The following is a 60,948-nucleotide window of genomic DNA, read 5'->3' as shown; positions in this document are numbered from 1 at the left end:
GCCACAAACTTTAAATAGCCTACTTCACATAGTTTTGAAAATCCAGTGTTTAGTTGATCCTGATAAGCGCTCATTATCACAGTTGTAAACACTACGTCTTTCTTCTTCCATGAGGGGGTTTGGCGTCACAGCATTTTTGTTTCCAGGCGGACTGTTAAAAAACTTTTAAACTCCTGAAGTTTTTCCAATTTTGTGTGCTATATATGCATCAGACGTTTAGCCAACGATCCATGGGCGTGACATCGGAAAATGAGACTACACAGTGGTTAACATGCCTCTGTTCCAACTTTTTTTGGAGTGTGTTGCAGCCAGCAAAATCAAAATTTGTTCATATTTACAAAATACAATTTTGTTGGTCAGTGAAACCATTAGAAATCTTCTGTTTGTACTTTTGTCAGTTATCCTAAATAAAGGTTAAAGAGATAGACAAATCTCAGATTTGATTGCATTGTACAAAATGTCCCAACTTTTCTGGAAATGGGGTTGTACATTTTTAGAGTTACTTACCCAACACTGCCTCTGACTGAATCTCACAAATGTTGATATTCAGATGAAATAGAGCATAGCCTTTCATAAATGGGTTGAGACCATTTGTGGTTATAAAATAAGGTAGGCCTACCATCTCATAGCCTACGTCATACCCTCAAAATTCTAAATGAGGTCTCACGCACAATGTTATTTATTTCTAGTATCTTTTCGATTTTGCTATTTACCATAGAACATATCTCTGAACATACAAAGAGGAGTTATATCATTCTGTTTCAACGTACTTTCAAGTAGATGAAAGGGGCCTACAGACACCCCCTAATCATTAGCCCCCAGCCCCCCTACCCAGATTCCCGGGGACTTCCGGTAATACCGGAAGAACCTTTGTTTGTGTATGTCAAGATGGCGGCTGGAATGTATCTAGAGCACTATTTGGACAGTAAGACTATTGTCTTTGTTTCGATATTCATCCCCATAAATAAACATCGTCCGTGTTCACAGTGTCCAGCATGTCTGCACGTTTCACATACATACACAATTTACAAAAAAAAAACGATCGCGCAACGAGACAAAACAGCGCTAATAAAGACAGTACGGTTATTGGGCTCTGAAGCTAACGGGCTAACGGTCTTTAAACCGTGTTATGATGTGAATGATGGTTTTGTAGATTTGTTTGGTGGGTGCGGTGCCGATAAATGTGACAACGTTACTGCTGTTAAAACATGTAAATAATATAAATAAATACCTGGGAACATTAAAGCTCAGTGTCAAGCATTAAATGCAGTGTTTCAGCACAATCGAGTTCGCTTGTACTCGTACAGATGGAGATCGTTTACTGTAGTGCTGGTTTGCAAAGGCGCTGAGCCTTATGAACCTATTTATTGCTTGATATTTGTGTAGAAGATTCATATGTCACTTGATCTGTTTAGGCATAGAGAATTTGCCCTTTGAACTGCAGAGGAACTTCCAGCTGATGCGAGATCTGGACCAGAGGACAGAGGGTGAGTCTACACTGTAGACCTGCCTCTAAATCAATACAGTAATATAGAATAATATCTTTATATCAATATTACATGTTTATATTGCGTGACTTATTATGTGGAATAGTAAATCTCTTCTAAAGTGGTTATTTTAGGGTCCGTTCCTCATCTTACATAGCCTACTTATTACAGTACTTAAAGTAAATTACATAATTGCATAACAGTAAATTGCATTATTTCAAGCAACTAACCCTAAACCAAACCTAATTGTATAGTAAAGGCATGTTGTTAATTAATATTACTCAGTAGTACTTATTTTTTATAATTACACTGTAACAGGGGCATCATAAAATAAAGTTACATTTCTTCTTTCTGTAGATCTGAAAGGACAGATTGATTCTCTGGCTCGTGAATACACAGCTAACGCTCGGACATTGTCCTCCGAACAGAAGCTCTCGCTGTTAAGACAAATCCAGCAGTCTTATGGGAAGTGCAAGGAGTTTGGAGATGACAAGGTCCAGCTTGCGATGCAAACCTATGAGATGGTTAGTGTGAATTTTGCTCATTGCTAATGAACTGTTATAACTACTGCAATTTCTGTTTAAAATATGTTATAAAAGTTATTTTAAATTATGATAATATGTCACAATATTTTGATCAAATAAAAGCAGCCTTGGTGAACATAAGAGACTGCTATCAAAAACATTTTTAAAAAATGGTATCGATCCAAACTTTTCAATGATAGTGAGTTTTAAATGTAATGTAAAATGTATCTGTAATGTACATTTAGTTGCTTTATAACTCCATATGGTGCATCACACTTCATTTATTCTATGCTTTTAGGTGGATAAGCATATCCGAAGGTTGGATACAGACCTGGCTCGCTTTGAGGCTGACCTCAAGGAGAAACAGATAGAAAGCACCGATTATGACTCTACCTCTAGCAAGGGCAACAAGAGTGAGTGCAACATAGGTACTTAAGTCTATTAGTGCTGTTCTGACACATGCACATCTCAGATATGTGAATCTCATACATCAACAGTGTTTCTGATGGTTTATTGTTTGAAGGTGATCATCGAGGACCCAAGAAGAAGGAGGTGACTCGCACTAGGTCAAAGGTGAAGAACTCTGATGATGATTGCAGCTCCAAGAGCGGACAGAAGAAGGTCAAACTCACGCAAGGGTGAGAATCACACACATTTTCTATGATATTTCTGTTTTTATAGGTAAAGTGTGTTATTTTTGTGCCACTTGTGACGCCAAACCAGTTTTTTTTTAACTGGTTTGCCTTTGTAATTAAATACTTCTGCTTTGTGCACTTAGTACATAAATACTACCATTCAAAGGTTTTGTTTTGTTCTGTTTTTCAAAGAAATTAATACTTTTATTCAGCAAGGACAGTTAAATTGTTCAAAAGTGACAGTAAAGACTTCAACAGATTTATTTTTCAAATAAATGCACTTCTTTAGAACTTTTATTTGTCAGAGAATCCTGAAAACAAAATGTATCACTGTTTCCATCAAAGTATTAAGCTGCACAATTAATGTTTTCAACATTGATAATAAGAAATGTTTCTTGAGCACCATATCAGCATATTAGAATTATTTCTGTAGGATCATGCGTCACTAATGACTGGAGTAATGATACTGAAAGTTCAGCTTTGCATCACAGGAATAAATGACCAGTTACAGTTAAAACATGTTAAAACAGTACAAACAACAAAATATGACTTGGTGAGGATAAGAGACTTCTTTCAAAAACATTTTTTTTAAATCTTACAGACCCCAAACTTTGAATGGTAGTGTATGTGCCACAAACAGGATAAGTTTAGTTTTATTGTTCATCTTTTAATAGAGATTAGTTTAGACTTTAAGTCGTAGACTGTTTGAGATGTTGAATAGATTTCAAAGGAGAGAGGGGAGCTGGAGCCTCCCAACATGTACATAAATATCTGAGAAGTTGTTTTGAAATACATTTTTAATGTTTAGAAATACCAAAGCGTTAGCGGTTTGCCCTACAGCCTGGTAAGCAGCATTTACTTTTGCCTTTCTAACTGTTTCTGTCAATAAAAAGGGGGGGGGGGGATAATAAAATTGTATTAAGACTTAGAGGTGGAAAAAATGGAACTCCGATTTACTAGTTCCTTTTAAATTCCAGCTCAGAGTTTTCAACCCCGGCTGTGAACTTTGGGAACGTGCACCCCTCGGATGTGTTGGACATGCCAGTGGACCCCAACGAGCCCACCTATTGTCTCTGCCACCAGGTTTCATACGGAGAGATGATTGGCTGTGACAATACAGACGTGAGTCTCCTTCCTCATGCACTGTGACAGAGGCCAACACGCTCACAGCCTCTCTTACCTTATTGCTTACATATAGATATTTATTCTATATTTATTTTATTATATTTATTTCCGGGGTTACGGTGCCACCGGCTTGGGCCCGTAATCGCTGCTCGCAGCTATATTTATATTTATCTTTATATTATATTATCATGTATTATTGTTGCTGAGAACACCATTGGTGACAAGATAAATTTACACGTTATGATTTAAAAATTGGCTTGTAATGCCTTTTTTTACCTGCGTATTCTCTGATGAGTAGCCTATCACATCTTTTGTTGTACTGACATAATAAATTCGATGATGTGAATCAATGCACTGAGTTTGATCGCCAAAATACGCAAGGATCAGCTTTCCACATCAGAAAAGCATGTCAAAATGAAAGACTTTTTCTAACAATCGAACAACAACACTAACAAAAAAACTGCTCTAAAAGCAGGAGACGCAGAGGATCACCTTTCCATCAATGAATGATCACCCTAGTAAAAGTGCAGAAAGGCAGTGTCTATTCGTGCACACATCGTGGATAAACTATCGTTTACATAACGTTCACAAATCCCGTTTTTAATCGATACTGATATCAATTCTTATTCTCAAGATCTATGCTGTTTTCTGTAGTGCACATGCCATCCAATAATCGCACTAAGCTTCATGCTTTGTTACTTTTAATATGTTTGCTACTTTTAATAAACAATATCTCAGTTTTTAAATTCTGTCTCTTTAATGTGCCGTGACAGATCACTGTAGCGCCTCAAGCGGCACATGAACCCATGATCTCTTCTATACTACTAGTTATAAAATAAACATGTATAAACACAATAAACATAGCACGAAATAAACATGAATAAACATCAGAAGGTATGTTGAAAGATACAGTACAACTTTGTGTACAAAAACATTACAACAAATGTTTAATGTCTCAATTAGTGTTTCAATCATGAAAAGACGTCAATAAAACCTCTTGAGAACAATATGTCACATAATTTACCTCACAATAGCCATTAAATGTCCATAAACTTGTTAGTCATTAAATACATGCACTATATTACATATCTATTATATTTTTACTATTCTAAAATTCTATGTTCTATAGAAAGAATGGAAGGAGCTAAAAATAAAATGTAGCATCGCCTATTTGAATGTGAAGAGCTGCCTTTCACCAAATTTACATCTCGGATATTACTAATAAAGAAAAATACACTGTGTGTGTGCAAGACATACTGTATGACAACGTTTATGCATTGAGAAGGAGGCCAAACTACACTTAATGGCCAAGTGATGCTAATAATTGTCCCTGACACTGGATCAGATTCTGTGTAAAGAACAACTATTTATGACTGTATATAGTTCTCAAGTTGGAAAAGCCGTTCAGTTCCCACTTCAAGTGATCATTATTTCCAGCTGATGCTGTAAAAGGCGGGCAAACGTGACAAGATTACTGAAATTAAAGTTAAATTTTTTTTACTTTTAGGGGTCAATGGCTTCTTAATAGATTTTTTTTTTTTTTTTTGTCTGGAGCCCTGTAGTGTGTACTGGAAACTTCATTCCTTGATCGCAATGTTATATTACAGCCGATTGCAATACATTTGTATTCACAGTTAATATGCTTGCTCATGTTAAATGTGTTTCTCTTTCTCTAGTGTTCTATCGAGTGGTTCCACTTTGCCTGTGTGGGTCTGACCACCAAGCCCAGGGGGAAATGGTTAGTAGTCATGTGATTTTGCCCTTGAAACTGATGCAATTCAATGCTGCCGTACATCAGTGTAGAAATAGACGTTTTAGTCTAAAGTAACTCTAAAGTAATGATTAATCGAGTCTAAAATAACATTTTGTGTTCATATAGCCTAATATATGTGTGTATATATATTATTATATTTAGATATATACATATTTGATGTGTCTGTGTATATATAATTTATATACACATACAGTATATTAAACTTTTATTTTAGAATCGATTAATCGCGATTAATCGATTTGACAGCACAAGTGAATATATTTCAACATTTACCTAATTTTCGTTCTTCATTAGGTACTGCCCAAGATGTTCACAGGAACGGAAGAAAAAATGAAGATGCAAAACAAAAGAATTCGCAGAGAGGGAGGTAGAGGCAGACGCAAGGGTTGAAAGTGTTTTTAAGGCCCTCCATAGACACTAATATAGATCCACTCATTGCTTAATCTGGTGCTTGTCATCCTCTTTTCCATCTTCACATCCCTCTCTCAGCCAGACAGTAAGAAGGGATGACGGGTGAAGATGAAGGAGGTGTAGTTTTTAATTTATGTATTCAATAATGAAGATGACTTTTGTTATGGAGTATTTTTGATTTGTTTTGGTTCTGCGTTATTTTATATTCTTATATTTGCGGTTTGTTTATTTAGATTGTCTTTTATAAAGCTAATTTTAAACACATGAACTCAGCAGTCAAAACAGTCAGGGAGCGTATCAACACTTGATCTCACAGTTCTTTTTGACGGTTAATAGCCGTCAGTATCCTTCTCAGATGGTTTCTAATATGGGATCATTTCCTACTAGTCTCAGTTTTTGCCTTTTAAAAAGTGGAACAGGTCCCAGAACGGGCTTGAAACCGATCCCTTACCTAACTTATTTTCTAATTTCAATATTCATAAAAGGGCAAGAGTTATATCAACGTACCTCACCAGATCTGACATGTTTATATGACACACACACACAAAAGCTGCTCACTGGGATCATTTAACTTGATTTTCACTCACACTCAGTACAGAGCCTTTCCACTATTGTGACTTTGTCTTACATTCACAAATCCTGCACTTCTCTTCAGGTCCATTCCACAACTGTAGATTTCAATGCAGACATTTTCTGGTGCTTACGGTCACACACTACGTATTGACTCGGTCGTATTCCAGACTGTTGAAAAGCATTAACGCAGCATGTCATGTTCAATTGAACACCTGGTCATTAAATGCATTTTCTTTTGTAACCTATGAATTAACTCTAGTATTGCTGCGAGTTAAGCAGCTGGGTTTTTTGCGACTGGATTTTGGTGCTTATGAATATATTAAAGATGATGTGTTTGGTTTGGTTAAATGCGTGAAATACACAGTACAGCTTACAATGGTTCTCAGTCGTTGCGTCGACGTTGTTAAAGCAGTATGATACTTTTTGCGAGATGTCAGAATCAAATGTGTTGATATCAACTTGTATGTAAGATTTGGTCCTTTTAATAAAGCAATTACAGGTGTGTCAGACAATGCAAACAGTTTCAAACCTGGTGCTACACTGTGTGCTTTGCCGGTTCTAATTGATTATATTGTCTGGTGTACGATGAAGGGTTTGTGTCATGTGTTTATTGCCTTTGTGATGTTGCTTTGTGATTTGATTGTTCCCGATATTTTAGAGTACTGTACTAATGTCAGATAATGGGTCTGGTGTCTTCCATGCTGAATGAACAATGCCTGATTCTGAAAGCGTCACTGTGTCTTTTGGTCATTATTTCATTCTTTCTGGCTTTTTTGAATGTTAGGGTCAGAAAAGTGTCATGAACGTAGTGTAAAATATTTCAAGTAATCTCAGTATTTAATAATATAATTGAACAATATATTTAACAATATTTTTTATATACACTATCTTTCAAAAGTTTGGGGTCAGTAAGATTGTTTCATTTTTTAAATAAGTTTCAAGACAGTAAAAACAGTAATATTGTGAAATATTATTACAATTTAAAATAACATGTAATTTATTAATCTGATGGCAAAGAACAGCATTTATTTTAAATATAAATCTTTTGCAACATTATAAATGTTCAGTGTCATTTTTGTTCAAGTTAATGCATTCTCTCTGAATAAAAGTATTAATTTCTTTCAACGTAAAAACGGTGATACATTTAAACGGTAATATAGTATATGGTGGCATAGCCTCTGTAATATTTCTAGAGACATTGCACAGTAAAGGTAAGTCCACGATAGTGTAATACTGCATTGCAGTTCTCATACAAACCACTAGAAGCACCCTATCACTTGTAAGAGATCCACGTTGTGCAATGCTGCAGTGATGCTCCCCTAATGCTGCTTGTAGTCCTGATGCTGTTAAAGTGCCTCCATGGACTTAAGACCTTTATTGTAAATCGTTTTGGTAACACATACTGCTAAAAGTAAAACAAATATAATACAAAATTTGGAAATACACTGCATGAAGAGCTAATGCACCTTTAATAGGGTGCGGCTGCCTGCAGAGAGCGTCATTAGCTGTTGTTGCCGCCTAGTGACACTCAAGGGGAATTGCATTGTTATTATTAACTGCTACACATAAAAATTGGCCATTACTTTAACTAGAACTAGATGAATTAAATAATTTATGCATGTACACAGTTAAAATGGTGGATGTTTCAGAAAGTCTTTAAAAACGTTCACTGGCTCCATGCATATTAGACACGATGATCTTCCGTAAGGAAATGTGCTGGACATTAAAAAAAAAACAACTACAGTGCATTTCTTATTTATTGAGCTGTGTGGGATGAGCGAGATGCCAGACAGAACATCATTCAAACCCACACAGGGACTGCCAAGGCTTTGGGCAAAGTCATCCCAGAGCTCAGTGAGTATATGTGGACACTATAACAAATGATATGCAAATGGTATCAGTATAGGCTACAATTTATGGAAGAACTTTCTTCAGAAGAATATTTATGACTATATGCACTCCAGCTAACAGACAGATCGGTCAAAAGTATGGAATAATTATGTTTTTTTTTTTTTTTTAAATAAGTATTTTATGCTCACCAAGGCATTTATATCATCAAAAATACAATAAAAAGTTTGTATAAAGAAATCCTTAAAGTATTAAAATCTATCAAAAGTGACAGTAAATAAAAAGGTTTCCACAAAAATATAATGCATCAAAACGTAACTAATAATAAGAATCAGCATTAATAACTGAGCCCTAAAAAAGTAACTGGACATATTTGAGCATGGATCATGTGACACTAATGATATAACGATGCTGAAAATTCAGCTTTGCCATCACAGGAATAAATTACATTTTCAAGTATATTAAAATAGAAAACAGTTTGTTTTATTTCACAATATTACTGTTTTTACTGTATTTTCATCAAACTTCTTTCAAAAACATTACAAAAGCAAAAATTTTGACCAGTATACTATAGACATAAGCCTATCACATCCAGTCATCCAGTGAGTCATGCTGGAGTGACTGAAACACTGTAAAAAGTGATAAGTTGACTTAACTTTTAAAAAAAAAAAAAGGTGAGGAAACCCATTGAGTTAAAATTATTTAGTAATATGCATGCATAATTGAAAAAATTAAGATATGTGACCTTGACAATTTCACATAACTTATTTTTTTCAGTTACGCATGCATGGTTTACTAGCCTACTTAATAATTTTAAGACAACAGGTTTCCTCACTTTTTTAAGTTAAGTCAACTGATCACTGAACTCATTTTTTCTTTTCACATACTGTATATTTGATGATCAACCAACAGACATTATTGTCTCGCAATAATACCATTAGCAAGTGCTATTCACTCCCTATTATAGTGATTATACATGTTTAACTTCTAATTGGTTGCTTAACTATAATCTGACTCTTGATTTTCTTGATATTTGACATTGATGTGATAACACGATTGTCATGGAGCTGCCAGTGGAACTGCAAAAGCCTGTAATCATCCCTTCATCTCCAATCATGTCTTCCCAGATCACTTTACACAGCATGCCATTATGTGTAGGACTAGCTGTGATGTTGATGAGTCACTGTATCTGAACTAAATTTTCGATCATAGAACTCACTTAAGACAAGAACTTTTTTTATTATTTTGTCCTAAGAGCAAAAAGTCTGGCTTTTGGCAGCTTATTTGTGCTCTTTCATTTACTGACCTACTTCTCTCTACACGAAGATGAGTGTAATGAGGTTAAGAAGGATAACCAGCTGTCGCTTTATAAGGGCTGATCCACCTGTAAACTGCGCCCCCAATAGATATGTATGATATCTGTTTACATATTTAATGCCATTTGACTAAGTTGCCCAAATGATTACTGTGATTTTTTTTTGTGATAATTTTTTTCAGTGGTTATTTTTCACACAGGCCGTATATGGACACACACACCAAATATATTAACTGTTAAAAATAAAACTCAGTTTACTTATTATTGTGTGTCATGCTCAAGATGGATATGATAATGAGGGTGAGCTTGTAGCGCCACACAATGAAGTCCTCTATTTGTGCTTTTCTGAGTCCTGCTTGTTCTATTTAACTGTAAAACACTTTGTAAACAGTGTTGAATAGAGCTATGTCACTAATAATTAATGTGAAACACAGGGCCGGCGCTCCGCACACGCACATCACGCACTGCGCGTAGGGCACCAAGTGCTTGGGGGGGCACCAAAAAATCTGGATCGTGAAAAATCATCACAATAGGGTACTAGTATAAATAACAAATAAAATATGTCTAAAGCATGTTAATATTGGGTTTAAGTGGTCGTTCAATGAGGCCTATTATATGTTGATCCGACGAAAACTATGTGTGTATTTAAGTGGTCCAGTGGTAGAATTTTTGCCAAGCGTGTCAGAGGTTCTGAGTTCTAATCCGCACTCATATAGTTTTTTTTTTTTTTTTCTCATCAAAACCGATTATGTTTTTTAGTGGTTGTATATCAGGCAGGGACACTTTTTGTGCTTTTTGTTTTCTAATTGTACCGGAGCGAATAGAGAGTCTCTCCACAACGGATTGAAACGCGCGTCTGAGTGAAGGCTGTGCGCGAGCCAGAAACAAACATAGTATCCGCGCCACTGATCGCTCGGCAACGAGCACTTTGATCAGTTGATTTAAAAAAACAACACATTTCAGCGCTAGATCGACTCTTATTTAAAAAACGAATTAAATGAATGCTCTGCTGGTTAACTGGAGATGTTTTGTTTGTTTGTATTGGTACATTCGTGCCGCACCACTTCCTACCCGCAAATTACGCCTATGCATGTCCAGGGGCGTCGCTATAGTAGTGCAAAAGATCCGGGGCTTTAGCCCTGCATGGCTAATATATATATATATTTTTTTTTAAACTTTGAAACTGCAATTAGAAGAAAAAAAAAAAAAAAACACAATCTCAGTGTTTGTATATTTTCATATTCACAGAGTTGTCAAATTATGTACAGAATTATTATATTGTGCCTGACCTTTGCACTTTTAACTTTCTGTGTTTACATTGTTCAGTTCCAAATCTGTGTTTTTAGTAATTGTGGTGGTATTTGGTATTTATAATTTTAACCTTTATATTATTTATTTCTTTTCATGTTTGGTGCCATTGTTAATGTAAAATTATTTATTTGCAGCAGTTATTTTGGAAGTAAAGAGAACCTAACTAAGAAATTCTGAATGGTTGTTATTCCCTTGGTGGGTGGGTGGGGGGGGGGCACCACCAAGCATTTGTGCTTAGGGCACCCAAATGGCTAGCGCCGGCCCTGGTGAAACATATGCTTTGGATGTATTCTGTTTTAAAATTATATTTGGAGAACTTTTTTTTTTACTGCGTAGAAAGACTTTATACCCAAGACCATGCTGTAAATCATAGATTTATATATATTTAACATAGATTTCATTCCCTGATCCCAGACCCAGATTTTATAACCTAAAAGAGAGTTTCACTTTTATACTATGAAAATATTCTATAAAAGTACAGTTTTATCTCAAAAGTTAGTGTGCTTAGTTACCAAGGAGGCAAAAGTGTCAGTGAAGATACTTGAGATGAAATATGAAAAAAAAAAAAAAATTACTGTCATTTCAAATCAACTATAATTTGAACTATGGAAAGTGTGAGAAAATATTATGTAGGCTATTATGTACTTATAGCTAAGATAAGCTATTTTGTTCAACTTAATACTGCTAAACACATTGGCTAATTTGACATGTTGTGGAAATAATTCAGATAAAAAGACAGCTACATTTCTGAATTTTTTTACTTCTCTAAAGGTCCACATTGCCGAAAGTGTTTATAGATGAAGACAGCCCTTTTTATTGTCGAAATGTCATATTCATAAATGCAAAGAACGTTTTTTAAAAGTAGATGGAACAATGCTCTGACTCAAAAACTTGAAATTGCTTTATTCTTATTTAGAATCCCGTGATTTTATCTTTATATAATTTATATCACTTGTCGTGGTGTTGAATCTTGTACAAACCTAATTAAAAAGTCGCAAAAACTAATACTAGGCCTACTGTTTGGTTCGGATGCTGCACGCTCTCCGTCACAATTTGTAGCACACTGTTGTTGCCAATCACAGTCAGTGACGTGAAAGGTACACTTTCGCTACCGTAAATCCCAGAAACAATCAAACGCACATTCAAAATTGTGAGCTTAAATATTGGACAATGAAATATAACGTAACAATCCCTGGGGTTAAATGTCTTATTTTACAGCATCGATAAAACTCTACACGTTGAAGTCTGCAAAACTGGACAAACTGTCGCGATGCGCGCGAGTGAGGCGCTTATACTATCTAATCACGGTAAGAAGGAGCCGCAGTTGCTTCTCTCATGTTTATCTCTGCTCTGGAGCCTGGCTGTTCCGCTATGAAGACGCGTTTAATCCTCTCTAAGAAAACAAACCACGTCTGTTAAGGTGTTGGCATAACAAATAGCATGCAAATACGCGTAACGCGTCCTTATTTCTCATTAAAAGACTGTCATATCATTTAAAGGCTTCAGTTTGATCGGGTGTTAATCGGATTCATTCATTTGGTCCTCTTGAATCGGACAAGTGTTCCTTCAGTTTATTAACTTCAGAGGATCCGCTTTGAAGGCACAGAGTTAAATCAGTGTTCATGCCGGACTTTGAGCATTTTAGATTTTCTCATACCAGAATGAATCCTGTATTGGGGGAGAACGTGTATTCGTTCCAACAGAACCAGGTGACGGGCTTCGCGGACTCCGCGTCATCGGGCCACTGGACCGATCCAGCGGGCCTTTTCTTGAGCGAGCACACGGGTGGCTTCGGGCAAGATGGGTTTGACCTGGGCGCTTTACCACCTCCGGGAACACAGTATCTACACCTGGGTAACTATCTTCACCGGGTGTCTCCACCTCCTCCTGCCGCGACGGCCCTGCGTAACGACCTGGGATCCAACATCAGCGTCCTCAAAACTCTTAATTTGCGTTTCCGCTGCTTTTTAGCCAAAGTGCATGAACTGGAACGTCGGAATAATGTGTTAGAAAACCAATTGCAACAGGCTTTGGATGACAATGCAGAGTGTGTAGAAAATAGAAAGCCTTTAACGCGAGATGTTGGGGTTCAAACCGGCTTCGTTGGATTAGTTCCTGTTAGGCCAGACCTGATACCCATTCAGAACGCGAACGACACCGCATATCTGTCCGGAACATTGTTGTCACCTGCTTTCAATAACACCACCCTCCCTTTCGAGTCCAATAACAGGGCAACAGTTGAAAACTTGAACCCATCCAATCTGACAGACTCTAATTTCAATCTCACCCCAAATTTCCCCATCAGCCCGGTTGATCCTGCTCCAAAAATCACCAGCAATATTAACGGGAAGTATGTCAGTACCGGGATTGGTTGTACCAACAATTTTCCACCCAGATGTCACCCTGGCTCTGTCTGGTCTTATAATTCGAGGTTCAGCACCGGGCGTGAGTCGCGGTTCTCGGGTCCAGGTGTGTCGTCATGGGTGCCTCCAGACGGGGTGGGTGTCCAGATAGACACAATCACCCCAGAGATTCGGGCCCTGTATAATGTGCTCGCCAAGGTAAAGAGGGAGAGAGACGAATACAAAAGGAGGTTAGTATGTGTGCAATGTGATGTTCTTGTAAATGACTGTATAAAGCTTCAAAATGCAACTTTTACGCACAACTTTACGCGCTCTTTGCGCGCGCAGTGCAACTTCTGTAGCCTTTCCATGCCAGTTACATCTTGTCAGTATGATAATATAGCTATACAGTACCATTCAAAAGTTTGGAAACTTTACTATTTTTTTGTGTGTTTTTGAAATAAGTGTCTTATGCGCATAGAGATTGCATTTATTTGATCAAAAATACAGAAAAAAATGTAATATTGTGAAATATTATTACAATTATGGTTTTCTATTTGAATATACTTTAAAATATAATTTATTCATCTGATGGCAAGCTGAATTTTCAGCATCATTACTCCAGTCTTCAGTGTCACATGATTCTTCAGAAATCATTCTAATATGATGATTTATTATCAATGTTGGAAACAGTTGTGCTGCTTAATATTTTTTTATAACCTGTGATACTTTTTTCATGATTCTTTGATGAATAAAACGTTTTTAAAAAAAGAACAGCATTTATTCAAAGTAGAAGTCTTTTGTAACAATATGTTCAGAAGTTTGTGGTCAGTGATTTTTTTCTTTCTTTTTTTAAAGAAATTAATACTTTTATTCAGCAAGGATGTGTTAAATTAATAAAAAGTTATAGTAAAGATTTATATTGTTAGAAAAGATTACTATTTTAAATAAAGGCTGTTCTTTTTAACTTCTGAAAAAACCTTAAGCAGCATATTAGAATGATTTCTGAAGGAAAAATTAATTTACAATCAAACCATTCAATTGACTGCTAGCTAACATTGAATTAGGGCTTGTGTAGTTTTTTTCCCCTAAAAACTGAAAAACCCTCATTACCATCATGTGTCATTACCATAACAGAAAATATGAATATGCACCATACATTACACAGTGCATTCTGGTAATATAGACCAGTGAATTGCAATGTAACATGTTTCTAGCAGAATCTTCATTAACAAAACAACATCCACTAAAGCAGAGACCCTCAGGTTTTACCACCGTGAGTTGAGATTACAGGTTAATAATAGTGTATCACTCAATATTCATATAATATCTCCCTGTGGCCCTCATAAAAATCTGGTATAGTTGATGTGCTCAATGCAAATACATGAAGCATTTTGTGAAATTTGTTTGAATGTGTTTGCACTTTTCTTTAGCAAGATTAAACTATTAGGGCTGGTTTGACACTGACTCTAATTAATCTATCTCTAATTCATTTAATTTAATTTCATAAACAGAATTCACTTACTCTACTGTATAATCAGTGCATATCGCAGTCAAAATGAACTTTGTTGCTTTTTTCTGGGGTATATTATTTCTAAACATATAATGTCATCCTTGTGTCAGATATTTGTTAGAATATAATTTCTTGATTTTATTTTCAGTCATTTTTGCTCTAGACCCCCATTAGTTAATTAACAAATGATTTAAAATATAGTAAAAATGCTGTAGGATTATCCTTTGCATTCAGTAGTTAAAAGTTATTTCATTTTTTAGGCAGAATTCTTATTAATTTAATTGATTTTATTTTAAATATAGTAAAATAAATATATTAAATATAATACTATATTAAATATAGTATGTTTAAATTGGACCACTACCTGATTCTCTTTCACTGTTATGTAGTTGTTGTTGTTTGTGTTGTTGTTGTTTTTTACTTTTATTGTTACCTAAAGTTTGTTTAGGCAAACTATATCATATTATATACAGTAATATAATTTGAATATGTTTTTAATTTAATGCATTAATATTATAACATATGAATAATCCTAATAATGCTAATTAATTTTAGGAGGGTTTCAGAACAATACATGACTAATGAGTAAAATGACATGAAGGAGTTTGAGTCAATCCCCTCTATAACCCTCCCTCCCTCCCGATGAGTCTCTCTCTCCATCTCTCCATCTCTCTCATTCCGTCTTCAGCCTCCTCCCCTCTGCGCCTCAACATCTGCAATGCAGTACTGAACTGAGTGCTACTGCCAGCATGCCAATAGAGAATCATTCAACAATCTCTCCCTTACCTTCCCGTTCAGACTTCCACCAGCTGCCAAGGCTACTGAGTATCAGCCAAAATAGCACAGTCAGGTTTACTTCTCAAGAACCCTTTGGTTGTATGTTTTTCTGTTATATTTTCTTAGTGTTTTTAGTTGAATATGTGATTCAGTGGCACCTGGTTTCTGGAATTGCTGATTCAGCTGTCAGTGTATTCATTGGTGTGTTAAGAAGAAAGTTATTAGAAAGTTATTTCAGTGTTACACTAACATAAATCACCTGCTCTAACACCTGCAGTGATACTGCAGTAATGGACTAAAATGGAAGGGGTGTGTGTGTGTGTGTGTGTGTGTGTGTGTGTGTGTGTGTGTGTGTGTGTGTGTGTGTGTGTGTCATCGTCATCATCGTCCACCTTAAGTAAGGCAGATCAATAATAATGTTGAATATTAAATGTCCCCAACTAAGCAAGCCAAAAGCCAAGGCGACAGTGGCAAGGAACCCAAACTCCATCAGGTGACAGAATGGAGAGAACCTTGGGAGAAACCATGCAGGCTCAGTCGGGGGGCCAGTTCTCCTCTGGCCAACGAGCGAACAGTGTATGATTATGATCCAGGCAGCATTACAGGTCAGAAGTCAGATTGGATCAGAACATTCAGAATATTTATCCAGTTCCACCTGGTTGGAAGTTGGAGTCATCACGCCAGTATAGGGACGAGTTTGTTGAGGATCGTCGTCATTTTAAATGCATCTAATTTGATATTTATTTACATCTTTATATGCAACGTATAACTAAGCCGCCATTATAGGTTGCATTACAGATAGTTTTGTTTAATATTTTCTGGAATGATCAAAGCCAAGGTATACAACAGAACAACCCATTACAGTAAATCAAATTAAATCTGGCATTTAACCTGATTAAGTTCAGTTCTATTTGGTTATTCTAGTGACACAGAAATTACACACTTCACTTTTTAAAGTCCAACTGAAACCAAATTGACCCTATTTACTTTGTTAGCGCATATTACTAGTCTTGTGGTGAACAATTAATCCGTGCAAGTTAATACACAGAAAATATTTTTTTGCCGTCGTAATCTTTAATCAAAGTTTGAAAAGTTATTTCCGGTCTGGAATGGAGTTCCTTCTCTGATGACGTAGGTTTGACGGCTTGGTTTGGGAAACGCTTAACCACTCCCCTCAAACCGTTAGTCTGTTATGAGCAGAGATGGAGAGGAGGAGCGGTAGAGTAAAACCCTGCCCTCTGTTCAATATTCCTTTTCACTGGGAAATATTTCACAACACTGGAGAAAAGTCGTTTGCAACTTCCGGTTCACGCGGACTTTAAAGAAAGTAGTACCTCAGTTTTTCCTCCGCCTACATTAGCAACTTGCATCAAGGAACTCAAGCTTTGGCTTGAGGCGAATTACTTTAAATTTAACTCCGGTAAAACAGAGGTAATACTGATCGGCTCTAAATCTGTTGTATCTAAATTATCCGGTCAAGTGATAGATTTGGATGATGACTTGATAATGATAATAACAAAATCTTGGTGTTCTCATTGATTCCACTCTTAAATTTAATGATCGCATCGGTAAAGTGGTAACGACAACTTTTTCCACCTACGTAATATCTCTCGTATTCGTAATACATGCCTTTGTCACAGTTCACAGCAGGGCTGGACTGGGACAAAAATTCGGCCCTGGCATTTTGGCCCAGACTGGCCCACTACATATGATCATAGACACCACCCATCTTTGCACGCCCTTGAATATGTTTTTGTTCAACTCCTATTCCTTAAAATCACTAATGCCATGTAATGAGTGAGTAGGAATGAGTGAGAGTTAAAATTGTAATTTATTAACACAATTGAACTATTCTCCACAGTGATCAATCCAAAAAAAATGCCATAAGCTGCATTGACATAGCAATACCAGTGTTTCTCACAGGATTTTTGGTAAAGCTGTGGTGAGTGTGCCTCTAGGGGGGTTTGGGGGCATGCCCCCCCATAAGAAAATTTTGTGCATTTTAATGTTAAATTCATCAATCTGGTGCTCTTTGAGAGTTTAAAAAATTAAAAAAGCTTCAACCCATATTCAGTGTGCAAATTAAGCAAAGAAAAATTCAAACCTCTTTTAGTTATAGTTTCTGTCTAGATTACACTACTACACAATAAGTTCTAATATTAATTCAATGATATAATAGCCATATATTGTAAAACTAATGCACTGAAAAATAAAGGAAGCTTTCATGATTAGTTTTTGTACTAATTTCTATAGTTGTAAGAGATAAGCACATGATTTTTTATTTTGAGGGAAACTGCACAGTTATTTTGGCGGAAAACATGATTTACAAACGAGTCTCATTAAATTTAGTAAATTGCAGTAGCCTATTGGTAATCGTCAACTATGCAGATGTGGAAATAATGCGTAACTGGGTAATGGGTTCCTACACTCATGACATATCCAAGTGTTTTGAAAGTAGTTCTGCTTACCGCAGGCTCTACACTCTCTCTCTCTCTCCTGATCCTCCTCACTATCATCATCAGCCACTGGAGCTGATTAAGGTCCTGTTGCTGCAGAAAATATATTTTGACTAGGGGTGTAACGGTTCACAAAAATCACGGTTCGATACGATACAATACGATACACTTTTGTCACGGTTCGGTTCGATACGATACACTTTTGTCACTGTTCGGTTCGATACGATACACTTTTGTCACGGTTCGGTTCGATACGATACACTTGTGTCATGGTTCGGTTCGGTACGTTTTTGATACAGCAAAAAGATGTAATTTTTTTTATTCTTTTTTTTTATTAAAACTAACATCATAAAGTACAATTTTTTTTTTTTACTTTGAGCAATTCTGGAGCTATAATTGATTCTTCTTAGGAGCATATAAAACAAAACAGCTCCTTGGAAAAAATGAAATGTAATATTCTAGTAGTTATAAATAAAGGTTTATTTTAGTTCAGATTAACATTTTGAGGGCAGCAATTGTATTCATAATGTCAAAATAAAACCGACGCAATGTTACTTGAGGCATTATAGCCTAATATTCCTGCCAAACTTCCATGCAGGGTTGCAGTTAGTAAATCCATGGTGAATGTTGCTGATCTGTGGACTCTGGATAGTTCATTCATGGCACAATGTTTCTTCCTGGTTTCCAGGTCAGCGCTGTTTGATCCGTTAATAACGGAGAAATGTGAATGTTTCTCACACTAGATCTCGCAGTGATGTTATTACTTCAGTGGCGAATGCAAATGCTTTCTTTACTGGATCTCTTATTAGCGCTGTGTAGTAACAGTGTCGCTTGATCAAGATCGGCTCGCGCTGCACTGGTCTAAACTGATTAACGGTCCTTCAACCACACAATAACGAGCAGTTTCGTTTCGCTTGCATTACGTTTGCCATGATGTTGGGCAATGTTGTGGTCGCGCCGGCGTCTCTTACATTTTGAGCGCGCTTGCCACGCGCAACGCGCCAACATTTGAAATAACAAAATTTTGGTCGGCAGGAAAAATAGTCCAACGTTCGTTCGGTTTTAAAATGCGTAGTGCGTACCGAAAGCCTCGTACCGAACGGTTCAATACGAATACGTGTATCGTTACACCCCTAATTTTGACACATTTTACAGCGTTCTGTATCTATTTTTTACGCAATTTCTCTGCACATTCCTTGCGTTTTTTCTCCATCTCTCAGACTATTTTGACAGATAGATACACACTGACACAGACCCAAAGGAGGTGTTTAAAGATGTGATTGGCCCAGCTCAGTGTCAATCAAGAAAAGAACCAATGGGCCTACGTGTTCCATGGGCCGGTGTGTCCGAAAAAAAAAACTAACGCTGCCTTTTTTTGACCAATGCATTACACCGGCACTAACCCAGCGCCGCCAATTAAGCAAAACAAAACAAAACGAATGGGCCGCCGATGTACTAGTTTTATGGGCCATTAAGTAGCCTAAACAAACAAACAAACAAACAAACATTTTTTATATAGCCTACATACATATGAGATGCATCGGCCCAAAAAGCACGTCGGCCCACCGGGAATCTCCCGGTAGTCCCGATGGCCAGTACATGCCTGGTTCACAGAGTCAACTAGATTATTATAACTCACTTTTTTATGGCCTTTCAGCTAAAAATCTCAAACAATTACAATATGTTCAAAGCTCAGCAGCCCGCTTGATCACTCACACTATAAAGAATGAGCACATTACTCCAATCCTCTATCACCTTCATTGGCTTCCGGTTTCCTTGCGTATAAACTTCAAGGTACTAATCCTCACTTACAAAGCTCTCCATAACCTTGGTCCTACTTACTTATCTGACTTACTTCAGCCTTATGGTCCTGTTCGTTACTTGCGCTCCTCTAGTGCGGGATTGTTAACCACCACTAAGTTTAGTCTGGTTTAGTCAGGTCTTTCAGTGTTGTGGCTCCTAGGTTGTGGAATGCTCTTCCTCAAGACATCCGTCAAGCATCCAGCCTTCTCTCCTTCAAAAACATAGATAGATAGATAGATAGATAGATAGATAGATAGATAGATAGATAGATAGATAGATAGATAGATAGATAGATAGATAGATAGATAGATAGATAGATAGATAGATAGATAGATAGATAGATAGATAGATGATTATCATATTTGAGACCTGATATGATATAATTGGTTGTGATTGTGTGATTCGCCAATTCTCTCGTCTTATTAATTATTCTAGATGGGAAGAGGAATACGCAATGCGGATGGATCTTGAGGAAAAAGTTGCAGAGCTTGAAGAAGTAAGACCAAATCAATTTAATATTTAAATGAATGAAACTAATAATCAAATCTTATTTTCCACTGTCTACACTCTGATGACACTTGTTGTGTTGCAGGACCTGCAGGAGAGCGAGGTGTGCCAGGATGAGCTTGCTCTGAGGGTTAAGCAGCTTAAAGCGGAGCTGGTTCTGTTCAAAGGCCTCATGAGCAATGTGAGTTAAGCACAATATTCACGTGACCTGACTTCAAAAATACCTCACTAAGTCATTTAGTCAATGTTGTTTATTTCTATAGAAGCACAAATAATGCTGAGTCAAGTCAAACGGTGTCCCACAAATGTCTTAGCGGAGTAATTGATCCTCTTTACTTGTCCACTCCATTTTAATTAGACAAATTCAAAAATATCCTCACTTCCCTTCCCTTCTCTCCTTTAGAATCACTCAGATTTGGACAGTAAGATCCAGGAGAAGGCCATGAAAGTGGACATGGACATCTGTCGCAGGATTGACATCACGGCTCGTCTGTGTGATGTAGCGCAGCAGAGAAATTGTGAAGATATGATTCAGATCTTCCAGGTGTGTGTGTGTTTATAGTGTTGCGAAAGATATCTATTTCAAATAAATGCTGTTAAACTTTCTATTCATCAAAGAATCCTGAAGATAATCTATCACGGTTTCCACAAAAATATTAAGCAGCACAACTGTTTTCAAGATTGATAATAAAAAGAGATGTTTCTTGATCACCAAATCAGCATATTTGAACGATTTCTGAAGGATCATGTGACACTGAAGATTTTTATTCATATTCTGTTTTCTAGCAAGTAGCCACACCTCCGTCAACCTTGACTCGCCGTCCACGAAAACCAGCGCCGCAGACAATCCGAGGGAACGAGAGCGATGAACCAGTAAGCATCTCTGAAAGTGAGGATAGCGGGAATAAGGAGGTGGATCTGTGTTGCTCATCAGCCAATCAGATCAATGAGGAGATGCAGAGGATGCTCAATCAATTGTAAGTGGCGCCGTTGAACATCTGACATATTTTATACAGACTGTTTCAAATCATTTGAGAGAAGGAGTGTTTGGTTTTATGCCCCAGACGCGAATGTGAGTTTGAGGATGACTGCGACAGTCTTGCATGGGAAGAGACGGAGGAAACTCTGTTACTCTGGGAAGATTTTCCAGGATACACTTTCAGTGTTGACAACCAAGGAGAGGTACATCCATCTTTTATTCATTTTTCCAGTGATGGACTTACGAAATGACATCGGCATGATAGAATTATATACACTGTAGAAAAAAAAAGTTGCTGTCTTAAATTCCTATGTACAGTCACCTTGGCTGTATATTCAATTATATTAAACTGACTTAAAAAAAATGAGTTGAAACTTGAAAACTGCTTAACTTATTTTGATGAGTAATTTAATGTAAAAACATATGTTCTCATGACTGATTGTATGAAAGTATGAAATGAATCCAATTACACCTGGAAAAAAACAAAAATGCATTTGAACAGCTGAACATACAGACTCATTTAACATCCAGTTTTCATTTGCATAATATTTATTTAAACCAAGTCATCAAATCTCATGAAGTTTATACACTTTTAAACTACAGAATAGATAGATTACTACAGTATTGCAGTAAAAAGCAGTTATCTTCTGGTGTTGCTTTTTAAAAAGATTTATACATTATTCAGTCTAATATTTTATCTAGATTTATTTTTGACCTATTGATATGTTTTTCCATCCAAATGTTTCGAGCAGGCACACAAAAACACCCGTAATACAAGCATAATATGAAAATGCTCACACTAGGCCTAATACAGCTTAGTGGTTTCTGTTGGCTCATCAGTTTTGCTATAAACGGCAAGCGAATGAGAAAAAAAAACACTGAGTCACCATTTTAACTGAATTGATTTCCATCATATAGAGAAAGCTACAAGACATCTCAAAAAAAAAATATATATTCTTTGCTAATTCACCCTGTCTCACACAGCAAGACGAGTCCATAGAGAAGGTGATAAAGGACACAGAGTGCCTTTTCAAGTCCCGCGAGAAGGATTATCAAGATACCATTGACCAAATTGAGGTAAAGAGATTGAGCTTGTGTCTAAAAACCTAACTCTGCATGTCTTTCTATTACTTTAAGTTTGTTTTGTGTTTGTCTGTACCTGTAGTTGGAATTGGCAACTGCTAAGTCTGACATGAACAGGCATTTGCATGAGTATATGGAGATGTGCAGCATGAAAAGAGGGCTGGATGTTCAAATGGAGACCTGCAGACGATTAATCACTCAGACAGGAGACAGGTACACACATAAACATACACTCACACACAGACACATTCTTGAATATGTGGGACTCATGAATACTTGAATATTTACTCGGACTCTCCATAGGCATAATGGTTTTTGTATTGTACAAACTAAACTACCCATTGCAGAATAATTTTTTAAAGGAACACGCCAATGTTTTGGGACTTATTCACCGTGTCCCCCAGAGTTAGATAAGTCCATACATACCCTTCTCATCTCCGTGCGTGCTGTAACTCTATCTGACGCACCCACCGCTAACCTAGCTTAGCACAAAGACTGGAGGTAAATGGCTCCAGCTAGCATACTGCTCCCAATAAGTGACAAAATATGGCAACATTTTCCTATTTACATGTTGTGATTTGTATAGTCATATTCTCTGAAGGCGAAGGCTTTGTCTCATGTGACCTTGTTATTCGTACACGCTGTGACTATACAAATCACAACACGTAAATAGGAAAATGTTGGCGTTGTTTTGTCACTTATTGGGAGCAGTATGCTAGCTGGAGCCATTTACCTCCAGTGTTTGTGCTAAGCTAGGCTAGGCTAATAACTACTTCAAACTGCCTTTTTTAGACATCAAAGTTTTTGTAGGGTTTAATTAATGGACAGTTTTTTACCAAGAGTCTTTGCTCTGCATCAGAACTTCTCATTCCGGACCACTCATCATAAATTTGCACAAGCTTTTAATTATGAGAATTTAAAAAAAATTCTGGCTCTGTAAAGAAAATAGCTGCAAATTAAATAAATGTGTTTTTGTTAAAAAGACAAATTTAAACCCTTGTTTATGATTATTGATTATGCTGCACTGTAAATTAGATTTGTTTTTCTAATAAAGAAGTTAAAAAGTGGATTTAAGCACATTTTATATAGCATGTTAACTGTCAGTGTCCCTTTTATTGCCCTTTTACCCGATCACATTTTTTATTTTAGTAATTATCATAAATTAGATATCATCCAAAAGCTTAAACACTCAAAATTCATCCTGTGAAAATCAGTTGCTGATTTTCTACTTTAAAACCTCATCAACCACATCAAATTTGGAACACAACTCGGTTAGACATAATGGCTTTTTAGATTTAAAAAATATTCCCCCTGCATTTAATAATTGTATTCCATAAAACTCCTCTTTCTCTGTGAAAATGATTCCTTCATGCCTTAAAGGGATAGTTCACCCAAAAATGAAAATTAGCCCATAATTTACTCACCCTCAAGCCATAGGTGTACATGACTTTCTTCTTTCAGCCAAACACAATCAGAGTTATATTAAATAATATCCTGGCTCTTCCAAGCTTTACAATGGGAGTGAGTAACGACACATGACGTATGATGTAGGAGTAGCGTAAGCTTAGTTGTGAGTAGACGCCTCTCACGGTTCAAATAAATAGGGCTGGGCAGTCATTATAGTTTATAAAGTCATAAATATGGTTATTTTTCTTACAAAAACACATCGCTTCGCTTCAGAAGGCCTTCATTTAAAATAGCTTGAATGTAACTCTACACCCTTGTTTCATTTATTATACGCAGAACCATGAATATGCAAATTAGTCCCAGTTAGTTACCACAATGGCAAGTGGTAATATTGGTTTCATTCAGTATGTTTGAACTAGAAACTGATTCAGGAGTGAATAATAGAGGCTACAAGTTTTATGTATTGCTCTCTACAACGTCGGACAATATATGATTAGCCTTCGGCTTGAATACGTTATCAAACAGCTAATAACATGTTGCTAATGTTACACAAACCATGTTCCCGTTCACCATTTCAGAGTCAGAGAGCTGCCTTTTAAAAATCAACATTCTTAGAAACGCTTTCAACATCATAAAAGAAGTAAGTGGAGAAACGCCCCGCTCCACATGCTGACGGGATTGGTTATATAAGCCGGTAGGAAACACGGGCGGTTTCAAACTGTGTTTTTAAGATTGTCTCTGACACATGCAGTTTTAAGGTGAAAATACTAATTTACACATGGTTTGTATTAATTTGAGACATATAAACAACATTAAAAACTTGATTTTCAGCACTGGGGTCTTCAAAAAAATGATTTTCCTTTATATTCGAAAAGTGGTTTTGTTCCTAAAATGATGTGCAAAGAAGTTGGCTGCAAATGATAGTGTAAACCATTGTGTGAGCGTAACAGTGGCAGCTTTTAATGTGAAAGATGACATAAAAGTGTGTTCTCGATGTTGTTTTTGACCCCTTCACATTTTGTTGCTTACTATGGAGGGTGAAGCCAGACACTCACTGTTGTCCCTCATTTCCTTCACAGTAAATCCCCTCTTCTTGTTCCGGCTGCTGTGGAGGAGGGAGAGAATGCAGAGAAGGAGAGGGAAAAAGCAACTGCGGCAAATCCTGACAGCGCCGGACCCTGTTGTGACATGCAGTCAAACTCTTCTGTCCCGGACCACACATGGAAGAAGGCTTGATAGCCTTTATGCCCCTCCATCACCACAGTAATAGCTGCAATTATAAACATATCGTTTCATAATAGAGACCGTGATGCTGCAGCAAGACTCACAGTATACGGGTTATAGTTATCTTCTGAAAGGCAAGTAACCTTGTGTGGTTTCACTAGTGCCCTCTATTGGAATACACAATTAATGGCCCCCAAAAAAAGCATCCGATGTGCAATTTCAGTATGTAGAACCATATAAAAATTCTGGCCAAATACATATCACTCTTTCTTGATGACATCTTTTTAGTAACATTTTTTTTTTGTGTGCAGATTATTCCTGCTGTGTAGTACCATAATTAATTATCAGTAACTTGTCATTTAAGAAAGTTTTTCAATACGTTCTTTAAGAAATATGCTCTGGTTATACTTAGGCACAGTGGAACTTTTGATTTATTATGGCAATTCCAACATGATTGAATGTTTTAAAATGAGAAAACAATTTAATACCACACAAAAAATCTATTGGTTATATTTTTATAACCTTGTTAAAAATGGTCATGTCATGAAGAAGGATGTCATTAAGGAACTGGCTGTTAGGTAAACAAAAAAAAACACGTTTTGTTTGAAACATTTTGAATAGAGGGGAAAAAATTATAAAAGTGAATCATTGTAAAAGTGATATTTAAAATGTACTCAAAACTGTATATGAATTTTACTAAATTAACATTACTAAAAGATTGCATAGGAATTACTCACCCCAGCATTAAAGGAGAACTCCGGTCAATTTTAACATTGAGCTCATTTTTTTGTAAATTTGGAGTGCTGTCAATACTGAGAACAACTACAAAAATCGGTGTTGCCTACACCATGTTATCCTCTTTTTAAAATTTGCACCCTGTTGACTTCAATGGGGCAAGTTTTAAACCTGCTTTTAGTCTCTTAACATCCTTGATGTGTCATTACAAGTGCACAGCTAATGTGAGTGATTCCTTCAGAGTGATCATGGGTGAATCTGACTGCAGTAGATGTGAAAGATATGAATAAAAATGATGTTATTTCAGCCAGCGCTCATACCTGTATTTACATCCTGTTTTCGGTCAAAGTCCATAGTAATCGATTATCGAGTTCACGCGTGTGATCATAGGTAACTAAACCCATAGATATCATATAAAGGCTAGATGTCTCGTCCGCGCTGCTGGCCAATGGAGGTCGACGTCCGCACACGGCGGCCATCTTACCACAGGGTGCTCGCTCACTCGTAACATGGTGCATGTACATTTAAATAACCATAACTTGCTCAATTTTCTACCGATTTTCAAACGGTTTGGTTTGTTATAAACGTCAGAGATGTAGCTATGAAACTGCATACATATGAATAATTATACAAATGGACTTCCATATGAAAGAATTAAAGCCACGGTAATGACGTTTGTAAGAAACCAAACCGTTTGTAAATCCGTTAAGATTTCACCAAGATAAGAGGATTTGTGTGCGTGCTGCTCACTCACCTTAATTCACAGAGCCCTGTGGTAAGATGGCCGCCGGTGATGCCGGAAGTGACTCCGCCTTAAGACATCTAGCCTTTATATGATATCTATGACTAAACCTATGCGTGTGAACTCGACAATCGATTACTATGGACTTTGACCGAAAACAGGATGTAAATACAGGTATGTGCGCTGGCTGAAATAACATCATTTTTATTAATATCTTTCACATCTACTGCAGTCAGATTCACCGTGATCACTCTGAAGGAATCAGTCACATTAGCTGTGCACTTGAAATGACACATCAAGGATGTTAAGAGGGTAAAAGCGGGTTTAAAACTTGCCCCATTGAAGTCAACAGGGTGCAAATTTTAAAAATAGAATAACTCGGTGTAGGCAACACCGATTTTTGTCGTTGTGCTCTGTATTGACAGCACTCCAAATTTACAAAAAAATGAGCTCAATGTTAAAATTGACCGGAGTTCTCCTTTAATCACAAGGCACTTTTGACAACAACAACAAAAAAAAAAATCGAAAATATTTTTTTCAATCATCCACAACGGTAGGGTTTTTAACCTTGAATGCTCAAATAATAAGAGCAAGTTATTAATCTCTGCACAAGCACTTAACAGTTTCTGCATCAGCTACCAGTAATGCCAGCGATATGATAAGTGATATTTAAACAGGTCTGCCGTCAACTTCTTGCAGCTCTAAATGGAGACGATCGTGAGAGCAGAATTTCGCACTGAACATTGAAGTGTGTGGGTTTCTGTTTTCATTTACAGATTTTATCTGTGGTTTTTGTGCTGTGGGTGAAGGCCAGATGACTAATCACTGGCTTTGTTGTTTGATTGTTTTGCTAGGTTAAATCTTTAGCATTGTAACATGCCTTTGATCGCTTAGCCTCAGTGAATGCCTTTAGCCATTCAGTTACATTAGCATTAGTCAAATTGAATGAATCTCATTAGATTCACTCAATGAGAGCCAGGGTTACAAAAACAGATTACAAAGGTCATTCAAGTGCATCTGGCTAAAAAAAGAAAAAAGTAAATAATCGGTTGAAACAAATTGGTTAGTTAGGTCACAAAAGTCAATGAGTCATTATGCACTTATTCTTAAGTGATGACTGAACGTGTAAAGTGCTGCTGAGGGCGATGCATTTTGCATTATTCCTCTCTCCACGCTGAACTAATGCAAAGCTATTTATCTACTTATTTATTTATTTGTTTGCTTGGTTGTTTAATGACTTATTTGAATAAAGCCAAACAATTCCAGACTTCCATTACGTGATCCCCAACAAATCACTTCATAAATAGGCTAACTATGAGTCAGTATGCTTTTTCTTTCTATATTTCTCAAATGTTCAGTGCTTTACTGAGAATTTCTGGTGAAACCAACTGTAAAGGAAAGGCTTAACTAACATGTTTGTGTATAAAGGGGCATGAGAGAATTTTGAATGTAGAATAACGGCAGGTTTTGAAAGTCTTTTGCATTTACACTTGACTCTTGAGGAGGCGTTTACTGACACATATCTGCTTCACAACCTTCATAATGATAATAATGTCTGTCTGCTTAAAACTCTTAAATCTCAATAGCAGCAACATGTAATAGATATGTTCTTGTAGATGTAAACCATTGAATCAATAGAGCTTCTACTGTTATAACTCAGCCATGGCCTACAGTAACGCCATCTCATGCAGCAACGGACCGTTTGTTAACATGAATGTAAGTGAGTCCATACTGAACAAAGTGATATTATGCCTTTTATTGCAATCTAAGAACATGGGCTCACATGGTCCAAACTCTCAGTTTGTAATATGATGTTAAATTAAGTGGTTAATGTAAAAAATGATTATCAGTGTGCAATGAATGGTATGTGGAAGAGGGGGATTTTATTACCCGAAGAACAGGAGCAAATCAAAATGTGTGAGGCAACGTTAGGAAAGGGCTTCTAAACTGTCCGGATGGTTTAGGAATGTGTTTTTTTGTGCAATATAGACTACTATTTATTAAAAAAATGAAATTGTTCTCGGTCTAGATATCTGATATCTAGAACAATGAGACTTGTAAAGATGGTCTCAAAGAAGAAAATGAAAAACTGTGTACAGATTCTGAAGTGGACAAGCTGAAAATAAATTATTTTAATGCAAACGTTGCTCGTTCATTCTTGTTTGCATGAAGTATTATTATTAATTAAATCATTGTATAATGGGAAGAATATTTTTCAGTAAATTTGTCATTTTTAAGCCAAGACAGCAAGTGCTGATGTTACTGCTGTGTAATATAATTATTTTACATGCATTATTATTCAAACACACATTAAGAAACCAACATTTTGAACGATACATGTTGGTTTCTGGTCACCAGGAATTCTCTTATGTCCTCCAAGGCTGCTTTTATTTGATCAAAAATACAGTAATAACAGTATTATTGTGAAATTGCACTTTAAAATTGTAATTTAAAGGGATAGTTCACCCAAAAATGAAAATTCTGTCATCATTTACTCTCCCTCAAGTTGTTCCAAACCTGTATGATTTCCTTTCTTCTGCTACACACAAAAGAAAATATTTTAAAGAAGGTTGGACATTAAACAGTTGCTGGACCCCATTGACATCCATAGTATTTTTTTTTTCCTACTATGGAAGTCAATGGGGTCCATCAGTCATTTGGTTACCGACTTTCTTCAAAAGATCTTCTTTTGTGTTCAGCAGAAGAAAGAAAGTCATAGAGGTTTGGAACAACTTGAGGGAGAGTAAATGATGACAGAATTTTCATTTTTGGGTGAACTATCCCTTTAATCCTGTGATGATAAATCATAACTTCTGTCTTCAGTTTTACACGACGGTTTAGAATGCTGATTTGCTCCTCAAGAAACATTTCATGATGAGCATTATCAATGTTGCAAACATTTCTGAACAAATCCTGATGTTTATGGACATCAACTTCCCAAAAAAAAAAAAAAAAAAAAGATGCTTTCTTCAGTACATTAGTCACCATGCAGTATGTGTATCACATAATCCTGAATCCAAAAATTAGACCTTCACCAAAACTCTAATCATTTCTCATGATTCATCCACTTCTGGGTGAAAACAGCATTTCCTTTTTGTCCTACAGAATCTCATTATATTTGTTGATTGTCTGAGTCACGGTTTTGCCATTAGTGGTCGGCTCTTTGGCCATAGTTTGGGCACAGGGCTGAATATTTCTCTCATTGATTGGTACTGTGAGCTCAGCAGTCATTTCAGTGATGCTGTTTCCACAGCGACCGGACTGTCTCTAGCACTTTGCTGAGCTTTGTTATTGGCTGCACTGCTTCCGTTTGCCGCTTATGCTGCCAACACTAATGCTAACCTATAGTATATATCTACCTGAAGAGCTTTTAGCGTAATGATTTTTGAGGTATCTCACCTCAGAAGGATTTGGAAGCTTGCATTAATCACATCCATAAATGAATCAAGCATTGCACAAGTTGTCAGTGAACTGTGATCAGATGTGCGGATCATGGTTGATGCACTTGCAAGATGAAGGTGGTCTGTTCTAAAACATACACCCATTTTCCTGTGCCTCTCCTCCCTTTCTTACAGTTAAAATCCCAGGCCAGTGTGAGGGGGGTTGGAAGTGTAGCTACACTGTGCTCAACCACCGCAGTGCTGTCCCGTTAACGTTACAGAGAGAGAGAGAGAGAGAGAGAGAGAGAGAGAGAGAAGAGAGAAAGATCACGATCACTTTCTGTGCTCTCTCTCTCTCTCTCTCTCTCTCTCTCTCTCTCTCTCTCTCTCTCTCTCATCCCCTCCCCTTCTCTCTCACTCAGGCATACATACACACTTTCATGCGGACACGAGAGGACTATTGTTTTTATTCGTCCTGGTCGTTTTAATCTGTTCTAGAGAAGCGTTTATCATGCTTATGTCTCTTGGTTTAGGCCTACTGCTATTTCTAACAGCCTAACAAAAGTTAAATCCTGTCATATTAATCAAGTCGTCACTTCTGCGTATGTTTTTTCTATAGCCTACGTGCTCTCTGGAGGATATATAGTCGCATCCAGTGTGAAAAACTCAAGGAAGCTCTTCATACAGAAGATTGGATTTGTGTTTCGAGGCTTTGGTCGCCTGAGGCTCTTTCGGTAATGCAGCACTTTTTGTGATGACGCGGTCTAGACATCGCTTCATGATTCCATCCTCATGGGAATATTATATACAGCACTGATATAGAGTTTATTACGAGGGATACAAGGGTTTTTTTCTTCCTTATGTGTGTTTTTATCGTCAATATAGGAAGTTTGGCTTTTGACTACTAATCCTCTCTCTCTCTCTGTCTCTCTCTCTCTCCGCATCTCGGTGACGACGATCTGTTTTATTAAGCACCTGCCAACAAAATGTGAGTGTACTGTATTTCTACTGTATTTAAACAAATACACTTAAAAACAAAAACTCAGTATTTATTGAATTTTTGTTTTTAAGTGATGTTTTATACCTGAGATGTAATAGGCTATATATAGGAGGGGTATTAAAACGTCTTTTTATATTTTTTTATTTTATTGTGTTCTCTTTATTACATTTAGCAAAAGTAATTCAGCGTCTAAGGTTATTTTCTAGACAGTTCGTTAAAAACCGCAAAATCTCTCAGATTTTAGAGCTGATACATCATAATTTGCCTAGACTTTAGTGCTCTGCTCCATCTATCGGAATTTAGGGGAAACTGCATCGAGAAAATCAGGGTCGTACAGCAGACATACATAAAACTTATCTGCATTAAACTGTGCGATTTTGGCTGTTCGATGATGCTAGATGATCGTCTCGCGCAACCTATATCGACTTTTAACGCCCGTATAAGACAGTTAAGGCCTATCTCATTCACATAGGCCTACATAATCTTCAAATGCGTTTTAAACAAAACACTAAAGTTGATTATTGTGGTATGTATTTATCGATATACATCCAATGCTAATCCAACCAAAGTGCTCGAGCAACTTCTGTGTCTGTATTTACAGACGTGAACACGAATACTGTACGTGTGTTTATTTAGCATATTCTGACTAGCTTCGCTTCAATGAAACGTTCGACGTTTTTTTCAAATAAAACTCTTTTAATTTGCTCACTTGCACTTATAAAGCTTTTTTTAATGCTAAATGTGATACAGTATAATTCAATAAAACTCAAATAAACCTAAATAAAACTTGTAGGCCTATATCATTTATAAAAAAGCTTTTTTATTGTAAATTTCATTGACAATGTCTTTCCAATGTCACATCTATCAGGCTTTTATCGATGAGCTTTATCGCATCATGGCCTACTGAATTGAGGCCCAATTCAAATGAAATTCTTCAAATTAATGACATGACATAGTCTAAAACTGACAGGATGTAGGCTAGCCTAATATTTGTTTAAAATGACTGAACATTTTACAAGTCTCTGAATGAGCCCTTTGCAGAGCCAGTGGTGCAGAGAAAGGCTAAAACATATGCCGTCTCAACCCCTTTCTCCTCTTCCATCAGGTCTGCCCCGGATGCTGCTGCAAACCCTGGAGCCCCAGAGGGTGAGGGGGGCGCACCTGCCGGACCTCCCAATCTCTCCAGCAACCGTCGTCTCCAACAGACACAGGCCCAAGTGGATGAGGTAAACCCTGTCAATGTGACCTCAAATAAGATACTGAACGAATAGGATGAGGTGAATTTTCAAAAAAAGAGTAACATTTAGAAATAAAAAAAAAAACAGAAATTGTTATAAAAAATAAAACTGAGACAAAGATAGAGATATTCTTCACAGTGGGCATCAATTTTGGACATGGACGTGACATTATGTATTAGTAAAACTGTGGATTGTAGCAGTGAGGGAGTCAGAGAGTCAAAGCTATCAAAGCTAGATGGACTATTAGTAGGACTTTCTTGGAACCATAAACATTTCATGAAGTAAAATGTTGAGGTACTAGCCAGACTCTCATACAATATTCATCCTAGACTGCTTTCAGTGTTTAGTGTCTGAAGACATTAAGAAATTTCCATTCAGAGTGACTTTCAGTTTCACATTGAATCTCTGATGTCAAACTACTGATGTCTGTGTCTGTCTTCTGTAAATGTGTTCAGGTGGTTGACATCATGCGTGTGAATGTGGACAAGGTTCTGGAAAGAGATCAGAAGCTCTCAGAACTGGACGACCGGGCGGATGCGCTGCAGGCCGGAGCATCACAGTTTGAGAGCAGTGCCGCTAAACTGAAAAACAAGTACTGGTGGAAGAATATGAAGGTGCGCACTGGGAAATTTAGATGCTTGGGTCTGTTTATTTACATCTGGAGTCCTTGACCTCAAGTCCCATTTTATTTAAATCATTTTAAGATACCTATATACATTCACTGTTAGAATTAAATCACTAAATACAGATCTGACCTCATTCATGAAACATAAGCAAAATGTATTTGTAAACCGTTATGTAAGCTGTCACATTCACTTCAGTGCGGCAAACATAAGAGGTTTACGGAAGATCAGGGTTATTGTAGTTAACTTAAACTAAAACTAAAACCATAAAAAATGAATAAAAAATAAAATAAAAATTTTTTCAGCAAGTTGTCTAGTCAACAGTTCTTATTTCCATTTAGTTTAACTTGATGTACTAAAATAACTAAAACTAAAGCAAAAACTAATTCAAATTTTTTTTTATTATAAAAATGACATGAACACACTACAAAATTACTAAAACGTGAACTAAAATTAAAATGAGACTAACAAAATCGAAATATTAATAAAAACTATAATAGTACATCAATAATATTAAAATAGTATCTACACAGAAATTCATTGAAATTCATTTTTTTGTTCACTTGTAATACTAAATAAGATAAAAAAAAATCGAAATGATTATATTAAACTAACCTATGGATTAACTTATGGAGTTATAGTTTAGCATCCATAACTGGTATTGATATAAACTAAAAAAATAAACAGTGCCTCCTTTGCTTTGGTGTTTCTATATTGCCAGCAGTAAAGATGGCTCTGCTGACTCAACACTAAAGCAGGAGCGTTCTCATTTTCGATATAACCTGAATGCAGCCCGGCCCATAAGTCACAGCGCTGGCCAGCGTTCGAGATATATTAGGCGAGTTGCAGTTGTGACGCAAGCTTAGATACTGCAGTAGCACAATGAGTCCAGCCACTCCTGAGACGATCAGAAAATTACTGTCATCTTAAATAATTTAGCCGTATAATTCCATGAATCATCTATTAATAGAAAGAGCCTTTTTAGAGCATGACTTGGATCTAAATATTTAAATATTTTTTGATTATAAATAGAAAATTCATATTATAATTGAATTTCCTAAATTCCTTTGCCTTGTTTTAAATAGAGATGTCACACTTCTGATATGTGACATCTTGTACAAGCCTGCATTGGTCCGCTGACAGCCTCACTTTACATATTACTTTTTTATCTCTCCATCCAGCTATCTGTCAATCCATTCCCTCGGCATAGATTTATAAGCTCCCCCTCATTCTCCACCCCTCCAGATAGAATAAATTCATTGCTCCCTTCCACCAACCCCCCACCTCCCGCCCCAGATGGCCGAACAGCTGCCCGTCCAATCGCATCTCTGAGCGGGGTGGGGGAGGGGGCTTCTAGTCCCAATCTGGATTACAGCCTTTCTGGATTAAAACCCAGATGTGATTTGTGATGTAACCTGCTCTAATAATTCCCTTTCGCTCCTCCTCTCTCGTTCCCTTTTCCATATCCCTTTCTCATTCCGTATCCGCAGATCCGAAACGTCCCACTTTTAATCTCACTCATCCTGTCCCGCCTTTCCAAACCAGATTGCTTTATTATTCTCTTTCCTTTGTGCATTTCTTTACTCTCACTGAAGCCTTTCTTTTTGTAGCTTTTCTCTGTGTTTTTAGTGGAGCACATCCTTGTGAAGGAGAAATGTTGATTCTTAAAGCAAATCTGCATTCATATAGGTCTTCATGTTTTATTTATGTATTTATTAAATAGCATTTTAAATTGTCCTGCGGTGTGACAAATGAAAAGTGAAAAGTATAAATGTTCCATGTGAATATGAGGTCAGAAAAGCTGCATGCAAAATCATTTTAAAAAATAGCTAAATGCCGTTTAAAACAGAGTATAGCATGTCATACTCTTCCCAAAGGAAGAAATAGAAAAATGTAACTAGGAAAAGGGAAAATGGAAAGATTCTTTACAAATGTTTTAGTATCGTACAATTTTTTTTCAAAGACATTACATTACACATTTCAAAGACAAAACATTACTCTTCTCTGTCACTTGTAATGTAAACTGCTGGATAAATACAAATATTTATAATCTAATAACTTGTACAGCGCTGATATAGGGACATGTTTTTTTTTTATCTAAAGTACTCAAATTAATATTCTAATGAATGTCTTAAAAACAAAAGAAATATTTTAAAGAAACTAAATGTATATTACAATTAAATTTAATATTATTTCCTTGATTTGATATTAATATTATTAATATTATTTCTTTATTTTAGTGCTGTCAAATCGATTAATTGCAATTAATCGCATCTAATCGCATCGCAAAAGTTTGTAAATATATAATATACATACATTTTAAATAAATAAAAATGTATGTATATTATATATTTAGATACATTAGATACATTTTAAATAAATAAAAATAAATATACCAGTGCTGTCAAATCGATTAATCACATCGAACATGAAGGTTTGAAAACACACACACACACACACACACACACACACACACACACACACACACACACACACACACACACACACACACACACACACACGTGTATGTATCTAAAGGTATCTATGTTGTAGCCGAACAGTTAATTGTTTGATTTAAAACATTTTATCTTAAATAAATTATCATCTTCATTTTTGAATTCTAATGGGTAACAATTTATTTTAGTGTCCTTGTTGCACGTTACATGTACTTATTATAGGAATAACAGTAAATTATGCATAATTACATGCAACTAACCCTAAACCAATCCCTGATCCTGACCCTACCCCTACAGTAAGTACACATAGTTAATGAAACTTATATTAATGTATAATTACACTGTAACAAGCAGTGTAAACTTCTAATGTCTATATCCCTCTACAAAAAGAGATACAAAATTGTATTGTATTTATTAATGAAATGCAATCTTATTACTCAAACAGAATTGATTCGTTAGCTTTTCATATTTAGAGTTTAAATGTATTTCCCTATTTTTTTCTTTTTATTTCACAGATGATGATCATGATGGGAATTATTGGGGTCATCTTGGTGGGCATCCTTTTCAGTGAGTAGAAACTATAATGCAATTCCACAAACACCAGTGTTGGCTGATTTACAGTAAAAATTTGAATCTTTCTTTTCTTTTATTCCCAGCATAAGATGTTTTGCCATCTTGCATTTTGATCTGGGATTAAGAATTATTAATGGGCGCATTAAGTCATACATGTAATAGCATTAGTAAGAAGGACAAATCTTGTGTTGCAGCTGCTTCAAGCAAATACTGAAATACTGATCTTATTAAGATCACTTACTTTTAAAATGTAGCCTCGAAACCATCCTACGTTTGATCTAAGATCATCTCTCAAATGTGAATGTGTGAGTCAGAGAGAAAAAACTCTTCCAGATGTGAAATCTATAAATCGCATATGATCTTGAAATTGTGCACATCTGAATGGTTTCAGATTTCCGCCTTGTAAACGCCCCCTAATTAATGTCATTTGCATATAAATGAGCAGATGTCAACGTCCGAATGCTTTACTTCAGAAGCGGCAAGTTTGCTTAGATTTCCAAATACTTGCAGCACTTCGACCACGTCAAACCGTTTAAACAAATCTGCACGTTGGCGTGGACTTATCACGATCAATTCTGTTTTATAAATAAGCCCTAGATTTATGCATCAAATTTAAAAGCCTAATTTCTTCCTGAATCAGCCTGGACTAATCAATTTCAATGATTTATTTCTCTTTTCTTGTCTTTTTCCAGTGTACTTCTACTACTGAGCCTCTCGTGGGACACACAAGGACAGGAGACTCTGGCTTTGTGTGAACTCCACCCCCCCTTTTCTCCCCACCAATGCCTTTCATTGAATCCACCGTGTGTATGAGTGTGTGCGTGCGTGCGTGTGCAGTCATTGACGCAGTGCCTCTCCCTCCCTTTGTCTGTCACTGCATTTCTTTGTACCTCTCTTGAGTGCTTTGCAACAGTGCCCGAGCTTACTCAAAAACTCCTTCGGTTAGGACTATCTACGTACGGTTTTGGATTGGAGAATGCGTTGGTCCTTTTCAAGGCAAAAACAATGGGTGATGCAATAATATAGGTTTCTAGCGTTGTCCAAATGAACCCATGACTAACTAAAGAGGGAGAACGAAACACAAAGATCAATTTGAGTTTAGGATCAAGTCATGCATTTATGCACAAAAAAACAAAACAAAAGTGTACTAGTTTACCCAGAAACAACCGTTGTGGTCCTATCATTACGGTATTAACAAAATGCAACTGCAATGAGAAGTTACAGGAAGTAAAAAATGTATTAGCCTGGGTTTTTTATTGTTTTAGCCCTCCTCCATATAAATTCCCAACAGCAACTTGTTTTCATTTCCTAACATACCTGGTTTCCTGTAAAAACCTGAATGACTTTAAATAGAGCAGTTACCACGTGTATTAAATGTCTTAAAGATAGGCAAGATTTCCTTCCACATCATAATGTTAAACATTTCTTGGATGATGCAATTTTCTAATTAATTTTCACATTTAAAAAGTGAGGCAAGTTGTAGGAGTCGACTTGAGGGGAATATCTGATCATAAATCGACACTTTTGCTCTTTGATGCACTGTTCATGTCAGCCAGATCAGTGGAGTCTGGAGGAACAAAAAACGTAATATCAATGGAATATCATCAATCAATCTCACTATATATGGAGAGTTAAGATTTTAGCTGTGACCACAATATAAAATAATGTGACTGAAATTTGGTTTGAGATTTTTACTATGTTCTATTTTTTATTTATTAATATTTCTATATTTGAATTTTCGTGTGACAGTGCGGTCCACGTCTTAACAAAACGTGACCGATAAAAGAAAAAATGGGTAAAACGAGTGTTAAACTTCTCCTGACTTTACTGGCACCGTGATGTTTTAGGTTGAATGAACAACTACTGATATGCAAACTTGGAAGATAACTGATAATGTGATTTAATGTCTTTGTAAATATTTGGGATTCAGTGTGGGAAGCGGATACGTAATCAGCACTGGAGACGACAATGTTCAGGGATGTACCTCTGCATGTGTTTGTGTTAAATATACATGGGCACTTTAACCACCTTCGTTATAATGATTGTAAGTTTGAGAGGACTTTTTGTTTTTTTGGTATTAAGGACATATTGTCCAGCACCTAAATCTAAGAATATTTGCTCTTATTGATGTGTACCATCTGTGTGAATAACATCCCCTACATTAAGCATTAACCCAAATTGCAAACCTAATGCAGGGCAGTGAATGTCATTCTCTTCAAAAAAAACCTCCTGAATACATTGTGTTTTATGCAAATTATTCATTTGTAAATATGTGCTGCAGAGCTGCATAAAATAACACCCTGTCCCTGATCATTTGGAGCTAAGCTGCTAACTAGTGGTTCATTTTAAAGCATGTCTGCTTGCCCACCATGTGCTGATTCTAATAAAGTGCTGATGCTGTTACTCGCTCCTCCCCGTCTGTAGTTTTTATTTGGGAAACTTGACGGAAACTCACTTCCGAGTCGAGCGTCGGATCAGCTCACGTGCACAACGTACATAAATGAATGTCACGACAAGGCTTGGTGAATATGGTATGGTTTAATTGGTTATTAATCGATAACAATGCTCATTCAAATCACATAGTGAAATGATTCACACAAAGCGGCGATACAGAAATGTTTCGTACTACAGCACAGATGAGAAACCTAATTAGAAAGCGTGTACATGAAATGCACATAACGTCTATTGAACCATCATGTCGGAAACCGTAACAGGTTTTATCAACATGAAAACACTTCTAGATGCATGATTTCTGCTAAAACAATCTGGTTTCAGCATCTACTGGTACATACAGGTTAAAACTAAATAATACATGAAAATTAATCAAGACAAGATCTACAGTTTATAACAAGAGAAATCTATACGGTTTTACACAAACTAAGCAAATCAAGAGGAAGAAAAAAAACTGGTTAAATGAGAAAAAGTTCAAAAATACAAGAGATGTATATAAAAAGCCATACATTTTAAATCAGGACCCATGAAGACTTGTCAAAGCTGAATATGAATGTATTCACATTTTGAAAAACAAAGGCATGTCTTAAAGAAGCAATCACATTATTTGAGCAAAAATGAGGGGGTGCGGTAAACTAAGCACTCGACACCTATAAATGACCAAACTATCAGGCAACTCGATGATAAAAAGTAGAAAATGAGACTGTTTCACTATAAAACACTGAACTCGGCGGGGTTGGCTTTACAGAGTTGAAGTATGAACGATGATAAAAGAAATAAAACTACGGCAAAGACGCACTTAACCGTCAACAAAAAGCCGCAGATTTTTCCACAGCCGCTACTACATCAAATTAAAACCACCTGGGCGATTTGAATTAAAAAGCCTTGAGTTTAAGAGCCTGTGCACACGGACTACCGTACAGGTATGAAGACAGTACATCTGAAACAGTCTGGTTTGGTAGTTGCTTTGAAATTGTTGGCACAAACCATTGGTAACAAATAAGGTGTGCTTAGCATGGTAACGTTTTCAATGGAACCGTTAATTGTGCATCATCTTTTAGGATCCCTTGATGTTAACAGGCTACATACTTGTCCTTCAATTTTGCATGCTTAAAAATTTAGCATTTTTTCCCCCATGCAAAATAATAATAATAATAATAATAATAATAATAAAATAAATCAATTGTGCTCCATCACATTGTGAGCAAACATTTCGGTTAATAATGAGCTTAAAAAGAAAGAGGAAAACAATACAGTCTGGCATGGCAGGCAACATCAAAAGCACACTTATCAGATTAAAAAAAAAAAAAAAAGAATTGCAAAAACATTATTGACATAGCCTATTAAAACCCTTCGAAAAATATACCCACCAATTTTCAATGAAGCCCCCCCCCACTATCTTTTCATTTCTTTTTTTTGAATTTGCCCACCATCTCGTTCTCACTAGTGTTGTTCACTTTTGAACAGTCGATGGCGTCGTCTTCCTCTTCGTCTTCCGGGTCTGCGTCGTTCTCGCTCGCCCTGGTCTCTTCTTCATCGTTCTGATTTTGCGACGAGTCGTCAGAGGTGCGGGACTGTTTGGGAGAGGGCGCGTCGGTCTCCTCTTCTTCGTCCTCCGGTGACGCCGAGGGGAGTTTTTCGAGCACGACCGCCAGTCTGACTTTGCTTGGACGACCTCTCTTACGGCGTGGAGCGGCGCCGTCGGCGTTCGCCCCTTCTGCGTCTCCACCTTCTGAGGTGCGAGCCTTGATTTTGCCTGACCCAGGTGGTCGGCCTCTCTTGCGGGGGACATCTCCGACTTTCTTTTCGACAATCTTGACTTTCTTTCCAGAACCTGGAGGCCGGCCCCTCTTTCGAGGAGTGCCGTCTGCGTTCCGTCGAATGATCTTCGGTTTGGTGCCAGAGCCTGGGGGTCGGCCTCTCTTTCGAGGAGTTCCGTCGGCCCGCTGAATCTTCTTCACCTTGTTGGCCGAGCCTGGGGGGCGGCCTCTCCTTTTTGGGGTCCCGTCTGAGGGAATCTTGGCAGAACCTGCAGGCCGACCCCTCTTCCTCTTCATCGCGCCCATCGGCCTCCCTCTCTTTCGTGGAGAGCCATTAGCGTCAAGGCTGATTTCGCCACTACTTTGCTTAGCCAGTTCGTCAGATTTGCGAGGTCTTCCTCTTCCCCTTTTTTCTTTGGGGCCTTCTGCGATGGGATGAATGCGGGGTCTCCCGAGGGGCTTTGACAGTTTCCGCTTGCGTTGTAAACTCAACCTGTTAAGTCTCTCTGATTCCTCCTCAGGCGTGAGAGGGATCTTTCTCGGCCTACCGGGCATTTTTATCTTCTTTGGTCGACCACGTTTCTTCACCTTGTTCTTTAAGACTATGTCGGGAGAAAAGAAGTCCACCTTTTTCGATGGCCTGGCATTGTGTGTCGGCGCTTTCTCGGCAGTGAACTTCTTATTGAGCGACCCTCGTGGTCTGCCTCTTCCACGTTTGGGTGGATGGGTGCTGCCGTTGGGCAGAGGGCTCTCAGATCCTTCTTTATTCTCAACCTCCATCACAGCGTTGCTTCTCGCTCCCAACTTCAGGCGTATCAGTGCCACACTTGTCTATTTGGTGCTGAGATTCTGAAAACAACAAGAGAGAAGGGAAAAAAGGTTTACATGAAGATGCGAAACATTTGAATTGAATTAAATGCTTGAACAGAGAACTTTCAATAACCTCACATTGTTTTCCCTCCAAATCCAGAATTTACCATTTAAAAAATATATTTTTGTGCAAACGTATGACAACACAAATTAAAGATGTTTTTACGTTCATGGGGGAGAAATCTAAAGTTTCATGCACAAACTTTATCTCAAACTTTATTTTAGAAGATAAATAATTTACTGCAGACCTAGCCAGATGAAAATTAAATGAATGAAAGGGAAAAAAAGCACATTTGAAAACATTTAAACATTATTAGACTTTACAGGCCACAAAACTATACTTATTTACAATATTTTAATATAAATAAGATGATTTGGACATGGCTGCAGTGTTTGGGGAGTCATTGTACAACTTCACTGAATTCATTATTCATTAAAAAATATAAATATGTTAATACTATTATATTATAGTAAAAAAAAAACACTATTCCTAGTAAAACACGGAAGTAAATTAAGTTTCTCAACCAAATTAAATGGAGTACTTTAGCTGAGAATCAAAGAGCAAAAATGTCTACATTAATATTAAATATACACAAGTATTTAAATATAGAAATGCACTCACTGAAAAATATTTTATAAGAATGGAAGGGGTATGAGGTGCATTGGTGATTCATTTATAATTTTGGGAGCAGTTTATTTAAAACTGACCGAATCTTTTGTAGCGCTGTTTGAAGACACAAGACAATAGAAAAAACCCATCACAGTATTTACAACAGAACACGCTACAGAAGTTCAAGCGCGTTGCTAGCGTACTTCATGCATGCTTAATGGATGAAAATGGACATCTTTATTACAGCAGGAAAAAATGCAGCGTTTTATACCGCGAGATCTTACATATTACAAAAAAATATTGACGATAACATTCTACTTGCTTTTAAAAATATATGGAGAAATAACGCAAAATTTGTGAGAATAATTTCGAAATACACACGATTTCATGCAGTATGACACGCATAAAAGAGCGGATGCTGTAGACTGGCTGCCATCATGTACAGTGAAGCCCGCGAGCTTTTGTAGTTCCAGGTAAAATGTGAGGCACTGGCGATTTTTGTTAGCTGCCTGCTAACCCGACTAAGACAACTTTTCAATGGAAAAAGAGACGGCTTTCATTCGTTCGATATTAAAAATCGGCAAATATTCGAAACACAACGCACCTTACTCGTAAAGCGCTTTCACAACAGCAGAGATGATCTTTTTCATGCATTCGACAATATTTTCGATGCAAACAGCATCGGACAGTGGGCGGGCGACTGTGATTATTTGAAAGGCAATGCCTGTTCTTCCTCGTCTCTCGCTCGGCGCCGACGGTTCATGGCACAGCGCCGCCCTCTGCACTGGAGTGCGCAAGCGCGAAGAATGAATGAATGAGTTAAATTAAATAAACAAATAAACAAGTTGTTTTCGTGTGAAACTGTGAATGTAATGTGACAGATCCAAATCATTTAAGCTATATTACTGTGTAGCTAAAGAACACAAGGATACAATAATTCCAGTTATGAGTTGCTGACAAGTAACGTGCAAAAGTGTTTTTTTAAAGGCCTATCTTTATTTATTTTTTAAAGACATTTGTTGAATAACACGTAAAATGCACATATTGTCTGACAGATACAGCAAAATAGCTTGAGATTTCTGTCTCTCTCTAAACAAACACACACACACACACACACTGACACACACACACACACACACACACACACACACACACACACACACACACACACACACACACACACACACACACACACACACACACAAAAAGAGTTGCCGCCCTTTTTAGCCAATGAGAAACGCCATATTCTTTTCAATCATTAGTCGCGTTTCGCTTTGCGAACATCCGGTTTGTTGGCATATCTTGGGGGCGGGATTTCAGGGAGAGGGATTTGGTTGAAAGAGAAAAGAGCAAAACAGTTGAAACATTACAAGAGGTAAAATAATCATAATAATCATAGAAATAATATACGTAAATAGTAGGCTAAATATATAGTAGCCTAGTAAATAAATTGTTTAATCACTATCTTTTATGGTAAATAAATTGCCTATAAACAGATTTACCTCAATAAGACATTCTCTAAAAGCATAAACTAATTTATGTGTGTGTGTGTGTGTGTGTGTGTGTGTGTGTGTGTGTGTGTGTGTGTACACAGATACACACATGCACACAGTATATAAGCTACTGTAAAAATGCTGGGTTGTTTACATAGACAAACTCAACCGTTGGGTTTAAAATTGGGTTGAATCAACCCAGCATTTTTTTAGAGTTATATATAGCTTACTAAGTGTGCTAGTAGGCCTATACTTCTTTAAACTAAAAATATAAGAGAGTATACTGTCAATCTCCTTTAAACTGAAACCGAAAAAGAATTGTTTCTTGGTAATGAAGCTCAGACTAGTGCACACATAGGCCTGGCTTATTACAACAAGATAAATAATAATAAAATTAAAGAATAAAAAACGAAATGTAGGCTAGTATGAAGGCACAGTCACAAGTCAGACTCAGCATAGACATATTATAAAAATGATAGACCTAGCCTACTCAAGAATACTTGGCTTATATTTGCCCAATACTTGTATTTGATTGAGATAATTGTAAATAGCCTATTCTGCTTAATTGTGATTGCTATATATACAGCCTAAATTCTTTTTTCAAATACTATGGATTTTTAAGGTGTACTCCCCTCCATGTCTTTCATACTATCTTATCTTCATGTTCAGGTTTATGTAGCAAGTCAGCTTTAGGAAGAGCTTCCCTTACAAAGTTCATTTTATTAAGTAAAGTTAGCTATAAGCAGTTGCAATAAAAAAGAAAAAGTTAACTTAAGGTAGACTGTTAATTAAGTTATATACTTCGTTTTTGTTTATGAAAGCACACTTTAAAGAATAATTTAAGTCAAATATAGGCTAGTTTAATAATAGCTTTACTGCAAGTATACTTATAGGTTTTCTTTAAGTGAACTTAATATTATACTTAGTTATAGTGTGTGTATATATATATATATATATTTCACTTTGAGTATGCGCTGAATTTAGAGTGTGTTCAATAAAAATATCCATAAACTAATATCCAATAAGCCACATAAACTTAAAAAAAAACTGAAAAGTGCCAGGAAGTATTGAAATCGTACACAATATCATACACAATACTTACCACATACTTGGAAAATACACTTGAGCTTTTAAGTTTACGTGATAAAAACTTGAATTATATGTCTTTTTTTGTAAAGAAAGGCCAATATAAGAATAAATGAATGGAATATTAATAAAGAATACATTTACCTCCATTTGAATTATGCTGTCAGCGTTTTTTTTTTTTTTTTTTATGTCACTGCCTTAAATGTGATGATCAAATCTGGCAAAATAGATCAAATAGGGTTCAAGAGAGACTAATTAAATGCATAAAGCATTTTAGAAGAAAAAAAACCACGGCAATAAAAGACAACATTTCATTTTGATTGTATTTATTGATTTGTACACCACCTCAATATCCATTAAAATGTATGGTGATGAATGGGGCTGATATTCTATCAAATATTGCGACTGAATTTGTGTTTCCTGAGAACGACTCTCCACGAAAATGATTGTCAATATGTGAAAATAGTCTCTGATGGGTGCTGAAGTTCCCCATTACGCATGGTGAGATTCCCCATTATCAAAAGCTGGGAAACCTCCTTCAGGCCCTGCATGGGAAAGAAGAACATGGTTTGTAGGCACTGATGGCCCTCATCTCACTTCTAATGATTTCTTCTGCATTTTATCTTCCCATCCTTCCAAACACAATGTGAAATTGTATATTTTCTCTGCCTCGTATCTTAAAACAAGACATTTGTTAAGGAACAAATTGTTTTCCTCAAAATATAGGCAAATACACACACCAGTTCATGCTTGATGATGGTGAGGGTCTTCTGCTGTAGGAAAAAAAGGTTATTTGGTACCCTGCGTGTGTTTGTCTGAAACATAACATTAAGAGACCACCTGCTGATTTCAATCGTTGTGAAACAGATTTCTGGTGTGACTGTCAAACGAATCCACTGCATACCAGATGGTGAAAGCTGATGTTCCGTATCTGATGTCTCAAAACACCAGCAGAAAGGAGTGGGACTGTTTCTCTTTGCCTACTCAGATCCAGGGGACTTTATGGAGAGAGCCTGTGCTTTGCGTATAACTTAATCAGAACCGTTTGGTTTCATGGTTTGAGGCACTGAGAGAACAAAAGACATGAACATATGGTTGGGAGAAAATGTGACGCAGATTATATAATACGGTTTATATATACAGGTTTGCTTTGATTTTCAGGCCACTGCACAACATTTCACATCAGATTTAATGGTTTATTTTCAGGTTGCACAATGCAGAACCAATGTCTAAATGAATTTATACAACAACAACCAAATCGCATCTGAACTGTGCTCCGTGTGTAACATATTAAGTGCCTACATAGTATCAAACTATATCTAATTGGAAAAAAACAACGCATATACACTCTCTTTATGTTCACTCTGTCTCGTAGCTGTAAAATACAATTATCCTCACTGCAGAGAAACACCATGTCTCGTACGAGCTGCTCCGGGGCAACATCCATCACCAAAGCGTTTGGCAATAATGAGCACAAGATGGCAGGCTAGCCCGTAAAATGGTTTCATGGAACAGATCCACATCGAAGCCTGAGGAGAAATGTATAGGGGTCGTGAACCTAGGCTGGATTTGGATTGGTCGCTCCGAGTGGTCAGGGCACAAAGTCAGCCAATCGGTACCGCCCCCGACAGCTGCGTCAAAGTGGTCTGAAGCTGATGTCACTGCTGTCTGGAAATCTGTGGAGCCGTTTCAGGTAACGTGGAGTGGAAGTAGCAAAGCGAGTTTAAAATCACAGTCAAACAGTCGTGCTAACGGCGTGCTTGTGGTAACGTCAGTCACGCCGCAAGACGTGTTCAGAGGAAAGATCTGAAGGTCACTTCATCTATGAAGTTACGTGTCAGTCAAATCATGTGTTTGCAGTGATGTCATCATATACAGCTGTGTTCCCAAGGACCTCACCTGTGACCTTTAAGACATCACAGGTTAAGGGTCTCAGGGACACAGACGTACACTAGTTCAAATTCAAAGTATTCGGATGAACTCAAAAGTGAGGGCGAAACTCCCGCTCTGGGTTCGTTTGAATGCAGCGTCGCTTAAAGGTTCTTTAAAGAAACTCAGCAAAGATTTTCCCACAAATTGCATGTCATAGACTAGGATTTCATAGTACATTCTCAAGTAGATATACAGAAATAATTAAGACCACAGATTTATGACACATTTATTTCATTATTTTTATTAAAAAAGTATAATTCACCACACCTTATGATATACTGATACTGATATATATATATATAATATATAAAATAAATATATAACGAATTAAATTTAGCAAAAGTGACAGTAAAGACATTTATAAAATTACAAAAAAATTGCTGTTCTTTTAAACTTTCTTTTTATCGAAGAATACTGGAAGAAAATGTATTGCAGTTTCCACAAAAATATTAAGCAGCATAACTGTTTTCAATACTGATAATAATAAATGTTTCATGAGCACCAAATCAGCATATTAGAATCTGAAGGATCATGTGACGCTGAAGAAAATCCAGCTTTTCCATCAGAAATAACATTTTAAAATATATTAAAATACATTTTTTACTGTATTTTTGATCAAATAAATGCAGCTTTGGTGAGTATAAGAGACAAACATGATTAAATCTTACCGACCCCAAACTTTTGAACATTCTTAATAATAACAATTGATCTTGGATGAGGACACTTCATTACCGTCCTACGTACCTTTGTCAGATTCGCCGAAAGAAAAAGTAAATGAATCGACCTCACAGTGACGGTTTCTTCTCCGAATCGAGTGACGTCTCTGGATTACCTGTGGCAAACAGAAACAAGGTTTAACATATTAAACTCATTTGAACTGCCTAATTAACACTGAAATTAAGGCTTAGCATCTCTGCTTCAGCACCATAAAAGAGTGCGCAGTTTGTTCAGTCCGGCCCCCTGGTGGCAGACACCGAGCACGACGCTTGAACCGAATGAACTCAAAGACAGATATGCACTGCCAGCAAACTGTCTCTGCCCTCTCTCTCTGGCTGCCCTCCTTTTCCGCCAAGCCACATACACAGAGGCATCGGTGTGTACGCCAGCGACATATATCTATAAACGTGCGAGGCATGACATAAACCGCCTGGCCTTTGTTGCGGTAGATTGTACGCTATAGACGCAACGTTGCGGTTCTAAGATGTATAGAAGGCACGTAGTCCCAGAAAACTGCAAACGCTGCTCTCTCTTCCTCTGTCTGTCTCGGTCTCGTAGTGCCCCAGTTTCAAGGCTCTTTCCAAAAGAAGAGTGGAGGGGGAAACGGCAGACAAAAAGGCAGATTTGGAAAGGCATGCATGGAAAAAACAACAGTTTGCAGGGTTATAAGGCAAAGTCAAACGTTTAAAAAGCCGAACGTAGAAGTCGAAACAGCACTGCTGCTTCTTCTTCTGCAGTCTTTTGCTCACTATTCCTGCTCGTCCCAACCTAATTTATGGCTAAACGCGCGCTCACGGACATGCACGGCGCACCTCGTATGTTATACACTTAAAGAGTTGACACGAAATCCGCTATAGTGTCTCCCGAACGCAATCCGACGTTTGCTTCCTTAGAGCCGTACGATAAACTAGTTTCCTCCATCCCTGTTTGACTTCTATCTCCCCCCGCGCTCTCCTCTCTTCTCTCTCCTAGCGTGGCGTTGATGCTGTGACACTCGTGGCGATCATGAGATAGGTGCGCTTTGAGCAGCCCACCATTATCTGATGCCGTCCCCTCTTCTCTTCTCTTCCCTTTCTCTCCGTTTCTCCCTCCCTTCCTCTCATTACTCCTTCCTCCCGCCCGACAGAAACCATGTCTAATCCCCCCAGCATCATAAATCAGTGTCACCTAAACACTAACGCACCCAACCAGCGTGTGCCGTGGACGTTCAGACCTAGTGCTGCTCCCTGTCGTCACTGTCCCTGCCTCCGCGTCTCGCTCCGCTTCCTCTAACCAACACCCCCCCCCCCCCCTTCTTCTTCTCCTACTCTCCTGCATTTTGTCCATAGAATATCTGCCGTTCTCTCTCTCTCTTCCTCCCCCCCACAGCAATGTCTGGCACTCGAACGCAAGAACAGTCATAACACCTTGTGATTGATCTCAAGGCTTGGAAGGGTGTCTTTGTGTGTGAAATGGAACAGATGAGACAATATGGGATAGATTGGGAGATTGGGAGTTAAAGATCATTTTGGGAGATGGAGAGAAAGAGAGATTCCTCTCCCAGACAACAAAAGCTTTGAGGTGATTACCCTTGCAGTAATAAAAAGTGTCACCAGCCATCATGCTGCATTATACTAAACTCCTTCCTTTGACAGAAAGATCTGATCTAATGACAACTCATTAAAGGCTGTTTGAGGAAACTGTGCATACATGTTAGGTTACGCATTGCAATTCAGACTGTATGTAATATGGTACGTTTATATGAGCTAGTAGGTTACATAATAATCCTATAGCCTACTTAGTTTTTAACGATATGCACCGGGGGCCGATAATCTGAGACCACACTAGACATAAGGGTTTTAAATCTGGAAATAAGTAGGAAATTTATTTTTTATTTTAAAACAATAATGATGATAAAATAAAAATTAAGTTATTACCTATGTTGAGTTTTAAAAAATTAATATTGTGTGTATTTCTAGGTCATCAAGAAAAAAATTAATTTGTAACATCGATCATGTGACTCCTTTGTACAAAATATTTGTCTTTTTATTATGTTTAATAATAATAATAATAATAGTAAAAATGATAAAAAAAATGAAGGAAAATGAATACTATTTAAAACAACAACAACATAATAATAATAACAACAACAAAAAAATGAGGAGGGAAATTAATAAAAAATAATATTTTGTTTTTTTTGCAATCACTTTTTAATGGTTACTTTTTATATTCTTCCATATGAAGCAATTTCGGCACGTTTATCTATGATTCACTTTTAAGAGTAAATAAAATTAATTGTTCTGTGTAAAATGTATTATTATTATTTTACGAGATTGTAACGCGATGGCTGTAATAAAAAGCCAAAAGATCCGTCTTTAATGACAAACACTCAGTAGAACACACAACCAATACCATAAACAATACAGGACAAAGTAGTAAGGAAAACTCGAGGCTTGAATAGACAGGTAATGATTAACGTAACTTAGGAACACGTGCAAACTCAATGAATTACCAAAGGAAACACAGGTAAAACAGGAGCAGAACACAGAAAAACCAAAACCAAAAGAGAACTACACGTGACAGATATAGTATATGAATAGATAATAATACCTTGAGAAAGCTATACGTTGATTCCGACTCATCTCAAGGGAGAATATGCTCAGCTGGTAGGCTATTCCCTGAAGTACGTGAGGCAGCCATCTTTGTTTCATGGACACTAAGTTCCAGAAACACCTGGCAGCAGAAAATCTACAGCAATATAAATGAAATTCTTGTGATTTATATGTTACTTGGTAAAATTTTACTTGGACAATTTTGCCATAATACACACTTATGAATAGCTAAGTTTCCATTCACCTATTTTTTTGCGCATTTTGGGATGAAAACAATTCCATGATGCGCATAAATTCTAAAAATGCACATAAAAAACGAATGCACTCAATCGAGGCGACATGCGCATAAACTACGATAGATGTACATTTACCGAATAAATCCCTTGATGCGCAACAAAATATTCGCATGACTTTACCTCAACAGAGGATGTGATTGGATAACTGGACTAACCAGCGGACCTATTTCTTTGCACAGTATCTCAGATGATGGTTTGGTCATTCTGAAATGCTTGAGCCAAAGTCATTATCAGTCAAAGTCATTATCAGAATGATTTGATTTAATTCCCTCTGTTTCCCAGAAACATCTCACATGATTGCGTTCCCTAACACAAGCATCCGAACGCAAGATAACATGACAGTGTTTATTGCATTTCAACTGCACACTCTGAGATGACAGTCATTTATGATGTACGAAAAAAGAGCCACAGTGGCTTCCCCGATTCCAGCAACTTCCATTTTTATTACAGATATTTTGCGCCATTTTCCGATGCATTTTTCTTGAAATATATGGGATGGAAACGCTGCTTCATTAGCCAACGTTTTATTCGATATTCCAATTTTCCGCATAAGTACAATTTTCAACTTTGAATGGAAAAATAGCTAATGGCGTCAATAGAGAAAGATGCTGTTTGTACCCAGATGGTGTAGTTACGACATCTACCAGTAGGGGTTAACTAGGTAATGCTAAGCAGTCAATTCATCTTAAATACACAACAAGTATTTAATCTCCAAGGATCTGAATACCAACAGCCTGTGTACAATACATATTCATGATCCACATTGTGAATTCACAAAACACACACTGATGAGGGAGCCGAATAAACAAACAAACAAAGTTATACAACCAATCATGGCCATATTGAAAAGGGAAACAAACAATTAGACGGATTAATCAAAAGATAACGAGCCAAAACACCAGAGACAGACAAAGTGTTTGGGGAAAATCAAGTGAGCAAGAATCAGATGATTATGACAGAAAGCATGACACGCTTTTAAAAATGGATGGGGATCAAGGTGATGCTTCCAAAATTTCAATACATTAGCGATACATGCGAGATATTAAGAAAAAAACATCTCTTGAGACACCTGTTCTAGCATGCCATCAAATGAATGCATCAAGATCTACAGTATGGTGCATATGTTTACGTCACTCAAATGATTCTCATTATATGATCAAACATTTGAAAAATCTGTAATTGTCCATCAAATAATAGTTAGGGTTTTATTTTGTGCCGTTTTTTATGTGCACAGGACCGTTTCTTTGTTCTCGAGTCAGTCTAGACCCAGTCTCTCCTGAGTGCGATTCCTCTGTTTCTCGTAATGTGGAGCTGAACGTATTAGTGTGTTTACGTGTCTGGAAAAGAACGACAGGCACAGATTGCTGATATGTGCTCTTTTTATCTCTTAGAGGAGAAGGGCAACGCAATGCGGATCCTGGCAGACCGTGTGAGCGGCCAGACAGTCAGCGGGACAGACAGAGGAGGAGACTGTTCTCATTCAGAAGAGTGCTGGAGAGATGATTGAGGGGCTAATTGCAAACACACACTGACCACACAACTTAAAACCAATCCTAATATCCTGCTATTATTATAATGTATGTGCTTGAGAAGAAAAGAACAGCAGTTTGCACCTGAATTCCCACTAAAATGAGCTAATCTAAAGATTATGGGTAATGGAAAATGGATAATGAAGTGCTGCCTGGTTTTGTCTAAAATACTTTCAATATTGAGGAAAAATGAGAAGAATGAGAGCCACAGCAGTGCTAATGCCATAAATACCTGTGCGAATTGAGTCATTTTTTCAATGACAAAATACTTTCTCCTCTTCCAGTTTAGTCAGCTATTGTGAGCTTATCTACAGAACAGCTTGTGATCAAATAAGAAAAGTGAGATGCTTTACCAACATTTATCCACAATATTTTCTCCATTGAAAAGGTTTGAAAGTATCTGTATCTTAATAAACATATCAATTGCTACATAATATTATATTATCCTCCTTCATTTTTTCAGAAATATAAATAATGATATAAAAATTCTGGGCTAATTACAATGTTTTATTAAAACACTTAATTACCTTAAAGGGGGGGTGAAATGCTCATTTTCACTCAATCTCATGTCAATCTTGAGTACCTATAGAGTAGTATTGCATCCTTCATATCTCCAAAAAGTCTTTAGTTTTATTATATTTATAAAAGAAAGATAGGCGTACCGAGTCTTTCCGGAAAAAAAAGAGCGGCTGGAGGCGGGCCGTGTGGGCGAAGCTAAAGCTGTGCTAACGCGCCGAGCTAACAACACACAGAGACATTTGAAGCAGTTTTACTCACCGCCCGGTTCCAACCACGACCGCGAACCTTTATCATTGCGACTGCTCGATCCTTAAGCATTAGACGATCTGCAAATCCGTCGATCTGGGCTTTGTTTGTAAAACAATCATCGTCGAAATGCAGGGAACAAACAGTCCGTTGATGCTCAGGAAAAACAAACTCCATCCACTGTTCCCTTAACGCCGGGTTCTTTGGGAATCTGTGCAGGGTTGTCTTGCCCTGGCAACCAAAAACCCACTTCTTTGGTGACATTGACTTCCCTAAAGCCGAGCACAGCGCTTTGATGGGCGAACTGCTTTCGCTCTCTTGCTCTGGTCTACGGTTGCGCGCGCCCGCGCTAAGAAGTGCCCTTAGGACCCGTATAAGGAAATTCCGCCCCATCTGACGTCACGAAGACCCATACTCTAAAAAAACTTTCCGAAACTTGAGACAAACCGGAAGGACAATTTTTGGCACAGAAATACTCCTTTAAACGTACAATTTAATTTGTGAAACTTTGTCCATGTTTAGCATGGGAATCCAACTATTTAACAGTGTAAAAAACTCAGTATACATGAAATAGCATTTCACCCCCCCTTTAAGGGGTTTGTGTGGCAAGCAGGACGAGGCCGGTGGCGTAAGTGATAATATCCTGGCTCTTCCAAGCTTTATAATGGGAGTGAATGGTACCATGTTTTTGGCATGACTAATCCATATGGGTTTGAAGGGTTAATAAAGACCTTCTGAAGCAAAACGTTTTTGTAAGAAAAATATCTATATTTATAACTTTATAAACTATAATCACTGGCTTCGGTTAACGGCCGTACTCGAGTTGAGTTTCAGCTGAAGAGTGACTTCTGACCCAACGCATGACGTATTTGACGAACGTCGAAGCGCAGAGGATAGAGCAAAGAGAAATGACGGAGGAGTTTGAGTTTGTTACCCAGCCCTATTTGTTCTCTCTTCCGCAGGAACTAGACTTGCGTACGGCCGTTGCTGGAAGCCAGTGATTATAGTTTATAAAGTTACAAATATGAATATTTTTCAAACAAAAATGCATCGCTTCGCTTCAGAAGGCCTTTTTTTGGGCTTCAAAATCTAAGTTACCATTCACTCCCATTATAAAGCTTGGAAGAACCAGGATATTGCCGATTATTATTTTTATTAATCTAGTTAATTTTTTTTATCATTGACACCACTAATAAAATAAATAAAAAAGAAACATCAATCAGTCTTATTCATGATTATTGTTATAGAAAATTATGAATTACGTATTTATTTATGTTGATATCTGTGAAATTTATGTGCATTTAGCGTGGCTCTGCCATCCAGCACCCCCCATAATTATTAATATATTTTTGCTGACATTAATACAATTAAATGTATTATTTAAAACTACACTTACAGCAGTTGAATGTATTCTATTTGAATTCTACTTCAATGCAATGGCATCGAGCGATTTTCGCAGGTTGTGCAAAAAAAAAACATGAAAGTGAGTGGTATTTACACCCACTCGAGCGATTTGTTTGCTAAACTAAAGTAGCCATTGAGCATCGTCGAGAGGTTAAAAGAAATTAGATTGACGGTCGTGCAAGAGACTGCTTGCCGTCGCTTCTCTATCATCGTGTTAAACCCGCCAATAGCGCGCCAGGTGGATGAGCCAGTTTGTGATTGGTCCCCGCAGATTTGTAACGGAAGCAGGATAGAAAAATCTACAGGTTTCCAGCCTGAGCTGCAGGGCGAAATCAAACCGCCGGCAGATCGGGCTGGGTTCACCCAGTCTAGCATTCCCTGGGAATTGAAACCAATACTTAGTGTTTCTAGCAACACCATACTCTATACTGTTTGAGCTACAGGTTAAACAACCCTATTAGGTACAAAAAAACACATTTAACCTCTTGTTTATTTGTGTTGTTTTTAATTAGGAATTTACTAGACTTCATGGATTTGTTGGAGCCCTCTTGTGGATGGGGGCATTTGGGCACTCACCCAGACTGTCCATATGGGAGATAGGGGTGACTAACAGCCTGTTAATGAGCGCAACAAACAATGAAACTACAAAAACAACAACAATGAAAGTGCTGTGCGGATTCACACCATATGTTGCAGCTCAATTTTAAGGCAAAACCGATTGAAATGCTTGTCTATATGCATCTGATGGTCATTCATACTCACCTCGACGTAATGGTGTCACCGCAGGGAAAGCTAGAAGGTTGTACAGTTAACTCCAGGCTGATTATGATGCAAAACCATACAACCAACTACCTCAGCCTGCAGCGCACTGACTCGTGGTTCGATTTCTATATACTCTCACAGTCAGGTGTCAATATATTTCATGCATAATGTCTTCCCCTACTGGACAACTGATGTAAAGCAACACATCATCCACTTTTGAAAAATGATATTACTGATAAAGTATTAAAGTAAAGTAAATTAAAATATTTGATAAAAGGTTCTTTCGGATGTCTTGATTGACTTATGGGGTTAATTCACCTAACTTCACTCATTATTTACTCACCATCATGCACCAAACCCACCAGCCGAACTCATAAGACTTTCATTCGTCTTCGAAACACAAATGAAGATATTTCTAATGAAACCTGAGTGATTTCTGTCCCTCCATTGAAAGTCCACACAACCAAAACTTAGATAGTTCGAAAAGTTCATGAAGACATTGTAAAGAGTAAACCATATTTTGTTTATTCCAAGTTTTATGAAGGAGCACAGTTGCTTATCAGATATGACACGGAAGCTCAAATGTGCTTTGTTGACGTGTAAAAAACCAATGATGTTTCTTCTTGTGAGGCAAACGAGTACGACTGAACTCTAATATGTTAGCTATTTAATGTTTATATGCAAATGAAAGCAAATAAAGCAAATTTCAAACATTTAAAGTGATTGTGTCTCTTCAGAAGACTTGGATTAAAGGGATACTTCACCTCTGGGAAGATGAATGTGTATTTAAAATAGGTCATTTAAGTAGAAGAAATGTGGAGAAATTTTTGAATTTGGAGCTTTCTAGACTGAGAAAAGCCAGAAAATGTATTTTTGGCTTATGTGGATGAAAGACAACAACTCCCAGAATGCACTTGCTTCGCTGCCTTAGGAGGCCACGCCTACCGGTTAGAGAGCACAGTTGAAAACAACAAGGCTAGCCTAAGTAAGTGATGAGTTTGCCAGGGATTTAGAGACCCAAAATGTCCGGGATTCGGCTTTTGCGTTCTACAGTCGCCATTCATCATGTTTACTGTGGCGAGCAGGACGAGGCTGACGGCCGCGGGAGAACGGCGCGAGGCCGGTGGCTTCATTACTGAGACGCGCCGGGTCTCGTATATCTCACGGAGGAGCGGGAATTTTCTTAGCAATGTTAAAACGCACATCAACCAACCAATCACTTGTTTAGCGTTCATGTAAACACTACAGTCAGATTCACCGATCGGAATTAATTCAGTTAGATTGAAACGAGAGGTGTGCATGTAAACAATGAATGGCGACCGCAGAACGCAAAAGCCGAATCCCGGACATTTTTAACAGTCTCGCCCGCCGGACAAGTCCGGGAAAAGGAAGATGGTAACCCCTACTTACTCAGCTTTCTCCTATTATTCAGCTTTCTCCACAGAACAAGAGCATGCTAGCTTAGCTTCCAAAGAAAGACGGCTGACACTGTGTACATTCTGTGAGTGAGATCCCACCTCCTATGGGCGGGCTGAAAACATGCGGAACAACGCCATCTACTGGCTGTAGTCTTTAGCCTCTGGACAGAAAATCCTCCGATGACGCAAAATGACGATTTTTGCGTCATCGGAGGATTTTTTCCAGACAAAAAATACATAAATCTCTCCTCTCAGGGGGATATGAGGGGGGAAAGCATGGTAATTCGAAAATACTACAGGTTTTCTACTAATACAAAGCTTAATGCTAAATCCTGAAGTAACCCTTTAAACCTTTTGATTTATTTTACAATCTCTGTAAGGCCTTTTTGAAAGAACTTTTAAGGAGGGACAGAAATCAGTTTCAGTTTCATAAAAAATATCTTACTTGTGTTTTGAAGATGAAAAAGTCTTACAGGTTTGGAACAACATGAGGGTCAGTAGGTTGATGATAGCATTTTCAAGTACCCCTTTAAGGAGTGCACTATGGGAATGTATCCTTTTCTTATGCCCAGACATACACATCTTTATTCTTTTCATAGCAGCCACAGCCTTGAAGTCTGGAAAACCTGCATTTCATTCTACAGTGTTTTTGCAAAGACGGAGTGTTATGTCGAGGGACTTGATTGATTTCTCGACTATTATTTACTACTAATTTAATCATTATGGTGCTTTTACAATTCAAATACTTACATTCATTCCATGTGTGCACTGAATCCGTAAATGAAGCTGAGAGGAAATCAAACTATTCTAAGAGAAGGAACTGGTATTTAAAACACAATTCAAGAGACTGACATGAAGCTTTTCATAGAGAAAACAAAATAATCAGGATGGATCAAGCCATAGTTATGTTTATGTTCAAAGTCTTACTTATTGCCCTACCGAAAACAACCGAAAAGAAAGTAAGATTTGGGGCTCTTGAAGTACTTGGAAATTGCACATGCTTAGCGAGATGAAATCAATAAATTTCATATGTGGTTCAAACAAGATAAAGGCCCTTCATCTGTTTCATTTTGAACTTTTGTCTGAAACCCTGGCAAATGAATCCAGCCTGTGGATAAGTCTATATTTGCTTATCTCTAGAATGAAGAATCTCTCATTTGTAACCACAAAATGCAGGCAATTACCAGAAACTTGGCACCAGCTTTGAATTAAGTTACAGTTCACCCAAAAATGAAAAAAAAAAAGTAATTGTTTACTCACCCGCATGTGGTTCCATTAATGACATTCATTCTGCGCAAAACAAAAGGAGAAATGTTTTGTTTTACATACAATTATTATGAATGAGGATTTAAAAAATTAAATAAAAGCACCACTTAATCATAGATGTACGACTCGTGCACTATATTCCAGTTGACAATAGTGTATTTTACATCACTTCAATGAAAATCTTAAAAAATCCCCCTTAGAAGTAGCAAGTTGTAACGGTCTCGTTCTGTTTTGGTTTCGTTTTAACCAAAAAAACTGTTTTGGTTTCATTTGGTTTGGTGTTCCCTGTCATTATTAGGGTGCGTCTTAATCAGCTCCCTAGTCCCCACGCGTGTGGAGGGAGAGCGTTTTGAAACGATAACGCAGTTTTCGAATGCATCCGAATTAAGGTAGACTGAGTTATCAAAAGACTTTCTCAATTTCATTCTGAGTTGCGTGTTTTATACTACCTTACACAAGTGAGCCGTTTCATGTTCTTTTGTTTCTTCTCAATGAAAGTTGATCTGTTTCACAAAACAAGACTGAATGATTGGCTTGTGAATCAAACTAATGCGGTTCTTGAGTTCAAATCACTCATGATCCGTTTCGCATCAGTTAACAGCTCACTACAGGGGAAAATGATCAGATTATTGCAATTTTTGAGTGAACCGTTCTTTTAACACGAAACGGTTAACAGTCACACTGTTCGCAGACAACTGCAGACACATATGTTGGACAGCTCTGTTCCTCTGACAATGACAGAGATCTCCAGGGTGAGATGTGAATGCGGTCCAAACATTAACTGAGCGGTCTATTCAGGTCCTTTCTCATTCTGTCCTTTTCACAGCCAAACGCATTAATTTTCCAGACGCAAACTGAACTAAAAAACTTGACAGTCGATAGCCTATCAACTGTCAACATAGTTGGCCTATGGATTTGTGCCTTCTGCTCATAATGTTGCAGTTGGTCACTTGTGTGGTTTAATATCCTTTAAGACTTTTGTCCTTCTCTTTCTGGCTCGGCTCCACCCTATCTTCCTCCCTCTTTCTTTTTCTTTCTCTCACTGCCACATTCACAGTCCAATCACGTGCGAATGCGGCACGGTGGTGCCAGTGCCAGCTTTTTGCCAACCTGAATGTGTGTGTGCGTGTCTTTGCCAGCACGAATCACTGGGACATCAGGTCAAACACACTCGTCATGATCTTAATTATAAGACCACAAAGTGATGAAGCTGCCACAAATCTTTAGGAGTTTCAAAGTGTTTTCAGTTTAAATTTTTTTATAAAAAAGTGGCTTTGAGAAGGATTATTTTAGATTTTGTATAAAAAAAGCACGACGTGAAAAAATTCAACGTTTATCACATACATTTAAGTTTAATTTAGGGCCAGTTAACAAAAGTCTTTCTCATTCCCTCCATCTATGTCTCTTTTACTCACTCTATTTATCTCTTTCTTTTCGTTTTCGTTTTTTTTTTTTTTTCAATTACTCTTTATCTACTCTTCAACCTCATCCAAACCCCTCTTTCTCCCCGAAAGCCTGAGTGTTTGTCTGCAGATACCTTATTCAAAATGCCAGGGAATGGCAAGTTGCTATGGGAACTCGCTGCTTGGCAACTTGCTGGCTTGGCGACGTGCCCATCGGTTGCCAGGGCAGTGTTGTCAGTGGCAGCAAAGTGCCGTGCCAGCTGTGTGCGACTGGATGTGTATCTATAATGTGTTCATTTTGTTTGAGTCTATACCTGTAAATTATATGTACTGAGTAAATGTGCATTTAACGATGGCTATGAGATTAAAAATGATGCAGAAAAATGTATTCGTAAAATCCGAGAACGCCGCATCGAAAGTGGAAATGCTCTAAGTCTTTGTACAGCATGCAGCGAATCTCACGAAACCTCATTAAAAAAAAAGGTCCAATTCATATTTAAGACATAGCAATCAACAGAAAAAATAAGAAATATTATTTGTCCGTATAGAAACGTAAGCATATTATTAAGATTATTCCGATTTTCTAGCACAACATTATTTTCATAAAAAAGAATGTAAAAAAATCACTCTCTCATCACGTAGAAAAAAAACCAACTTTTTTTTTTTACTTCAATTTAAAGAATTTATACACCATTTTAGTATTTGAGGTACAGTCTATAATTTATGCAATGCAAATTTTTGTATTGCAGCATAGTATTGAGAATAATAAAAAGTGGCGTTTGTCATGGGAAAAATGGGAATTCCAAAGATTTTGGGAGAAGAATGGCTTAATTTAATGAAAATATGAACAAAAACTAGGCTTCATTTTCTTTATGCAAAATATAACTTTTTCCCCTCTGATTTTGTGATGAAATATGTCCATGTTCTTGCAGGATTTCTCTCTTAAACATTTAAATCATTAGTTCTAAACATCAAAGAAACGTTTGAAATTCCCTTCAGTCACAATGTATGACGGAGAGATCAAGATATAAAAGCAAAGAAAGAGAAAGATGGTCATTTTCATTATTACCGTACATGCTAGAATTCCTTCTGTCATTCCAGTCCTGGAGAAACATTCTAAACTGCAGTTCCAAAGCATTCCTGCCATCAGAAAAGACATTAAATATTGATAAATATCTGTATGGAATGATTTACAGGAGAGGGAGTTGGCAATTTATTTATTTACACAAAACATTTCTCATGCCTTAACAAGATATACCTGCCAAAAAGGCAATAAAAGGCAAAAGTGAATCGTTCTGAAAGTGATTCCAAAGATATCGTTTCTCTTTGCCGTTATTGTTATAGTTGTGGTGTGTACACTGCTATTCTTTAATATTGAGAACGAATTTTAGAACTTTATTGTTATCTTTATAGTTATCATCCTTGGAGTGAATGGGTCTTTACACTGAACAATACAAGCCAATAAAGACTAGAAATGGTAGGAAAGAATGCAGATGACAACTATTACCAATAAAAAATGAATATCTGCGATCCAATTCTAGTCGCAAAGTACATTTCTCAGCGCATTCAAGAACGCATGCAACAAATGCATTCAAAGCAGCTTCACAAAGAATAGCCCCACAGTGAGCAAGCCAATGCTGACACTGACAGTGACAAGGATAAACTCTTCAAGCTGTTCCAGATGTATGTAGAGAAAAGGCAATGTACAGAAGAGGAATTTGAAGTGTTTTTCATACTATTTCTACCTTGAAAATATTCTAAATTCTTCAAAGCACTATTGAAACGAGTGATGTATAAGATGTATAAGAAAGAATAAGGCTAGATAATATAATGCATTATACCTATCTGAACCTTTAAACTTAAAGAGTCTTTTAATTTAACATGTTCTCCATTCAATTATTTGAGCCTCAAGTAATTGAATCATGGTACTTTGATGTACATTATGGTACTAAATACCATATACCATGCTATTTAGTACTTCGCTTTTTTTCATGCTTAAAATGCCACAGAAATGTTTATGAAATTGCAAAAATCCATTTAAAGACTAGATACTGTACAGTACACTGTAAAAAAGTGAAAAGAAAAGATTATTGGAGCATGTTTTACAAGAAAATACTATTTGTTGCTAATTTCATGTTTAATTCAATCTGCTATTGCCATTTCTTTTAAATTAATTGTGAAATTTACTCGCAATGAATTTATGTTCACAATACAAATAAATATAAAAAATAAGATGAAACCTTAAGTAACACTTTTCTTTTTATATTTTGTAATATATATATGCATGTATGTGTGTGTGTGTGTGTATTTTTTTTCCCATTTGGTTTTTCTGAGTTGCGCTGCAAAAACTCCAATCAATTTCTATCATACTCACAAATGACACACACACACAAAAACATCTTTTTAATAACGATGATCATTTTTCTTATAAAAGAGGCTCTTCAGAGGTTATCAAGGGACTGCAGCTTTCATTCTGTCACCAGTCAATTCCTTCTCAAATCTTTCCTTCAGGACAGTGATCAATATGGCATCTGTGCCTCCAGTCTACATCATTACACAGTCTGATGGAGGGACCTGGTGCTAGTGTGTGTTTTCAAACCCTTTCCAGTCTTTAAACTTCTAAATAGTGCTGATTTTTTTGTGAAAAAGCATGTTTAAGGATGAAAAATCTTTCATGATTTTTTTTGGTATTTGAGTGCAAGTGACATGCACAAAAGAAATGAGTGGTTTATGGTGTGTGAGTCTGAGTGTGTG

At 37.2% G+C, this 60,948-nt stretch overlaps 4 protein-coding genes and 1 long non-coding RNA gene across 13 annotated transcripts in view; 3 read left to right on the top strand and 2 right to left on the bottom strand.

The window, feature by feature from the left end:
• Positions 1–870: 870 nt before the first annotated feature.
• On the top strand, positions 871–7,584 carry ing4 (inhibitor of growth family, member 4). Of its 4 annotated transcripts, none has more exons than XM_081377547.1 (9): positions 871–925; positions 1,416–1,487; positions 1,845–2,011; positions 2,310–2,424; positions 2,535–2,649; positions 3,455–3,490; positions 3,624–3,768; positions 5,448–5,509; positions 5,840–7,584. In XM_081377547.1, the coding sequence occupies exons 1-9, from the start codon at positions 889–891 to the stop codon at positions 5,877–5,879; spliced, it is 789 nt and encodes a 262-aa protein (XP_081233673.1). In that variant the 5' UTR covers positions 871–888; the 3' UTR covers positions 5,880–7,584. The 4 variants fall into 4 exon arrangements, with proteins under 4 accessions (XP_081233673.1, XP_081233672.1, XP_081233675.1 ...); XM_081377546.1 differs by having other exon boundaries at positions 2,310–2,439; XM_081377549.1 differs by lacking the exon at positions 3,455–3,490.
• A 5,041-nt stretch (positions 7,585–12,625) lies between these two features.
• iffo1a (intermediate filament family orphan 1a) lies at positions 12,626–25,106 on the top strand (the record flags this gene model as incomplete). Its single annotated transcript, XM_081376464.1, has 9 exons — positions 12,626–13,596; positions 20,330–20,390; positions 20,487–20,582; positions 20,805–20,945; positions 21,188–21,378; positions 21,466–21,583; positions 22,365–22,457; positions 22,546–22,676; positions 24,950–25,106. 9 exons carry the CDS (start codon positions 12,626–12,628, stop codon positions 25,104–25,106), a joined length of 1,959 nt encoding a protein of 652 aa, XP_081232590.1.
• Positions 25,107–30,375: 5,269 nt separating this feature from the next.
• vamp1a (vesicle associated membrane protein 1a) lies at positions 30,376–38,243 on the top strand. 2 transcript variants are annotated; one of them, XM_081376904.1, is made up of 6 exons: positions 30,457–30,685; positions 30,924–30,939; positions 32,057–32,177; positions 32,645–32,803; positions 35,784–35,835; positions 36,534–38,243. In XM_081376904.1, coding segments are annotated over exons 2-6 (351 nt in total). In that variant the 5' UTR covers positions 30,457–30,685; positions 30,924–30,937; the 3' UTR covers positions 36,551–38,243. The 2 variants fall into 2 exon arrangements, with proteins under 2 accessions (XP_081233029.1, XP_081233030.1); XM_081376903.1 differs by lacking the exon at positions 30,924–30,939 and having other exon boundaries at positions 30,376–30,702.
• Positions 38,244–38,362: 119 nt separating this feature from the next.
• On the bottom strand, positions 38,363–42,285 carry LOC308696995 (uncharacterized protein). Of its 5 annotated transcripts, none has more exons than XM_081376014.1 (2): positions 42,137–42,285; positions 38,363–40,901 (listed from the first exon to the last, which is right to left on the bottom strand). In XM_081376014.1, the coding sequence occupies exon 2, from the start codon at positions 40,830–40,832 to the stop codon at positions 39,696–39,698; it is 1,137 nt and encodes a 378-aa protein (XP_081232140.1). In that variant the 5' UTR covers positions 40,833–40,901; positions 42,137–42,285; the 3' UTR covers positions 38,363–39,695. The 5 variants fall into 5 exon arrangements, with proteins under 5 accessions (XP_081232140.1, XP_081232141.1, XP_081232143.1 ...); XM_081376015.1 differs by having other exon boundaries at positions 38,364–40,901; positions 42,142–42,266; XM_081376017.1 differs by having other exon boundaries at positions 38,372–40,901; positions 41,914–42,258.
• A 15,964-nt stretch (positions 42,286–58,249) lies between these two features.
• Positions 58,250–60,948, bottom strand: part of LOC308697962 — a 16,449-nt gene continuing 13,750 nt past the window's right edge. Inside the window, exon 3 of the long non-coding RNA XR_014031015.1 lies at positions 58,250–59,334. This is a non-coding gene — a long non-coding RNA (uncharacterized lncRNA). The remainder of the gene's footprint in view (positions 59,335–60,948) is intronic.

This window comes from Scardinius erythrophthalmus, assembly GCF_964197995.2.
Source record: "Scardinius erythrophthalmus genome assembly, chromosome: 10".
In the NCBI taxonomy this organism is placed as follows: domain Eukaryota; kingdom Metazoa; phylum Chordata; class Actinopteri; order Cypriniformes; family Leuciscidae; genus Scardinius; species Scardinius erythrophthalmus.
This window is presented reverse-complemented; position numbering and strand designations above follow the sequence as displayed.

What these genes read in the sequence shown, in the direction of transcription:
- vamp1a (XM_081376903.1), top strand. An exon ending in CACAGGCCCAAGTGGATGAG is followed by an intron (nt 32,178 to 32,644) that starts GTAAACCCTGTC and finishes AAATGTGTTCAG; the next exon opens with GTGGTTGACATCATGCGTGT. An exon ending in ACTGGTGGAAGAATATGAAG is followed by an intron (nt 32,804 to 35,783) that starts GTGCGCACTGGG and finishes TTTATTTCACAG; the next exon opens with ATGATGATCATGATGGGAAT.
- ing4 (XM_081377546.1), top strand. Translation starts at nt 889, where the DNA reads ATGGCGGCTGGAATGTATCTAGAGCACTATTTGGACA. An exon ending in TCTGGACCAGAGGACAGAGG is followed by an intron (nt 1,488 to 1,844) that starts GTGAGTCTACAC and finishes TTCTTTCTGTAG; the next exon opens with ATCTGAAAGGACAGATTGAT. An exon ending in AAGGTCAAACTCACGCAAGG is followed by an intron (nt 2,650 to 3,454) that starts GTGAGAATCACA and finishes TTTAATGTTTAG; the next exon opens with AAATACCAAAGCGTTAGCGG.
- LOC308696995 (XM_081376014.1), bottom strand. Translation starts at nt 40,832, where the DNA reads ATGGAGGTTGAGAATAAAGAAGGATCTGAGAGCCCTCTGCCCAACGGC.